The sequence below is a fragment of the Miscanthus floridulus genome, chromosome 19 (assembly GCF_019320115.1).
Source record: "Miscanthus floridulus cultivar M001 chromosome 19, ASM1932011v1, whole genome shotgun sequence".
Lineage (NCBI taxonomy): Eukaryota > Viridiplantae > Streptophyta > Magnoliopsida > Poales > Poaceae > Miscanthus > Miscanthus floridulus.
In genome coordinates, this window is record NC_089598.1 from 104,257,228 (window position 1) to 104,318,175 (window position 60,948).

Consider the following 60,948-nt stretch of genomic DNA (forward strand, 5'->3'; position numbering starts at 1 on the left):
TAATTAGGGTGACATGAATTTTGATATATTTATATACACCAATGTAGATCAGTATATATATAACCTAATATCCTAAACTCGCTCCTAATCCTAACCCGGCCAAGCTCCACTCCAAACTCTTATATATATCCTAATCAAGTTCCGCGCATGCAAACCCTAACCAGAGCTCGGCGTTATGCTTTGGAGACTTGAATTTTGAGACTTGAATTTCGAGACTTGTCATATATATCACTTGCCAATAAATATTTCTAGAAAATAAGAAATCAAAGTTATGCTCTGAAGACTTGAATTTCGAGTGTAGTTATTTAAATAATTTTAAGCACATAACTTAATCCATTTTATAGATATATGGTTTTTATTTTTTATAGATATATCTAGTGGTGTAAAAGCTAGATGGCTGCCCCGAGAGACAACATGGATGAAGAAATGATGGATATTATCAACACCGACACTCAATTTGCCGATGGTGACCAGCAGGATGTAGATGACGGGAGTCAATACCTAGCTCTTGAAAATAATCAAGAAAATATTGTGCAAGAAAATACTAGCGAGGTATATATATTTATATATATATTTGAATATTATATATATATATTTGAATATTTATCATCTATTATGTGTACACATGATATTTATTTATTCTTTTTTATACGTAGCCCTCTGGTTTGTTGACCACAACGGCGAAAAGCAAAAATATTCGAGGCCCGAAAAAGCCATTGGAGGGGCGCTACATAATATCAGAATTCAATACCGAGACAGGCGAACCACTTGGTCCACATGCAAGGAAATTTGTGCAACACTGTGGGTATCTTGTAAGGGACAGACTTCCAATTAGTGCCCATGAATGGAAGCAAAAGATCAACGAGCCTCATGTTAGTTTTGTCTCTGATCTTGATAAAAATTTAATTTGGGATGATATCCTTCAACATTTCTCGTTGCAAGCGGATGATTATGATGATATCAACGATGATGAATTGAAGGAGCTAGTTTGAAAGTGTGCTATGAAGAAGATGGACACACAATTCTAGACTTGGAAGAAATCCATATACACGAAATACATCAAGAAGAACCTAACGTCCAATTTCAATACTAGGGGTCCGCTTGCGAAGTTGAGGCCCTACTAAAATGATTTTGTATAGTACAAGATATTGAAAGTGGGTGAGGAATGGGTGAGAAGGAACTAAGAGAATGCCTGACATAAGGTATATCACCATGGCATGGGATCAGGTGGCTACGCGACTGTCATTCCCAAGTGAGAAAAATGAAAGCGGATATTCTTGCCAAGGGTATCACACCAGAATCACTCAATTGGCCCAAACGCACGAAGAATTAGTTTTTCGCTCATGGGGGAAGACTGGACCTAGAGACCGGGAAGCTGGTTCATGGCCCAAAACTTAAAAGAGCAACACAAAGATTTTCTTATGCTCTACAAGCTAAAGCTATTGGTGCGTTCAGGCCTAATAAAGAGAAGGATGAACTGACGTATGCCATCGGGACTGTTGAACACAGTGGCCGAATGAGAGGTTTAGGACGGAACATTTCTTGGAAGCATGGTTTTTCTGACGACAGAGATACCTACAGAAGCCGGTACAGAAGGAAGGATGAGGAAGCAGCGTGGATCAGCTGGTTGGAGGAATATGTTCGTGAGTCATGGGAGGCGTTGCATCAAGCACAGGAGCGTGAAAAAGACATGCAAGCTAGAATGCAGGATGAAATCATAAAGCAAGTGCAAATAGCAATGAGTGCCCAAAGGCAGACATCAGATCCAGGAATCAACATTAATATTAGGAGAGAATTCCTTATTTGACACTGGGAAAATGAGCCGTTCCTTTTTTGGCTCTGAAATTTTCTTCATTCCCTATTTGACACTCACTTCAACTTTTATCTCTAATTTGACGCTACCATCAAATCCGTTAGCTAACGGTGTTAACTGACTGTTAAAAAGATGTTTTTGCCCCTAGAAAAAAAGCGGCGAAGCAAATTTGAGAGGAAAAAACCTGCACCCGCCTCTGATGCATGCGCCCAGCTGCAAAAAAAAGGCGCAGGTTTTTTTTCCTCTCAAATTTGCTTCGCCGCTTTTTTTCTAGGGGCAAAAACGTCTTTTTAACAGTCAATTAACACCGTTAGCTAATGGATTTGACGGTAGTGTCAAATTAGGGATGAAAGTTGATGTGAGTGTCAAATAGGGAACGGAGAAAATTTCAGGGCCAAGAAAGGAACGACTCATTTTTCCAGTGTCAAATAAGGAATTCTCTCTAATATTAGCCCCCCTGATCAGTTGAAAAGCAGCTACGCTTCTACAGAGTTGCCAAATTAAGATGACGCAATGCTACATTTCCCCATGGATGACATCACTGCACCATTTACATCATGTGAGCTACATATTCTAAAAGGGAATGCCACAATCATGGTGGCTCTCGATGTTTTTTCTCCTCCAGATCCTACCAAGACACCAAGAATTCATGGAGCAATAATACCACCTAGATATGTTAGCGTCTCAGTGGATAGAGTTAACAAAGGTTTTAGTGATCTGGCTCTTGACATTCTAGGAGGTGATGGGGGAAAAGACTCTAGGAGAAGCAGAGAAGACATTCATACTATGGCGCAAGCGATACATCATTATTCTCGGAGTCTCTAGTCCACCGCCGCTTCCTCAACTGCCAAACAATAGGTGCAGACAAAAGTGAACGAAACATTTTTCACTAATTTTCTATTGACATGCATGATTAATAATAATAATTTTTTATACCTAATTATTCTTTTTTGTACTCACACAGCAGGGCCTCTGCCAACCTAAGTCCAATTATTCAATCTCCAGGTCATTATAGTGCTTCAAACAATGATTATGCAACGCTGCCACCGCTGCCACAAGGAGGTCTCCGACGCCTCTAAGGAGGTCTCCAACGGCTGCCCCACCTCCCTTGATGACCAAGAAGCAGCCAGCTCCTAAGAGGTTCGCCCCGCAAATGAAGTCGTTGGCCCACCAGTCGTCAAAGAAGAAAGCCTCCTCTAATCCAGTTATTCTTCAAAAACTGTCTTACAAGAAAAGTGAAAAGAAATTAAATACTGCAGTAAAAAAAGATGTGAACAGTTTCTTCAAAAAAGTAAGAAAGCAACGAGAAACGAGGGAGAACCCGGAGAAACCGTACTTCTACCTACCTCCAGATCTTCTAAGAAAGAAGGTGGACCAGAAAAAGCGGGAATCTCAAAAGGCCCTGCCAAAATCGGACTACGACCGCTCTCTCACCAAGTCATTTGAGGCGGCGCAGAAAAAGACTAGAGCAAGGAAAAGTGTTACACAACTTGGACAATAATCGCAATAATCAGTCCCCCCCCTCTTGTCATTCGTAATGAATATGGTTCAAACTTAGACTTACTGGACGTCGATTTTGAGGACCTGGTTCGGTTTTACGAGGATACTGGTTCGGACCTTGCCCAAGTGCTCGTTGAAGGACCATCTGCTCCGAAAGTGGATCCTTGGAAGAAATTTGAACATGGAAAGAGTCTATACAACCCTGAGGCCTTAGGTGAACTGGGTACGCAAATGTACCTGCTAAACAAGTGGTACATGGTGGCGTATGAACGGGGAGAGACCTTTGTTTCTGTTAGAGTTAGAAACCAACATTACTTCTGTGGCGATGACGTTATATATGTTGAGTTTTTAGAATTACACCAACTATGCCACCTGAACTCTCTCAACAAAAGTCTCATTAGCTGCTATTGTCTGTAAGTGTGATTATTTTCTACTATTAAAGTGTATATATATAAAGCTACATGTATATATATAAATTATATATCCTCACACTATATTTTTATATATGCAGATATGAGATGACAGAACTCAGAAAGAGAAAGGATAATGATGTTGGTTTCGTTGATCCAAATGTCGTATTCAAACACCCTAATCCCCTGCCTCAATAGAAAGATGAACTCGAGAAAAATCTCATGAGGTTCTTAGTGAACCAACAAAATAAGGACATACTCTTCCCCTACAAATTCTTAAGTGAGTGTTAAATAATTAATGTCGATCATATAGACATTTGTTTAATTATTTGCTTACTAGCTAAGCTATCTCCCATATATATATATATATATATATATATATATATATATATATATATATATATATATATATGTTGGCTCTAGTTAATGTCGATTATATTTGTGTATAAAAACATATGCAACAATCACTAGATATTGATGATCATCGGTATGGCCAATAGTCAGTTGAGCATCTTAGACTCGTTAAGAAAAGAGCAAACAGAGTACCAAGACATGATAGATATTATCCAAGGGTAATTTGGTTTCTCTAGCAACTATATATACCCTGATCTCTTAACCGCAACAATTATTAAAGGCTAAATTAATTTTTTATTTTATTGGGCGCAGTGTTTGGAAAAGTTTCATTGAGGAACACCACATGAAACATTGCAAAGCGCCACTGGATGTAATCGCACATAAAGTAAGTACTAGCTACATTTATATATATATATATAATTCAATTAACACCATGCATGCTTTCAATTCACCAGATCTTTTTTCTCGTAAAAGTGGGTTCTGAGGCAAGAACAGAGGACCAACTACTGCGGATACTATGTTTGCGAGTTCATCATGACGCATGCAAAAAGAACTCCTGAAGAGATCCTCAAAGTACGTTATATAAATATATTCATATATTCATAATTTCTTTTATTACTCGTATATATAAGTAATCACGTGACCAACACATATATATATATATACATATATATTAATACTTTTTCTTTAACTTTTATTGAAGACTATGGTTGAAGGAAAAAGTCATACAATGTGACCAACTGAAAGCAATTCAAGAGACAATAGCAGGATTTTTTAATGATCAGGTCTTAAACCCCGCCGGTGAGTTCTACAATGACGTGAATGAAACATGGAAGCCAAACCAGATGGAGTAAATTTGTTATCCCAAGGATATGATAAAATATACAATGCAAGCTTTATTTGTAATATATATACATATTATATGTACATAAAATAACATACAATATATGTATATGCATGTAATATATACGTTAGTTTCATACTTTAGTTTATACAAAATGTTCGAACATTATAAGCGTGTAAAATACGTATATTATTAACAGCGTAGAATGCGTATTCGAAAACCTATTTAAAACCAAAACGAATCATCAATTGAAAATAGAAACAAAAAAGAAAAGAAAAAAAACCTTTAGTTCCGGTTGGTAATACCAACTGGGACTAAAGGGCCGGCCCACGTGGCCAGGCCGGAAGGCCTCTTTAGCCCCGGTTGGTATTACCAACTGGGACTAAAGGTGGACCTTTAGTCTCGGGCGAGAAACCGGGACTAAAGGAGAGGCCCTTTAGTCCCGCATTCGTGCTCCCGGTTGAGAAACCAGGACTGAAGGGGTTTCCCAACCGGAAGTACAGCTCATTTTTGTACTAGTGATCACTATTGTCTTAATTGGCATAAAAAGCATATACTAATTAACATATTAGCACTTATTAAAATTAATCCTGCCATCATAATTACTAAGCAATCCTATAACATACTAATAATTCTTAATTATTTACTAATAACAAAGATTAGAAAACGTGGATGAGCTCGTCAGGCAATTTTTTGGTGGCAGGGGTATCCAGCGTCTGAGCGAATATTTACGTGTCAAGGGCATCCATATCTAACTTGCTCACGAACCAAACATTGTTTGTCCATAGACCACCATCTTCCTTGCGGGATATCCATCAAACCAAACGCATAGTATATGTTTACATTCTCCTCAAGCTTGCAATTCCGATCCAGACCTAAACTAGCGGTCCACTCAAAACGTGTTTGAATTGAAGTGGACGGCAACAAGTTTGGATCGTCCTTGATCTCGCCTACCTCAATTCTTGTGCCGGCAAGCTTTTCGCTGTAGGTGAGCCAAATCAGCTCGCTCGGGCTAGCAAGCTAGCTTTCCCTAGCTTACGTCGGCCAAGTAATGATGTGTCACTCGATCAAGTAGTGACATATCTATAGACGACCACTTCACTTGTAAAGCAAATTTGAAAGATCAAAAGCAGCCCGATAGGTTGTCCACTCAAACATTACATAGGAATGCACACACGACAACTGATAAGTCGGTCGGTGTAGCTTTTTTTTCTTGGAACGAAAGATCGATAATGATGCTAACCACTGCCACTTGTGCAAGCAGGTGACGTCGTTTCTGCTTTATTTCATGCGCGATTTCAGCACTTTTTTTGGACAAGATCAGATCAACTTTGACATGCATGTCATTGAGAAAGGTGTCTGCATATATTTTATGTGGGGATAATAACATTGTTAAAAGAAGGAAGAAAAGGACTGGACGGTGATTCCCTAGTTGTATATCGATCAAACACCACCACCGCACGCTAGCTTGTACGTTTTGGCTTTCTATCCTATAGATAAATATATAAAAAAAGCCATGCATATTTGGTATGTACACGAGGACACGGATTTTCCACAAAATTTCTATGCGTTTCATATGGTTTCATACGTACAGGGCCACATCATGGATCATGGATAGTGTAAACACGTAGATAGTAACGAATGAAAGGTATATATCAGTCAGCAGGCTGGGGATAATGTAAGTTAACAGTGGGGCGAAAAAGACAAACAAAGATTCTATTATTGTTGCATATCAAAACCTAAGATTCCAGCTTGGTAGGTTCCTGCATCATTCTTCAACTAGGCTATGCATGATGCTTATTAATTTGAAGTATGGAAGAATTTGCGGCGCTATTCAAAAAGGCAAAGATGCATGGAGAGAGGCAACCGTGTGTGCTTCTAAAATCGCCTAGACGACTGGCAAGAGCACAGTGGAAATAAAATTTAGAAGGAGGAATGAAATACATATGCATCTAAATTCGCCTAGACGATCGAGGACGTACTTTATTCACACCCTCGCCTAATTAACTGATGATGCACGGTTAAGTTTGATTATGTTTGTAGAAACGGCGTGGCTAGCGCCTAGACGTCTGGACGCCTGCGCCCGCCCTGTCTGTTGCGCCCGTCCCGCCGGTCACGCATGCCGCTAAGCCTGCCCTGCATGCAACTGCTATGCCTGGACATCCGCCCCATCATGCAACTGTTGCACCTGCACACCCACCCCTGCATGCTAGTGCGCCTCCGCATGCAGTTGTATGTCTCGTGCCTACTTATGCCCGCCTCGTGCTTGCTAATGTGCATGCAAGTGAGGACCACACACGCTCGTTTCGTTTGCCGTGCACATGGGGGCCGCTACGCCCATGGGGACCGCCTCCGCATGCGCCCGCTTCCTGCTAATGTTGCAACATGAAGCACTTATGCAACATACGTCCAAAACAGGTGAACATTTGTAACATATGCTTGCAACATATGTATATAGCCACTGCAACATATGCAACATCTAGATAAAACACTTGCAGCATACGTCTGAAATAGATGAAACATTTAAAACATACACTTGCAACATACGTGTATAGCCATTGCAATATATGCAACATCCAGATGAAACACATACAACATCCGGATGAAACACATGCAACATCCAAATGAAACATATATCTAAACGTATGAAACATACGGAGCTCAATGCCATAGAGAATGTGGGCCCCACGCTCCTCCTCTCTGGCCACAGCGCATGCACAGCCCCCCACTCGTCACATGCACCCCATGCGAGCGAGGCCACATGCGCTGCCTCGAACTAGTCACCATGCGAGCTCCCATGCGCTACCCCACGCCGCATGCACCCCACGCCGAATAAGTGGCCGCACACGTTCCTGAAAGCATCTAGCCCCCTAGTTGGGTTTCGGTGATTAATGACAATACGTGATTATTGTGACTAACGTGTGTTTTACAGAGGCAATTAAGTTAGGTCACGATAATGGAGATCGATTGGGCTATCATGGTGGTCATGCCCCTATGATGGAAATAGTTTTGGTTTTCAAAGGATGGACGACAAGGTTAAGGATGGACTAGTTCTAAGTGTCGATTGGAGTTCAAGAGACACTTAGAGTAGTTTAGGACTTTGTTTTTCCTTTGGCCATACTATTAAGGGGGGTATGGACGGGTAGCTTGACCTAGGTGAGTCTAGTGGGTTAGGTGTGGTGCACAGTTGCTAAATCTAGCACTAGGTAGCTCCTAAAAAGCCCTTAGATCAATTGGAGCAAACTTCATTCACGTATGATTGAGAGATGGAAGTGAATGGAGGGTCAAATACTGACCAAACACTGGTTCCGGTGTGACCGGACGCTGGCACAAAGTCCGGTCAGTTCATTTGATCAAGGTGATTTTGTCTGGTGCGACCGGACGCTGGGTGCCAGCGTCCGGTCGACTCCAGTAAGGTTCCAGAGAGGGAAAATCGTGACCGAACGTGTCTGGTCAGTGCTGACCGGACGTTGTCCAGCGTCCGGTCACAACTTAAACATTGGAGTTCGTAGAGAACTGACTGGAGCGTTCGGTCAACATGACCGGAGCGTCCGGTCACTCCACAGAGGCACATAACGGTTCGTTTTGAACACGGGTGTATAAGTACTTCCTCAATTCATGTGAGGGGGTACTTTTGCTCATTCTAACAGCTGAGAAACACCATTGAGAGTGTCAAGAAGAGCAAGATCCTAGTGAGGTGATTGATATTTGAGAATCTCAAAAGAGCCCTCATTAGTGAAAGCAAGAGTAGCAAAGTGTGCATCCACCCTTCTCATTAGGCTTGTCGTGGTCAAGTGAGAGTTCATGCTTGTTACTCTTAGTGATCACCATCACCTAGATGGCTTGGTGGTGATTGGGAGCTTGGTGATATCCGGCGGAGCTTGTGGATGACCCAACTCAAGTTGTGATTCTCTTTACTTTGAGCAATTCAATTCTTGTCATTTACATTCATAGAATTGCCATGCTAGAGTAGGATTGGAACATAAGTTGCTAAACCGGACATAAGTTGCCATGCTAGAGTAGGATTGGCAACAACCGGACTCAAGTTATGAGCGGTTGTGGGTGATTCACAGCGATGGAGTGTCAAAGAATCAACCTATAGAGAGCACTTGATCCTTGCGCAGATCAAGGGGGAGCTACACCCTTGCGTGGGTGCTCCAACGAGGACTAGTGGGGAGTGGCGACTCTCTGATACCTCGGCAAAACATTGTCGCATTCTTCCTTCTCTCTTTACTTTGAGCAATTCAATTCTTGTCATTTACATTCATAGAAATGCCATGCTAGAGTAGAATTAGAACATATGTTGCTAAACTTTTGTGTGGTAGATCAATAGAAATACTTTCTAGGCACAAGAGGTTAATTGGGCTAACCTTAGGGTTTAATTATTGCAAAGAATTTTAGAATTATCCCAATTCACCCCCCTCTTGGGCATCTTGATCCTTTTAATTGGTATCGAAGCCTCGTGCTCACGTATTTAGGCTTAACCGCCTAGAGAAAGATGTCTTACGGGGATGGACCTCCTGCTATCTTTGAGGGGGATGATTTTCCTTATTGGAAAATCCGCATGGAGACGTACTTAGAAGCTCTAGATGTTGGAATACTTAGAGTCGCCTCACAAGGCTTCCCAAAACCTTAGGATGCTAAACACCTACAAGGCGATGAGGTGAATTAAGAGAAATGGAATGCAAAGGCTCAAAACACCATCTTTAGAGGCCTTTGCAAAGATGTGTTTAACCAGGTGAGGAACCACAAGGACGCCCATGCACTATGGTCGGACATTTGTGCACTCCATGAGGGAACTAAGAGCGAGCATGAGGAACGCTATCATCTTGTCATGAAAAAGATAAATTTATTTGAGATGCTTCCTAAAGAGAGTGCTAACGAAATATACTCACGCTTGAATGTTCTTGTAGAGGAAGTCAATAGGCTTGGACTAACTCAAATGCAACCATCTAACATTGTAAAAAAAATCTTGAGTGTCCTCTCCATTGACAAATATGGGCATATTGTGACCATGCTTCATCAAGGTGATCTTTCCACCGCTACACCAACACAAATCTTGAGAAAGATCAATGCTCATGAGATGTACATGCACATCACACCTCAAGATGGCTCATCCTCTACAAAGAATAAAGAAAAAGACTTAGCATTCAAAGCTAGCCAAGAGAAGGGCAAAGCAAGAATTGAGTATGAGAGCTCAAGTGATGATGAAGTTGATGATGAAAGTCTTACTCTCATGGTGAGAAAAACCTCCAAGATGCTAAAGAAGCTCAACAAGAGTGGCATCAAGTTTGATGGGAAGAAAAAGAAGTTCTTCACTAGCTCTAGAAGGAAGCCAATCTTGAAGATGGATTACTACAATTGTAGAGAACTTGGTCATCTAGCACACCAATGCACAAAGCCCAAGAAAGATAAGTACAAGAACAAGTACAAGGGCAAGAAAGATGACTCAAGTAATGAAGAAGAAGGTGAAAAGAAGAAAAGCAAGCCATACAATAAGAAAGATGGCAAGAAGAAGGACTTCCACAAGAAGAAGAATGGAAAGGCCTACATTGTCGGTGATTGGCTCACGGACATTGATTCATCTAGTTGCTCATCCGATGATGATAGTGATAATAAGAAGGTGGCCGCAATTGTGATTGACTCTTCATCATCTTCACCGACACCACCGCTATCATTCTCTACACACCTATGCCTTATGGCCAAGGGTGAACAAAAGGTATCAAATGATGATGATAGTAGTAGTGATGATCATGCTAACAATGATAATTGTGATAGTGATAGTGATGATGATGAATTTGAATCACCTTCATATGATGAACTTGTCAAATTGCTAAACAAATATACTAGGATCATTAGAAAGACTAGAGCTAAGAATGACAAGCTAGAAGCTAAGAATGATTCTCTTTTAGCTAAATGTGATGTAGCAGAAAAGGCTAGTGTTGAGTTTAGAGAAGCAAATGATGCTATATCATCCAAACTCAAGGAGCTCAAATCTTCTAAGAAAGAGCTTAAAGAAAAACATGATAAACTTGAGAGGATACATAATGAGCTCATCACTAGCCACAATATGCTAAAAGAAGAATATACTACTCTTAAGATTAATCATGATAATCTTGTCATTGCTCAAGAATATTTATCCAATGAGCCACATGATGCTACTAACAATGTTGTTAAGATTGATATAGCTACATCATGTGATGATTTGATCATTGAGAGCATTGAGCAAAGTTCTAGTAGCAAGGGCAAGCAAGTGGTTGAGACCGATAGTTATGATGAGTATGTGAAGCTCAAGAATGACAATGAAAAGCTCAAGAAAGATCTTGAAGAGATCAAAAGCCACAACACTATTGTGCTAGAAACTCTTGATCATGATGGTGATTTGATTCTTGAGAATGAGAAGCTCAAAGAAGAAAACAAGAAGCTTAAGGAAGAGAAAAATAATGATGCACTCAAGGAAGAGAACAAGAAGCTCAAGTTAGAGAAAGAGCATCTCAAGATTAGATTGAGCAAGTTCACAAGAGGCAAGCATCTTCAAAGTGAGCAACTAATGAACACCGTTATGAAGATAGATAGAAGTGGCATTGGGTACATGGCAAACCAAGAGAAGAAGGCTCAAGCTCAACAACAACACAAGTCAAAGCCAAAGGCAAAGAGATATTTTGAGTGTGGACAAGAAGGCCACTTTGCCCATGAGTGTCAAACTCCACCACCATAACCCTTGCCCAAGCATGCTAGACCTTTTGCTTTCAATGCTCATTACATGCTTAGAAAGGATTCTAGTGGAAAGATGAAAGTCATGTTCTTAGAATCTCCCAACAAAAATAGGCCTAAGAAAATTTGGGTAGCAAAGTCACTTATTGAGAAGGTGAAGGGCCCTCAACAAGTTTGGGTTCCTAAAGCTTGATCTCTTGTGTGTAGGTGAACTACAAGACTGGTGGAAGTCATTGGGTTATTGATAGTGGTTGCACACAACATATCACTGGTGTCCTCGTATGTTCACCTCACTAGATGAAGAAGTAGATGGACAAGAAAGAATCACATTTGGAGATAATTCAAAGGGCAAGGTTAAAGGATTGGGCAAAGTGGTAATATTAAAAGATCCTTCTATCTCAAATGTGTTATATGTTGCTTCATTGAGCTTTAACTTGCTATCCGTTGGACAATTGTGTGATCTTCGTTTCCAATGCTTGTTTACCGAGAAGGAAGTTGTTTTATCTAAGAAGGATGATGATCAAGTGATATTCAAAAGATTTAGATACAACAACCTATATCTAGTGGACTTCACCTCCGAAGATGCTAATTTGAAGACTTACCTATTCACCAAAATAACATTTGGGTGGCTATAGTATAGAAGACTTGCTCATGTTGGGATGAGCTCACTCAAGAAGCTAATGAAGAATGATTTGGTGAGAGGGTTGAAGGATGTGAAGTTTGAGAAGGACAAGCTTTATAGTGCATGTCAAGCTGGCAAGCAAGTTGCAAATACTCATCCAACAAAAGCTTTCATATCAACCACAAGAGTGTTAGAATTCCTTCATATGGACTTATTTGGACCAACAACATACAAGAGTTTAGGAGAAAATCTTTATTGTCTTGTGATTGTTGATGACTATTCAAGGTACACATATGTATTCTTCCTTCATGACAAATCTGAAGTTGCTTCATGCTTCAAGAAGTTTGCCAAGAGCGCACAAAATGAGTTTGAAGTGAAGCTCAAGAAGATTAGAAGCAACAATGAGAAAGAATTTGACAGCACAAACATAAAAGCCTATTGTGATGAAGTTGGGATCAAGCATGAGGTCTCTGCAACATATACTCCTCAACAAAATGGCGTGGTTGAGAGAAAGAACTAAACATTGATCACACTAGCAAGAACAATGCTTGATGAGTACAGCACTCCTGAAGCTCTATGGGCAAAAGCTATCAACACCGCATGCTATGCATTCAACAGCCTATTCCTTCAAAAATTTCTTGGCAAGACACCTTATGAGTTGCTCAATGGGAAGAAGTCGGATGTCTCCTTGTTTAGGGTGTTTGGTTGCAAATGCTATATCTACAAGAAGCAGCAACACCTAAGGAAGTTTCAAAGACATTGTGATATTGGTTTTCTTATTGGTTACTCATCAAAGTTCAAAGCATATAGAGTATTTAATCATGTCACCGGCTTGGTTGAAGAAACATATGATGTGGAGTTTAATGAATCTAATGGCTCCCAAGGAGCATATGAGAATCTTGATGATGTAGGTGATGAACCATTGAGGGAGGCTATGAAGAATATCCTGGTTAGAGACATCAAGCCTCAAGATGATGAAGATGATGTACAAGTGATCAATCCACCTTCTTCATCAAATGTGCCACAAGATGGTGAAAAAGATGGAAGAATAGAAAATAAAGATACTCATGTCTCCCATGATCAAATGGTGGTACAAGCACAAGATGTTGATGCTCCACAACCTCCCCCTTAAGTGGTCAATAGAAGAAATACACCTCTACTACAAGATCATTCACAATATCTCATCATAGGGAGTCCATCAAAGAGAGTAATGACTCGCTCACAAAAACTTGCTTCAATTATTGCACATCACTCTTTTGTCTCTTGCTTTGAGCCTACTAAGGTAGAAGAAGCTCTTTAAGATCCAGATTGGATAAATGCCATGCATGAAGAGTTGAACAACTTCACCCGCAATGAAGTTTGGACTCTTGAAGAGCGACCAAAAGGTGCAAGAGTCATTGGAACAAAGTGGGTGTTCCGCAACAAGCAAGATGATCAAGGCGTTGTTGTGAGGAATAAGACAAGACTAGTTGCAAAGGGGTCCTCTCAAGTTGAAGGTTTGGATTTTGGAGAGACCTTTGCACCGGTTGCAAGACTAGAAGCCATTCGTATCCTCCTTGCATATGCATCACATCATGAAATGAAACTATATCAAATGGATATAAAAAGTGTATTTTGAAATAGCTTTATTAATGAACTAGTCTATGTTGATCAACCCCCTGGGTTTGAAGAACCTAGATATCCTAATCATGTTTATAGGTTGTTCAAGGCTCAATATGGGCTTAAGAAAACCCTAAGAGCTTGGTATAAGCGCCTTTAGGATTTCCTTATTGAGAAGGGCTTCACCATTGGGAAGGTCGACACCACACTATTCACCAAGAAGCTTAATGGACATATCTTCATTTGTTAAGTGTATGTTGATGATATCATCTTTGGATCATCAAATGAAGATTCTTGCAAAGAGTTTGATGAATTGATGTGGAAGGAGTTCAAGATGTCAATGATTGGAGAGCTTACATTCTTTCTTGGTTTTCAAGTCAAGCAAATGAGAGAAGGGATTTTCATCTCTCAATAGAAATATACAAATGATCTTCTCAAGAGATTCAAGATGGATAAATGTAAGCCAATCAAGACACCAATGCCAACAAATGGACATCCGACCTAGATGAGGGAGGTAACATGGTTGATCAAACTCTCTACCATTCTATGATTGGTAGCTTGTTATATTTAACCGCATCTAGACCCGACATCATGTTTAGTGTGTGTATGTGTGCTAGATTTCAAGCTAATCCTAAGGAAACCCATTTCATTGCTGTTAAAAGAATTCTTAGGTATCTTAAGCACACACCAAGCATTGGCCTTTGGTATCCTAAAGGAGCTATATTTGAATTAGTTGGCTATTTCGATTCAGATTATGCTGGTTGCAAAGTTGATAGAAAAAGTATATCCGGAGGGTGCCATTTGCTTGGTAGATCACTTGTGCCTTGGTCCTCCAAGAAATAAAATAGTGTGGCTTTGTCCACCGCCAAAGCGGAATACATTGCCGTGGGTGCTTGTTGTGCACAAATACTCTACATGAAATAAACTTTGCTAGACTATGGTGTAGTTCTAGAAAAAATACCTCTTTTATGCGATAATGAAAGTGCGGTAAAACTTGCAAATAATCCGGTTCAACACTCTCGCACCAAGCACATAGATATCCGCCATCACTTTCTTAGAGATCATGTTACTAAGAATGATATTTCATTAGAAGGTGTAAGGACCGAGGATCAATTGACGGATATCTTTACTAAACCGCTAGATGAGGCGACTTTTTGTCGATTGCGGAATGAGCTCAATGTTCTTGATTTTAGCAACTTCACTAAAAAATGAGCTTGTGTTGTCCTTTGCATTGCATTGTAACATACAACATGTTTACTTTATGGTAATGCACTTAGGGCTTGTCTAACATGGTTAAGACAACCACCGTAAAGCATGTGAAGAAGCTTAACTTTGGATCAAACTTGACAAGCAACTAGATTTACTTTCAAGTATTGCATTACATAGGCATGAGTGTTGCTTTGTCGTTTATCTTCAAATTGCCCTCTTATCGCCTATTTTCTTAAAAAGAATTATAGCCTAAGGTAAAATATTTTGAAAAAAATTGAGGGTTTGAGAGAGGTCACTCACATCAGTCCCAATTGGTGTTTATTTGGATCTTATTAGAGTTGGGACTTGATTGGGAACAGGCAGCACGAAGGACTTTGAAGATTTGCTGGAAAAAGTGTGACCGGACACTGCACTGGACTCTGAAGTCCAGTGTTCGGTCAGTTCATAGGAGGTGAACCTGCTGCGATGGAGTGACCGAACTCTGCTATTCAACGTCTGGTCAGATGGTGGTTCAGCGTCCAATCAAGCAAAGGCGATCAAGGCAGTGAGGACCGGACTCTAGCTGCATCCGGTCGGGGTTCACCGGATGTGTCTAGTCACGATTCCAGGGGTTTTGGACTTCTCTGGAATCAACCGGACTCTAGGTGGCAACATCCTTTTCTCTTATGTCATAGGGGCCACCATATAACCTAGATTAAGCCACGCCGTGACCTAATCCGCCCGTACCCATGCCAACTTCGCCGTCCTGAGCCACCGCGCTGCGCCCTAGCCGCTGAATCCGCCAGCGCCGCTCCTGCCCATGCCACCTGCTCTACGCCGTCTCCCACACAGCAGCACCACGTGCCGCCCCTCACCGTGACCATGTGCCCTAGCGCCGCCCGTAGCACATCAGCGCCGCTGTGCCACCTCCCTATGCCGTCACCTCGTGTCAGCGCCTCCCCTGCCACATTGCTCCACGCGCCAGTGCCTACAGTGCACCGCCGATCCACGCCACATTGCTTTGTTGGAACCCTAGCTTTTTAGTGCCAACCCGGTGGTTCTCCATGATCCGTTCCTTGTTCTTCGGTTTGCTGGTTCGTTAGGTAGCAAGCCCTCGATTCTAATTTTGTACCTATTGCTTGCTTCTTAGGGTTTTGTATCTTTAGATATATTATAATTATTTATATATCTGATCTATTCCATCGTGCAGTGAGTCGGTGTTTCTGAGGTCTCATTGGCAGTTGTTAGTCAACTCGGGGCCAAGCTCACGAGTAGGGATCGAGGCCAAGCCTCGGAAGTGACAATTGGTAGTTGATCTTTATTAGCTGCAGTTGTTGTTTTTAGCTCCATTAGATGGCTCATGTCAAGAATGTCAGAGAAGATCCTAGTGATGAGGATCCAAGGCCCCCGCCTCGCCTACCTACAGATACAAAAGGCAAGGTGACGAAGAAGCTAGCGACAAAGAAGCGCAAGTACCCTGATGCAGATACAGCGAGAGCAGCCATAGTTGCAGAGGCCGCAGAGCGCGTAGAGAGAGGAGGTGCTCGAAGTGGTATTGTTATTGCAGATCAGCTTTCTCCAGCTTAGAGGGCCACTGTCCAGGAGGTTGAGCATCGTCATGGTGGTCCAGCTGGGACAGCCATGGTTGGAGGATGGTGTGTTGCTATTGATGTGTCGGGTACCGCGAGAAGGGGTACCCCAAGCAAGACCCAAAAAAGCAAACTGCTTACACTTCGTAAAAATCGAAACCAGCTAAACGCTGCTGGCCTCGGCCGATTCTCCGACTCGCCCGAGGCTCCAAGGGCCTCGGCCGATTCTCCGACTCGCCCGAGGCCCATCGCCGCAGGCCTCGGCCGATTCTCCGATTCGCCCGAGGCCCCCTCGCTACGGGCCTCGGCCGATTCCCCGTCAAAGGCCTCGGCCGGGCCACCGACCCTCTGTCTCGCGCAAGGCGGGCTCGGCTTCACTCCGCCACCTCTTCCTTCTCCCGTCCCTCTGGCAAAACGTCGTGTCACGACAACTCAGCCAACTGCTGCCCCTGACAACAGCCGCACGCCCGGCACAGTACAGCAGAATGGCCGATGGGACAGGAGGCAGGACTGGGCAGGGGTTACCCGCCACTGTACTAACCACCGTGACGCCCATGCCTCACTATGCTGCCAACTCCTGCACCGAGGACAACGCAGCGTGGGAAGCCACATCTGGGCTACTGTAGCCTCGGGATCAGTACCCAAGGCCAATAACTCCCCCCAAAGACCTCGATAGTTTGCTTCACGGGCTCGGCAGCCTGAGGGTCCATGACCACCGAGCCCCCCGCGATGGCTCGGCCTCGGCATAGCCGCTGACCCCTACGACGTCATTACATGGCAACCCGCACGTCGCCCGCCATGTCCTGCATCAAGCCGTACTGGAGCCCCACGACGCACAAGACCGAGTACGACCAGCATGTCACTCCCACACGTCCCATCGAGGCGCTCAACCACTCCGACAAATCACACGACGGCGCAGTGCAGCGACGTGGCAGACCAGACGTCCGTCACGTCAGCACCCTGCCATCCACGACGAGACTGTGCAAGGGTTACCAGCTACTGTGCTGCCTAAACTCCTGCACCAAGGACGGACACGACGTGGGGAGTCAGAACCAGGTTCCTGTGACCTCGGGGCCAGCGAACCGACCGCTCCGCCCCGCTCGAGACCCCCGATGAGCCTCGGATTCCGCCTCGCCCGAGACTCCCGGTAGGGCCTCGGGCGAACTGGCCATGCTCCGCCTCGCCCGAGGCTGGGCTCGTCCTGCAATCTCGTCACCTCCGCCTCGAAAGTCACTCTGGCAGGCTATCGCATCCAATTAATACACCCAGCTGCCCTCACTACGAAAGCCACGATCGGCAGTATGCCGCGACAGGACAACGGTCAAATCACCTTTTTACCATCCTTTACTGACGATACAGGGCACCGTATCCTGTAGACGCATGTTCGGCACTGTCCCGCCCAAATCAACTATCGACGATGGCCGCCCAGACCTCACATTGCCACCCGCTAAAGGCCTCGGCACAGCAGGCCTCAGCACAGTGGGTCTCGGCCCCAGCGCGATAGGCCTCGACACAGCCTACTACAGCAGCCACCAGGCCTCGGCATTTCGCCAAGTCAACAAAAGTACAAGAGCGCAGCATGTCGTCAGCCTGAAGACCATACCGACTAGACATCGACTGGAACTCCCACGACGCCATACTGCTTCAGGGAGCGGAATACGTCAGCAAATAGTAGCCTTCTCATGTACCTCTCGCTTCCTCCTTGTAACTATAAAAGGAGGTAGCCAGGGCCATTTCTGGGGGGGCAGGAGGAAAAACACACCGATAGAATCACGCACTTCCACGCCGCTTGGGAGCAACGTCCCGAGCAGTTCGCACCACCCTCGTCGAGACCTGGGGCTAGCTCCCTCTCTCACTCAGCTTGTAACCCCCTACCACGAGCACTCCGGTGCAAGGAATACAAGATCAATCTCTCAGACTGGACGTAGGGCCTCGATTGCCCGAACCAGTATAAACCTTGTGTCTCTTTGCATCACCATCCGGGATTAGGGACACGCAGTACAAATTCACTCGTTGGTTGAGGGACCCCCGGTTCCAAAACACCGACATGATGAGAGTTAGCCTTAGGGGGAGTCATAGCAGCAGCCATAGCCAACAGAGCAGACTCAGGAGGGAGAGCAGGCCAAGGAGATAGAGGAGGCACCACAGCCACAACTTTGCTGCTCTGGTCATACCCGTGCTCTAGTCACATCGAGGCTAGAGACACAGTGGAGGGGTTCTCGTCCACCGCCTAGACCATAGGGTCCGCCTCCAGTGACTCACTTGGATTTTAGGGCTGCCACGGCCAAGCAGGTTCAGCAGCTCAGATTTGTGGACTTTGAGCAGTGGTCCCCACCGAGGATGGATGACTGAGCTTCAGAGGGCTTCTACTCACCACTACAGGAAGATTTTTATAATGCATATCTTAACAGTGGGCAGTTTCAGATCTCAGAGGTTGTGCAACATTGAGTCCATTATAGCAGCAGCTGGAGAGCATATTTGCACTTACCTATCTTACCTGCCAGGGCTGACAGATTTACTTGGACACTGTGGGGGTATGGCCCCTCGGTATCCACAAGACAAGACATGGGCCGCACCATCAGAGGTGGTCCAGCCCACAGGATCAAGGCGTGCACGGCGCTGCTCAATGTGCACTACAAGCTATTGTATAGTTCCAAATAGGATACTTTTCTTGTAACCCTGCCCCTCTAGACTATATAAGGAGAGGCAGGGGTCCCCTAGCGGATAGGCTACATCAAGATACATACATATGTGGTCACGCAATATCATACGATAGCTAATACAAACCAATAAACCATAGGAGTAGGGTATTACGTCATATTGACGGCCTGAACCTGTCTAACTCGTGTGTCTCTGTTGCCTTCTTGTTCTTGATCTCACGCTCCCCTGCCGATCAATCTACCTTCATGGGATACCCCTCGGAGGACTACTAATGATATTCTATTGATAGTTGGCGCGCCAGGTAGGGGTTGTGCGTGCTATTTCCTTGTTGAACAAGATGGTTTTTTCCACAGGCTCTTCGTCCCTTCTGCAGCCCAGCTAGATATTCATGGTCAGATCCATCTCGTGGGTCATCAACGCTGATGGAGTCAGAGAGCTCCTCAAGCCGGTGTAGATCATTTCTGCGTCAACCACCCCCGCGTCTGCAACTATAGATCTGATCTTGAAACCACTTTCGAGGTCACCTTCATCAATGACCCGTCATTTGCTTCCTCGCTACTAGAGGAGGTAGATCAACAATGGCAATCTGATCGAATCCATCGATCAGGTCGGTCTGAAGCTCATCGATTGCCTCTCCATCACTGAATCGGCCCTAGATACTTTGGTTCAGCACCGACCACCCTCCGATTCAGATCTATCGGAGGCTGCTCAGAAAACTCCAGGAGTTGTGGCTCTGCCCTTTGGGTTCACCAACGCCGCCGCCACTTACCAACATGCCCTGAGGGGCAGATTCGCCGACAAGGTTGAAGACATCCATCCTCTCGCCAACCAAATAGTGTCATACATCATCGACCAGATATTCTGTCTAAAGCTAAGTCACGCTTTAATATTCTTTTAAATATTCTACAGTCTCCATATATCATCAGAATGTTTCTCCAAACTGTTTTCTCCATGTTTGCTCTCCAAACAATTTTTTGAACCCCTGAACAGTCCTGTTGATGCTCAGACGCCTCCAGAGATGGCCCTATCTTCGGCTCCTCCCTACATGTGCACGAGCGTCTGCCCTCTGCGTTGTGGGTGGTCGGCAGCTGCTCCTTAGCGACGCTTGTTCCTCCTACACGTGCATGGGCTCCGCGCTCCACGTTATGGTTAATAGACTAGCTAGGGCTGGAGACTCAGCTACACACTAACTGTTCGGGCAGTTTATATTAAATACATCTTCGCTCCAACTGATCGTCAAGCTACATACACTATTTTTTCTCTGAAGTTCATATATTTTTACATCATGTACTACCCGTTCTACATGTTTGTATTACAGGATCATCGTCTAGGTGATCGGACCACCTGGTGCTCGGACTTCTCCACCGATCAACTGGTCGGACCACTAGGTTCATGGACTTCATCGCCGACCAGTTGATCGGACTATTTGCCGGTTGCTTCTACTCAATGCTCACTTCACCGCCAACCAGTTGACCAGACTATTCGTCGCTCGTGCTTCATCGCCAGCGACGTCGGGGACTCCTCCACGCTCAGTTTCTTCATGCTCGAGGAGTAAGTGGGCATACTTCACCGCACGGACATCGCCAGCTACGCTGGGGACTCCTTAGCGCTTGGTTTCTTCGTGCTTGAGGAGTAAGTGGGCACACTTCACCGCATGGACGTCGCCAGCTATACCGAGGACTCCTCGGTGCTCGAACCTCGCTAGCTTCGCCTGGGACTCCTCTGTGCTCGAATATCACCGCCTACGTCGAGGACTCCTCAGTGCTCGATCATCGCCAGCACACCAGGGACTCCTCACTCCTTGGTGCTCGGACCTTGCTAGCTTCGCCTAGGACTCCTCTGTGCTCAAACATCACCGCCTATGCTGGGGACTCCTCAGTGCTCGGACATCGCCGCCTACGCCGGGGACTCCTCGGTGCTCAATCATCGCCAGCGACGCCGGGGACTCCTCGCTCCTTGGTGCCTAGACATCGCCGCCTATGCTGGGGACTCCTCGCTCCTCGGTGCTCGGTCATCGCCAACAACACTAGGGACTCCTTGCTCCTCGGTGCTCGGACATCACCAGCGATGCCAGGGACTCCTCGCTCCTCGATGCTTGGACATCACTAGCGACGTCAAGGACTCCCTGTTCCTCAGTGCTCGGTCATCGCCAGCGACATCGGGGACTCCTTGTTCCTCGATGCTCGGTCATCGCCAGCGACGCTGAGGACTCCTCGCTCCTCGGTGCTCGGTCATCGCCAGCGATGTCGGGGACTCCTCGCTCCTCGGTGCTCGGACATCACCAGTGACACCGGGGACTCCTCGCTCCTCGGTGCTCGGCCATCGCTAGCGAGGCTAAGGACTCCTTGCTCCTCGGTGCTCGAACATCGCCAGCAATGCCGAGGACTCCTCGTTCCTCGGTGCTCGGTCCTCGCCAGCAATGTCGAGGACTCCTCGATGCTCGAACATCGCCAGCAACGTCGGGGACTCCTCGCTCCTCGGTGCTTGAACATCGCTAACGACACCGGGGACTCCTCGCTCCTCGGTGCTCAGACATCACCAGCGACGCTTGGGACTCCTCGCTCCTTGGTGCTCAGTCATCGCCAGCGACGCCGGGGACTCCTCGGTGCTCGGTCATCGCCAGTGATGCTGGGGACTCCTCGCTCCTCGGTGCTCAGACATCGCCAGTGACGCCGAGGACTCCCCGCTCCTCGGTGCTCGGACATCGCCAGCAACGCCGGGGACTCCCCGCTCCTTGGTGCTCGGTCATCGCCAGGGACTCCTCGCTCCTCGGTGCTCGGTCATTGCCAGCGACGCCGGGGACTCCTCGCTCCTCGGTGCTCAGTCATCGCCAGCGATGCCAGGGACTCCTCGGTGCTCGGACATCACCAGTGAAGCCAGGGACTCCTCGCTCCTGGGTGCTCGGTCATCGCCCATGACGTCGGGGACTCCTCGCTCCTCGGTGCTCGTTCATCGCCAGCGACACCAGGGACTCCTCACTCCTCGGTGCTCGGTCATCACCAGTGATGCCGAGGACTCCTCGCTTCTTGGTGCTCGGACATCACCAACAACATCGGGGACTTCTCGCTCCTTGGTGCTCGGTCATTGCCAGCGACGCCGGGGACTCCTCGCTCCTCGATGCTCGGTCATCGCCAGTGGCATCGGAGACTCCTCAATGCTCCCTTGGTGGTCGGATCTTGCTACGTCTTATCGGTGTGCTATCAAGCTGCTCCATGCTGTTCGGATCAAGGTGCTGATCTTGGGCAGTACGTTTGGAGTCTTGATACGCGCATATCAGACAATGTTAGCAAGCTTTTAGATTTCTTTTTCTTTGACCCTGCTATAAGATTCATTCTTCATCTTTCAGAAGGCTTAGGGACTAAGTGGGCACACTTTACCTTACGGTGAATGTGCTTATTCTTATCTCGAGGCTATGCTCAGGGACTGACTGCCTGCTCGGCTGGTCTTCTACTTTCTAACCCTGGCACCACGTAACTACATCACCTACTATCAGGCTTAGGGACTAGCTGTGGGGGTATGGCCCTCGGTATCCACAAGACAAGACATGGGCCACACCATCAGAGGTGGCCTAGCCCATAAGATCAAGGCGTACACGGCGCTGCTCGGCATGCACCGCAAGCTATTGTATAGTACCAAATAGGATACTTTCCTTGTAACCCTGCCCCTTCAGACTATATAAGGAGAGGTAGGGGTCCCCTAGCGGATAGGCTACATCAAGATACATACATATGCGGTCACACAATATCATACGATAGCTAATATAAACCAATAGACCATAGGAGTAGGGTATTACATTATAATGATGGCCTAAACCAGTCTAACTCGTGTGTCTCTGTTGCCTTCTTGTTCTTAATCTCACGCTCCCCTGCTAATCAATCTACCTTTGTGGGATACCCCTCGGAGGACTATCGACGACCTTCATGCGTCATAGGCTTATATGTTCCATCTTTGGTCCATGAGTTTTATGCTACACTCTGAATTGACCCATAGCATAGATTTATACACTTTGTATTCAGAGGCAGAGATTATAGGCTGATGAGCTTTAGGGTTAGGGAGATTCTTAGGCTTCAGGAGCAGCCCATCCGACTACATGAGGTTTGCTATGGACAGAAAGTGCCTCCTAGACGCCCTCATGGTGGTCTTGTGCCCCCTATAGATCTAGTCTGCCATTGCTTCACCGAGCCTTTCAACGAGGGATCGAGCAGGACACCTAGTGATCTCACTTCTATAGCTAGAGTGCTAGATGCTATTATGAGGAGGACCCTACTTCTGAGGATGGGGTATCACAAGGGCTTGACTCGCATACAGCTATGGCTACTGAACTCTCTGATGTAGCAGACTATGTTTGACATTTAGGATCTCCTTCTATTAGAGATAGAGGATACTATTGCAGAGGGGTTCAGGGGTCACAGGCAGCTGCCATATGCTCACTGGATTACATTCTTGATCCACAGGGCGGTTACTGTGAGGCCACCTGAGATGCTGACAGAGTATAGTGGTGCTACTACAGAGTTCCCTGCATACAACATGACTCAGATGATCCACCATAGTGCAGTGAGGACCCCCAGCCAGTCGCGCCATCATCTAGAGGTGCCAGAGACTATAGCCTAGCAGGATGATACCATTAGGGGCATAGCAGCTACTGAGGAGGAGCAGTTAGATGCTCAGCAGGAGGGGATGATTGAGAGCGACCCCAGCGATAGCTCAGATGATGACTACTGGGATATCCCTCAGATGCCTCCTCGACGACATGACCATGAGGCCGATAGCTCCAGTTTAGCTCCACCTGCACCATAGATAAATCCCGCTCTACTTGCTATACTTGAGCGAATGAGGCAGGATTAGGCTCGTTAGGCTTAGGAGACCGCTACTATATTTGTATAGTTTCAGACTCGGTAGGATGAGTTCCAGCGATAGCTGCAGGCAATCCAGCAACAGCAGCAGGCTATACAGCAGTAACAGCAGGCCATGCATCAGCAACAGCTTCTCATGTAGTAGCAGTTACTTGGGTTATGCAGCATGTTGTGATAGCTATTAGGGCTCCACCGCCATAGCCTTCACCCTAGCTTGGTCAGCCTGCCACCACTTCTATGACTCTAGCTTTCCAGCCCAGTGGGCTTCAGAGTCAGGGAACGCCAGCGCCATAGTTTCCTTCGCCTATAGAGTAGGTGTCCTAGTGGTTTGTTTCACCAGTGCCAGCCCCGTAGTTCACTCCTCTTCATATGGGCTTTACTCCGTCTCAGAGTTTGTCAGTACTCACCCCAGTTTCTAGGAGCCTTGGAGCGACATTTAGTGAGTTGACAGGGCAGCCTACTCCGTCATATCTACATGTCCTAGGTCCTTCCATAGTTGCACATATTACCAGAACTACAGAGATGCTCCCTTCCTCAGTTGCATCATCAGAGCCGCCTGCTTCAGTCATACCTATAGAGTCTTAGGGCGCTCCAGTCCCTGATCTGACCCAGACCGCTTCAGCATCGCTGCTAGCTACAGAGGGTCAGACAGCTCAGAGCTCAGAATCAGATAATGATGGCACATAGTTCCATCTCGCTCCTCGTACCTCAGCGTTTGGCTCGTCTGCTGCAGCCCCGCCGACCGACCCTTAGGTTTTGGTATTTGACGTCATAGGGGGAGAGGGATCGAGTATGCTAGACTTAGGGGGAGCGACATATTTAGGGGGAGTTTATCTATCATATTTGGTTTTTATGTGTGATACACTTTTTATGCATTTGTGTGTTTACTTTCATGCATCGAACCATATTTATGTGATAGTGATATCTACGTGATAGTGATATTATGTGATATGTGACATATGTGCTCTCTACTTTGAATTATTTATATGTCATATCACTTGTGTTATTCTCATTTGCTTTGCTTCCACATTTTACTCCGATGCAAATGAGCTTTATTACTTGTACTCATGCTTATTTCATATCTTTGGAGTACATTATGTTGGCCTAGGTCATATAAGCTTGCCTAACTCTTTTGTTCTTATTAACAAAAGCTTATATGAACCAAGCATATTAAAAACCTCATCTCTTTCACATACTCGAGGTGGTATTGTCATCAATCACCAAAAAGGAGGAGATTAAAAGCATCTAGGCCCCTAGTTGGGTTTTGGTGATTAATGACAATACATGATTACTGTGACTAACGTGTGTTTTACAGAGGCAATTAAGTTAGGTCATGATAATGAAGATCGATTGGGCTATCATGGTGGTCATGCCCCTACGATGGAAATCATTTTGGTTTTCAAAGGATGGACGACAAGGTTAAGGATGGACTAGTTCTAAGTGTCGATTAGAGTTGAAGAGACACTTAGAGTAGTTTAGAACTTTGTTTTTCCTTTGGCCATACTATTAAGGGGGGTATGGACGGGTAGCTTGACCTAGGTAAGTCTAGTGGGTTAGGTGTGGTGCACACTTGCTAAATCTAGCACTAGGTAGCTCCTAAAAAGCCCTTAGATCAATTGGAGTAAACTTCATTCATGTATGATTGAGAGATGAAAGTGAATGGAGGGTCAAATATACTGACCGGACGCTAGTTTTGGTGTGACCGGACGCTGGTGTAGAGTCCGGTCAGTTCATTTGATCAAGGTGATTTCGTCTGGTGCGACCGGACACTGAGAGGTGAGCGACCGGACGCTGGGTGCCAGCGTCCGGTCGACTCCAGTAAGGTTCCAGAGAGGGAAAATCGTGACCAGACACGTCCGGTCAGTGCTGACGTGATGTTGTCTAGCGTCTGGTCACAACTTAAACACTGGAGTTCGGGGAGAACAGACCAGAGCATCCGATCAACATGACCGAAGCGTACGATCACTCCGCAGAGGCACATAACGGTTCGTTTTGAACACGGGTGTATAAGTACTTCCTCGATTCGTGTGAGGGGGTACTTTTGCTCATTCTAATAGCTGAAAAACACCGTTGAGAGTGTCAAGAAGAGCAAGATCCTAGTGAGGTGATTGATATTTGAGAATCTCAAAAGAGCCCTCATTAGTGAAAGCAAGAGTAGCAAAGTGTGCATCCACCCTTCTCATTAGGCTTGTCGTGGTCAAGTGAGAGTTTGTGCTTGTTACTCTTGGTGATCGCTATCACCTAGACGGCTTGGTGGTGATTGGGAGCTTGGTGATATCCGGCGGAGCTTGTGGATGACCCAACTCAAGTTGTGAGCGGTTGTGGGTGATTCACCGCGACAGAGTGTCAAAGAATCAACCCGTAGAGAGCACTTGATCTTTGCGCGGATCAAGGGGGAGCTACACCCTTGCGCGGGTGCTCCAACGAGGACTAGTGGGAAGTGGCGACTCTCCGATACCTCGGCAAAACATCGCCGTGTTCCTCATTCTCTTTACTTTGAGCATTTACTTTGAGCAATTCAATTCTTATCATTTACATTCATAGAATTGCCATGCTAGAGTAGGATTGGAACATAAGTTGCTAAACTTTTATGCGGTAGATCAATAGAAACACTTTCTAGGCATAAGGGGTTAATTGGGCTAACCTTAGGACTTAATTATTGTAAAGAAATTTAGAATTAGCCCAACTCACCCTCCACTTGGGTATCTTGATCCTTTCAGCTCCCATGCGCTTCCACGGAGAAAGGACCGGTGCGGGTCCCTCCTGACTGCAACACACGGCTTTTTTTTCTTGGTGCGGGGGTTGGGATGCCCTAAACTAAGCACCAAGGATCTGGGATTCGACCGAGACAGTCCGAATTTCGGCGAAATTCGTCCATTTCGGTTAGGTCCGAAATGGATTTTGTGCTTCAAATCTGGAAATTTCACCGAATTGAGTCTGAAATTGGACCGAAATTTCCCGAAATTCGTCCATTTCGGTTGGGACCGAAATTTTTTCCAAAATGAATCCCAGAACCTTGCTAAGCACTACCATTGTAGAAAATATTAGCAATGTTTGTATCTCCAAATAAGTTTATATTATGAAAGTATTACACGATTCATCTAGTAATACTAATTTTTTCTCTTATATATTCTCTTATATATATCTGGTCAAATGGTCTATTTTTTTCTCTCGCAAAATTTGTTGGAGTTTGTGTATAGGCTAGCTATAAACTTGTAGTCCACCTCTCTTCTCTCTTGTCTTCTCTTTTTTACCTTGGCATGATTACTTGTAGCCTGTTATTATACCTGCAGTCTCTTATTATACTTGTTCATTCTAACGTCGTCGTCACTGTCAGTTTCAACGTAGTAGAAGCAACTGATAATAAATACAGCTGCCAATGCAAATGGAAAACAAAGCGCATATAGCTAGTATTCAGAGCCGTTATTGCACCATCTTTGGTTTATACTTGTTCTAACGTCGTCGTCCCTGTCAGTTTCAACGTAGTAGAAGCAACTGAATACAGCTGCCAATGCAAATGGAAAACGAAGCGCATATTTGGTATATATAAATATATAAAAGATGTGAACGTACAGGTGGCGTGATGAGAAGAGAGCCCCGCCTGACATCATTTATATAAAAAAACTACTATCATTCGTAATATAAAATAATTAACGTTAGATTAGTTATAGAATAAGTTTTTATAATAAATTTTGTTTGGAGACATCAATGCTAATATTATTAACTATAAACTCGGTCACACTTAAGTTAGTTTGACTAACATTCATTTGTTCGCGGGACGGAGGAAGTAATACAATAACGTGTACGGACTACTGACTGCATGCTTCGTCTGGCGAGCGAGCTAGAGATTCATTCTCTGATCAACGTACTCTCTCGATCAGCAGTTCAAATGTTCAATTCCTTGTACGTTGATGATTAGCTCGATCATGACAGATTGGCGGTGGAGCTTGCTAGCTAGCTAGAGAGATTCCGTTCAGCGTCGTTTCAGCTTATGTGTGTCTGCTCAAGTCAAGTCTCCTTTTGAAAATGAAGGCTCGATCGGATCCATATACACGATCGTCAGATCGAGGCTAGAAAGCAGAGGCAGCAGTGATGAGGAGGAGGAGGGGTCGATCAAGGGCGTCAGGCGGTGAATTGGGTAAGCAGGTAAAGGAAAGCCAAAGATAAGACAAGGACTCAACGAGCTATAGCACTTTTTTTTATTGACGGTGAGAGTATATGCCCCATTTGGTGGATCTTCCGCCCGCTCCAACTCTTCCGACGCTCCTTCCCTCTTTCTACAAGAGAAAGAGAGAGAAAAAGTCCCTATAAACAGTGCATGAACCATAAATGTGTCAGAGAATCTAGAGCTCGTGGAGCCCTACGCCATATCATTGGCACCACTGCTCACATCGGCCCTCAGCCTGTTCGTCATCGTATTTGGCTTATAAATCATGGCTTATCAGTCAACGAACAATATTTTTTTCTCACACTAAATCAGTTAATAGTATTTTTAGCCATGACAAACGAACAGGGCGCCTGTTTCTCCATTCTCCAGGCCTGCGATCTGGTGTCCCTACCTAGAAAACAAGCACACCTCTTTAAAAGAAAAAAAATCCTATGTGACACCGTCGCACAGGACCTGCGTGTTGACACCGCCTGTATACGTGACCTGCTTGTGGGGACGGAGTCTAACTGCCCGGCTAGATCACCGACTAGTTATCTGCAGGTGGGATGTCGCATGGAGCCATGGAGGTTCTATGCGATAGTACTGTCCTATAGAATTTTTTCCCTGCCTCTCTAGTCTCTAGGAAGGAAAGACCCATACAAAGAACAGAAAAAGCACCGCGTGTGTCTCACGGCCCGACAATGCCTGCTAGGCGCTGCTACAGGCCACCAGTGGATCCGCGGCCCAGGTTTGTCACTCTCTTTTTTCTTCTTCCATCGCTAATGATTACTGCTAGTCAATTTCCTCGGTGCCATCGAAAATTTTACTACTTCCTTCTTTGCCGTCGAACTTTGCAAACTTCCCTTACTGTCATCAGAATAAATTCACACTTCACTCATTGCTATTTCTGTCATCATCTATTTCCCACTAGTGGAGCTCACAGGTGTGGCTCTCCGTGGATGGTTTCTCGGCCATAACCCACCCGAGCTCATCTTATCCCTATCCCACACCTAATTCTTATCCCATTCCATATACAAACGAGGGTTATGCTATCCACCTTCCATCATTTTCCATTCTCACTGTTCCTTTTCCACAATCTAAATGTCATCTAACCTTTTCACTTAGCTAAAGCAAACAACACGTCACCATTTCTTCGGGCCTATTTGGGAGGGCTCCGGCTCCACCAAAAACAGCTCTGGCTTCTCTAAGGGCCTGTTTGGCATGGCTCCACTCCTAAACTCCAGTAACTCTATAAAAAATCCAGCCAAACACCCCAACTCCGAAACTCTATAGAGCTGCCGACTCTATGGAGCTGTAGTACAAATGGAGGTGGAGTTTTGGAGCACCTCTTTTGCAGCTCCAAAACCACTCAATATGAACCTCCTCGTGGAGTTGGTGGGAAATTACCCACCACTGCCACTGATTACACAGAAAAATAGTTCAATTCTATTTCTCCCGAGCCCCCCCACGCAGTGACTCCCTCTCTCCCGCGCCGTCGTCTTCCTCCCCCGCCGCCATGGGTGGCCGCCGAGCTCCTCTGCGACCGAGCCCTCCCCCTCGCCTCGCCTTACAAAAGCACGCCTAAGCTCCGCAGTAGCACGCCGCCGCCGCCTCTGCCCTCCCCGAGCCCTCTACCTCTCTCCAGCGCTCCAATCACCACCACGGTCGCCATGGCCGAGCGAACGACCGAGCTCTCGATTTCCTCACCAGAGCTCTCCCCCACCCCGATTTTTCTTCTCTGCGGGTTCTCAGAGACACCATGAGGTCTACTACTTCGAGCAGCTCCCGGAGGTGTCCTCCCGCACGACATCCACCGCCAGGCGGCCGCGCCGGCGGCGCGGGTGATCGTCACCGAGGCCTGCGCCGTCGAGAAGGTGCGCGCCTTCGCCGCCGAGCGCGGCGTGCCCGTGGTCGCCGTCGACGGCGAGTTCGAGGGCTGCCTCTGGCTTCGGAACCTCATGGACGCCGCCGAGCCACTGACAGAGACGAAACGGAGAGGAAAAAAAGAAAATAGATTAGTCACTGACAGTGGGACCCACATAGGCAGGGCAAGAATGACAATCTACCATCAAACTCCTCTTTTTTTTTTGGAGCTAGGGACACCCTCCCAGCCAAACACCTACATCAGATAGTTTCAACTCCACCTGGAGTTCTGAAGTGGAGCAGCTCCACTCAGAGTTGAAGCCATAAGAAGTAGAGTCGTCGTTGTTTTTGGTAAAACTTCCGATAAAAACAGCTTCTCTGGGAGTCCGGGTAGATAAGAAGGCTGAAATATTTATAATACCTTTGTTTTTTTTCCTTTTTCTTTTCTTATTCTTGTTTTACTTATTTTGCTCTTTCCCTTAGCCCGTCGCTGTGGGGAGACCGAGGATCCCGCGGCGCACCACGAACTCTTCTTTCTTCGCCGCCGCTCCACCGCTCCCGCTCGGACTACCACCACCGCCCGACACCTCCCGTCGCGCCACCGAGCGACGGCGCACATCCGCCTCCTCCGCTCCGCCCCTCCCGCGCCGTCTCGCCTCCGCCCCGCCTCCCTCCGTCTCCGTCGTCGGCTACGCGCGTGAGGAGGGAGGAGGAGCCGCAGCGCGTGGATCCAGGGGCAGCGGCGTCCATCCCGCGTGAGAAGGGAGAAGGAGCCGGTGAGATCTACTTTTTCCAGCTCCTCCATCTTTCGCAGCTCTCTCTCAGCGCTTTTTGCGGAGATTCGCCGGTAGCGACGGCGGGGCAGTCCCAGGCTCGGCGGCGCGTCAGCGGATCCCCCTCCCGCCTCTCGCCAATCGCCTCGCGCCCTCGCCAAGGCTTGAGCCAGCAGCCGCTGCTCCACCAAGGCGGTCGCCCCGCTTTGGGAGCACTTATGCCCCAATGCGAAGCGTTACCTGTCCGCTTAGCGCTTTAGCGCGCTGAAGTGTGCGCTTAGTACCGCTTTTTGGAACCCTGGGAGGCTGGGAGGGTGGGTTAACTGTGAGTCTTTCTTAGCTACAGTACTGTTTTGGGATCTCTTGAATGTGTAGTAAATTCGTAGAGCGCAATAATTTAAATCTAACATTACAAAGTACGAAAAGATTAAGCAATCACTGCCCACAAACGCAAAATCTGAAGGCACCTGAAGCAAAACTACATTAACTGAGATTGCCAGTGTATAACACAAATGTTTCCTGAATAAAATTAGTTGCAGTAAATTCTGCAAACTACAGACCACCTGTAAAATGCATTTTGTTTAGCTGAATTAGAAGAGCACAACGTTGCTCATCAGAAACCACAAACTATGACCACTCACCTACCAGAACTACATGACAAAACTCACAAATTTGTATAGAAAAGAAGTTGGTCTTGTTTTGCAAATATTAATTTATCTAAGGCCTAAAACAAACTTGAATCCAATAGATCTAAAAGCCAAGCATTCAGTCAATTTTGCGAACCCATCAGTGATTGACTTGCCTAGACACTTTATCATCCTTGCCTTTACTTAAAGATGCTAGCTTGCCTGTTTTGTATGTAACCATTTGTTCCTCTGTGTGTGTGTGTGCGCGCTAGTGCTACATAATACTTTTAGAGTTATACTGCTATATTTGCTTTGAGGCTTTTGTTCCAGCTCAGATAATTGTCTTAGTGTTGCATTCACTTGCTAAACTAACCAAATTGCTCACTACACTCAAAAGGGGGGAAAAGGAAATATGCATTGGAAAATGCCTAGATAACCAGGTGCCCAGGTCGCGCAGGTGTCATAGTTTGTCGGGCCACCTTGATAAGGGCGTACCTAGTGTAGAGAGCTCTTGCTCTGTGCGGGGTCTGGGGAAGGGTGTTAGTGGCAAGCCTTACCCTCGCCTGTGCAATGCGAGGAGACCGCGACTCGAACCCGGGACCTTCCGGTCACAGGCGGTAAGACTCTACCTGCACCAGGCCCGCCCTTGATAACTTTGGGTAAATTTAGGGCGTGTTCAGATCTGTTGCCGGCTGCTTGCCTTGCCCAGGTTTGGTAGTCACTCGCCTTGCCTGTTTGCCTGTCAAGCTTGCCTGACCGCCTGGGCAAGCAAATCCTTGCCAATGTAGGCGAGCCAAATTTTCTCTCCTGCGTGGGCAAGGTTTGCTCATGTGCTCTCATGGCCAGTCGAGCCGTCGCGGAAGTGACCACTCCACTGCTGTTGCTAGATGGAGGTTTGCTGTCGCTGAATTGACCACCATCACTGGATCGAGGTTCGCCAGCACGGCAGCACCGAATCGATCTCTGCTGCCATCAGATTGAGGTTCCCAGGCACTGAATTGACCCACACCGCTGCTGAATTGAGCTCTGCCGTTGTTGGATCAAGCTACGGTTTGTGGCAAGGTGAGCGTTGGCAAGGGAAGAAAACACCTTTGGAAGATTGCCTACTTTGCCTATCGAGGAGAGATGAGGCGAGCAGGCTAGGCTAAGCGAGCAGTAGCAAAGGATCCAAACACCTTTAGGGCCTGTTTGGAACGCAGGAATAAAAAACACGGGAATAGGAAAAAACGCAGGAATGGGGTGAGTGTGTAGTGGTAAAACAGAGGAAAGGAAAAACGCGGGAAATAACTAGAAGGGGTGTTTGGAACGCAGGAATCCATAACACAGGAAAAACGCGGGAAATAACTAGGAGTGTGCTGCGTGAGCGAGCAAGCGTCGTAGGAAAATTTCCCTTAGCTCTGAGCACATTTTTTCTTTCCTTCAAAAGTACAATCTCTATTGCCTTTCCTCTGGAAAGTTTTCCTCCGAATCCTTTGATCCAAACGTGTCATCTCCATTCCTTTCCTATGGAACTAAATCCTCCATTTTTCCTACGTATTTCCTATGTTCCAAACAGGGCCTTAGTTGCTAGCTGAAATTCATCAACCTGTGAGTAAATACAGGGTACTGTTTATATATGTAAATAATTAGCGGTGAATTTGTTCTGCTACTCAATGCTTCCTTTGATTCACTGTCATCCTTGTTTTTGTTCCCCATGATTCGTTCTTGGTTTACATGCTTCAAGAGGCATTTCTAGGGGTGTTTGGATGGGAACCACGGTTTGCCACGCTATACCTGCTGCAAGCCACACCACCATAGGCTGCCATTGGTTTCATTGCCAAACATTTGCATGCCAAAGAAAGTTTGTTAGCACCGGTATTCTTTACCAAATCAATGATGAGCAATTCGTCTGCCAAACCTCATGCGTGATGCCATGTGCGAAAAGCATAGCAATGCCCCGCTTTCACCGCTCACCTTTCTGAGTAAAAATGGGGTGTACTTATGGTGTGAAGGACGAATTATTGTAGACACAAGCGCATCTGCAGGAACCAATGAATCACCATCGTTGACTTCACACTTGGTCTGCGGTGGACTGCGCTTCCACCTTCTGAAGCCACAACCTCTTCATGTCGCTCGAGTGAGCCACCACCTTGCCCTGGCCTCTGCAGCAGGCCAGCGCTCCCAAATTGGTTGCTTCATTCCCTCACCCATGTACCCATGTAGGATGCCATCTGGTAGAGATGGAAATAGTCTGGGCCTCCATGGGAGATAAGAATTGGAGTGGAGACTTGAAAATGGAGGCAGTGAGGCACTAGAAGTGACCAGCAATGACTAAACTGCATAAACCCGCGAAGGCAAGGAATTGAAGCAAGATGAGAAAAATCGACGGTTGGAATTGTTAAAGTGGGAAAGTGAATGTTAAGATAAGGATGACTAAGCCTTATTGAGGATAATAATGGGAATTAAAATCAACAATTAAAGGAGCAGAAACGATTACAAATAAAGTACAAATTTATTATGCAATTGCCTCATCATAATATCAGTAATGGTTATTGAATGTGTATGAAAAATACAAGTTCCTGCTAACGTAAATAAGATGGATATGGTATGCTCACCAATTGATAAAGGGAGGTGGTTGTATTCAAGCTTGGCTTGAAACCAAACATTTGCCACGTGTTTTTGCTGAACTTTTGGCAAGTTTTGCGGCTTCAATTCAAACAATAGCCTTACTAAATTTGCCACAACTTAGGCTAGTCATGGCAACCAACCAAGCACCCTTAACTTGCCACACGCCTAAGCTTAACCTTAGTTGTTAAAACATCTGGCTGCCAGCCAAATAGGCACAGTTAGTCAATTAGCACAAAATAAACTACATAATAGAGATGCAAATGTGGAATCGCTTTGCCATCAGGGAATTTTTTTTTCCATTCACTGAAAAATCTGGAAGTTCTGCATGCTGATCTTTGATATCTGATTGTGTTTTTTTCCTTTTTCGGTGCAGAAAGATGATTAATCTTTTCAAAATAAAGGGTCAAAAGAAAGAAGAGGCAGCAAGTGCTGCTGGAAAGGCCCTGGTTAAGAAACAGTCTGCTGGGGAGCTCCGTCTTCATAAAGGTTTGTTGAATTATAGGTGAATTCTTTCTTGTATCAATCTGCTCTTTGTTTTCCATACACAACATTTATTTATATAATCCAAAACAACTGAAAAGATGCTCTTATCTGTTTCATGAAATAGCGAACTGTTTGCCACTGCTTGTTCCAATATGTAAGGTCCCACATATACCAATAAACCAAGGTAGCGTTTAATGAGCTCAGTGCTTACTACTAGGGGTAGACATTTACGACTTCCTTTCCTCTTGCCCTAGTATGGGCTGATATATTACATAAGCCTTTTAGATGTTTAAAAAATTATCGGTTTATCCTACCCTCTCCTATTAACTTCTTCGATCTTCCCACCTCTCACACTCTCTTCTTTCCCATACTTACCTTGGTCCAAATCTCACTGCTCACGTTCTGTCCTCAGTGAGTTACCCTAGGTGGCTGGAGCAGCAGCACCGCAAGATGGTTCATGAGTGGACCCCCTCAGTGAGTGCATAAGGAGCCACTGCCCATTACCGATGGCAGAGACTTAGTTGGTTTCATATCTTTTTCATTTTTCAGACATTTTCTCGTGCAAGTTTTATTTATTTTTTTCACATATTCCTTTTCTCTCCTGTATTCCTTCCACTGTTTGGAAGGCCAATTTTGATTTTGCCCCTGATTTTTAAAAACCAAAGGCCGAGTTTGCCTCTATTCTGTTAGGGATCCCATTCTGTTAAGAGGACTTAACGATGTTGATTCAGCTATAAACTGACTAGTTTGCCCATGCAGATTTTCCTGTGCTTTGAGTACTTTGTGTTTTCCCCTGTTTTGGGAGGAGCAGAGGCCATGCGCACCTGCAGCCTGGCCCACGTGCCACCCACGTTGCCATTGATTTCTGCCGTCTCTAGGATTTGTCTATCTAACAGTAGCTTCAATCCAAAAAGGTGGCTGCAAAATCAGAGTTGATAAAAGAGAAGCAAAAAAACACCATAAATAGGGGCCAAATCACCTGTTCACCTGACCCCTGTCCCTTTAATTTTTTTAATGTTTTCAAGTATCATGTTTGAAGGACTTACATCTAAAGCACGGCCTTTCAGTGCTTTCTTTATTTGTCCACGTGTTTCCATGTTTGAAGGTATTGCTTCTTTTTCACTTGGTTGCACTTGATTTCTATGGATTGCATTCGGTAAGTTGCATCTTCTAGGATCCCAATGATTGCATTGTTATGTGGGTTGGATTTATTTTCATGGGTTGATTCGCATGCAAATGGGAGAGCTGTGTTGCATTTCAGCTAGCTCCACTAACGGAAATATGGTTGCATTGTCAGTGGTGGTGTTTCATTTTCTTTTTCATTTGAGGGTGTTATTTTTTCCATGATGTAACTTGCTTACTGTGCAGATTGTATTGTGGTCTCCAACCTTCCTGGTGATGCCATTTAGTGAGCAAAGTTACCCACTAAAACCTCTGTTAACTCTTCTGTGAAATGGGTTCCACCCATGTTAACATAATAATATGTTCTGGATACAATTGTTTGATGAACTGGACATGCATTTGAATTTACCAGAAGTAATCATTGTGGGCACTGATTTGTATCTGTATTCTGTATACAAATGGTAACTGTTTCTTTATGTGCACCAGACCAGTTCCTTATCTAATATTTCTGAATTCTAATAGAATAAGCTGAGATCCTAATTTAAGCTATTGGGGCATATGATGCAATAATCCATAAACAAGATGCTGGCTTCCAACTTATTGATATATCTGTGATATTTGGGTTCTCTGATGGTCTTGAATGTGTGATGAATTATTTATGTGGTTAATTCTTTCTAAACCTTGCAGATATTAGTGAGCTCAACCTGCCGAAGACCACATCAATTTCTTTTCCCAATGGCAAGGATGATCTCATGAATTTTGAGATCATCATCCGACCTGATGAAGGATATTACATGTAAGTGCCACTCTTGAGGGTAGTTGCTATGCTGCATAAAGCATAATTAAGGGAGCCTTTTCCACCTGCAATAGTATGTATGTTGTGGCTCTAGTGGAGAGGTTATCAATTTAGTGTACCCAAAAATAGTTTAGAAGTCATTGCTATCATCAGATGTCAGCTTTGTGAATTTTCTGAGCCTTCCCCAATTTAATATACTGTCTTTTTCTAGGGGAGGCACTTTTGTTTTCTCCTTTCAAGTGTCCCCATCTTATCCTCATGATCCTCCGAAGGTCAAATGCAAGACCAAGGTATAAGACATTATCCTTTACATCTATGGTTCTCTCTCATTATACACTAAATTACATTTCCTTTAAAGCGATTAAATACTTTGATGTTTATAAACATGCATTCAGGTGTACCATCCAAATATTGATTTGGAAGGCAATGTCTGTCTGAACATTCTGCGCGAAGATTGGAAGCCTGTTCTCAACATCAACACTGTTATTTATGGCCTGAATCTTCTTTTTACGGTATTTCAGCTATCTTGATTCCCCAATTATTGAAATAATACATTTAGAAATTGGGAAGACAAAAGAGTAGTGTTTGCCATTGTGCGTGCATTGTTGTCTTCCTATTACTACATTTCATGGACTATGCTGTTCGAGAGTTGCTGTTTAAAAAAGTAATCACTATTGTGCTCACAATGATGTTATCTCCGAAACAGACATGCCAATCTGAGCAAGACCTTAGTAGTTCATTGGTTCTGTTACAAGTAAAACTGAATTTAATCCTTAAATATTATCAGGAAAGATGAGTTGAAGGGTGCTTCTAACTATGTTAATGAATATTTTTGCTATTTAGGTCTTGATTGGATAACGTAGTACTGTATTAAGAAACCATGAAATTGGTAAACTGAAGTTTTAGAACCCATAGACGTGCAAAACCTTGGTTTAGACAAAAAAGGGTCTAGAGTGGAGTTTTAAACTCCAAATAGGCTACAGATTTAGCTATACTATGGTTTTCAAAACTGCAAAGTTTGTTGCATCCCATGTTTTATTATCATTGACCAGTCTACTGTTTTGTCCACGTGTATAAGCAAAACTATTTGGAGCTTGTATTCGTGACAGTTAAAATTGTAAGTTTGGTTCTGAACCTAGTTTTCGAGGACAGCATATTTAATACTATGGTTTGGTTGGAAAAGCATCTCAAGACAATCAACCTTTTCTAATGTTTATCGTTGTTTACATTGTTACTTGCAGCAACCAAACGACGAGGATCCTTTGAACCACGAAGCTGCAGTTGTCCTTCGTGACAACCCAAAGATGTTTGAGGCAAATGTGAAAAGAGCCATGGCTGGAGGCTACGTAGGCCAACACTATTTCCAAAGATGTGCTTGACTTGATGTGATGGCTTCAAAACGATTTCAGTGGCGCCTTAAGCCATCGGGCCCCTGTATCAGCACCAGCGCTCCCAGCTTTGCTGGATTTGGGTGGTTTTAGTGGGCGGAAAGTGCTTCTGGAAGCAAAGTCCAAATCGCTCATGGTGTGATACTGTGATGTATCTGTTTGCCCGTCTTTGTGATGTGTTTAAAACCGGTAAATTTAACTTGGTGATATGGCGGTGGCACATATGACAAGCAAATGCTTCTCAACTGTATCATTCGATAAATCCTAAACGAAGAATGGGAAGTGGATTATATAAAGAAGATTGCTTCTTTTCCAGACGAACAAAACGATTGATGAGGCGGTATCTTCGATTTTGTACTCTGCGGTCTTCATTGTCCGATCTTCCAGGTCGAGATTGACGTGTCTGTCTAATTCTCTAGCTTTTCGGATGTCATTGTTCAATTTTTCGCTACCGTTAACTGACCATATGTCTCTTGCAACTGATCTGCTCCAGCAACAAGTTTTTCAGGTGAGCCAAATCAGCTCGCTCGGGCTAGCTAGCAATAAGCTTTTCCTTGCTCCTGCCAGCAAATTAAGCAACGAGATACTTGCCAGGCTAGGAGAGCCAATTTGGCTTACCTCAATCTGCAAGAGAAAATGTTGCCCGCACGCAAAGTTTACACAGCCAAACACCTTACCAACTTAAATTTCTAGCCTGACTAGGTTATACAATGCTAGGCAAAGAATCCAAGAATACCCTAAAGGCCAGGCAAACCTGTCCAGGGAAGCAAGCATCCAGATGAGCGATCTATCAACGGCCAAGGTTTTTTTTTCTTTCTTTTTTTTTTTTTGGAAGGGAACCAAGTTCTGATATGTCACTCGATCAGCACTTCAGCAGTGACATATCTTATAGACGACCACTTGTAAAGCAAATTTGCAAGATCAAAAGCGGCTCGAGAAGTTGTCCACTCAAACATTACATAGGAATGCACACACGACAATTGATAAGCCGGTCGGTGTAGCTTTTTTTCTTGGAACGAAAGATCAATAATGCTGCTAACCACTGCCACTTGTGCAAGCAGGTGACGTCGTTTCTGCTTTATTTCATGCGCGATTTCAGCACTTTTTGGACACAAGATGTCAAGATCAGATCTACTGATTGTACTAAATAAACTTTGGCATGTACTAGTTGAGAAAGGGGTGTGTGTGTGTGTCTCTCTCTCTCTATATATATATAATATCATTGTTAAAAGAAGGAACAAATTTAAAGGACTGGACGGTGATTCCGTTTATTTATTTGGTATGAACACGAGGACGGTTTTTCCACACAATTGTATATATACATTCCATATGGTTTTATACAGCAGGACACATCATACGCATCGCGTGGATACTATAAACGTGTAGATTTAGTAAAAGGTATACCATGCAGCAGCAGGCTGTGGATAACAAAACTAAGGGGTGTTTGGTTCACCTCCTAAACTTTAGTCGTTGTCCCATTGAATGTGTGATACATGTATGGAGTATTCAATATAAACTGTTTACGAAACTAAATGCATAGATTGAGACTAATTTACGAGATGAATTTATTAAGCCTAACTAGTCCATGATTTGACAACGCTGTGCTACAGTAACATATGCTAATGACAGATTAATTAAGCTTAATAAATTCGTCTCGTGGATTAACGAGGACTTCTGTAATTTATTTTTTATTAGTATTCGAACACCCCATACGACATCCAAACATCCGATATGACACATCTTAAACTTTAGTCTCTGCATCCAAAGTTCCAAACACCCCCTAAGTTAACAGTGGGGCAAAAGAGAGAAACCCAAGATTCTACTCTAACTCTAGACTATCTCCAACAGCAGGAATCTAAAATAGAGACCCATTCTATGGTTTAGGTCACGCACAGTAAAAGGGTCACACACCCAAAACTTTTCTTCTCCAACAGCGACCACAAAAGCAGAGCACCCAAAACTACCGCGCCGCTCCGGCCGCTCGCCACGGGCACGTCACGCCGCTCCAGCCGCTCCTCGTCGCGGACCCCGCCTAGCCTCGCTGGCCGCGCCCCACTCCCGCCACGGACCCGCCCTAGCCCCCGGCCGGAGTTCCTTTTTCCCTTGGGCGGGCGTGCGGGAGCTCCACCGCTGCCGCCTCGGTCGAGCGCGCGGGAGCCCCGGCGACCCTGCCCCGTGGCTGCTTGCAGGCCATCCCCGACGGCCGGTGCTGGCTGCACGCTTCGATGTGGTTCCAGAGAAGAATCCCCTAAAGAAACACGGCGAGCACGACTCGGATCCCGGCCGATGAGCTCCCTCCCCTGCGCGGTCTCAAGAAACACGAGCACCTCCCTCCCTCCTTGCGAGATCCGGCGAGCGTTGGGTGAGCACCAGTGAGCACCTCCACCCCCATGTGGCGCTGCTCATCACTGACGGCGGGGGAGCGGGTCCAGATCCGGCGAGGCAGCCAAGGCCGACGGCTCGGAGGTGCCCCCATGGCGAGCTCGCCTCGCCGAGCCGGACGCGCCCCGCCGCGGTCCCGCCTAGCAGCGCCGGCTACTCCACTCCGACGCCTCCTACTGGCCCACCACTACGGGCGCCAGAGATTTTGCATCGTGGAGAGAAGCGACGCCAATAAGCTCCCGGTTCACCTCGTACCCAAAATGGGTGCTTTGTTTGTGTCTTCTGTTGGAGCTTGTTTTTTTCAGCTAAAACACTATGAACGACCTATTTTGTTTTTGCGTCACGTTTTGCATGCGCCGTTGGAGACAGTCTAAGCTGCGTATATCAAAACTAACTAAAGATTCCAGCTTGGTAGCTAGCTAGGTTCCTTCAACTTGAGCATGATGCTTATTTTAACAGATGGAGTTATATATATTAAAAAATTTGGTATCATATAATATAGTTTTGGACTTTTGGGTTTTCAAATTAAATTTGATTGCATGCAGCCAACCATGCAAAAAGGCAAAGGTGGAGAAGCATGCAAAGACCACAGGAAACTAATTAAGAAAATGCTGAAGAAGGGTTATTAGCTGCAATCAAATTTGACTAGCTGTACTTAATTAGCAGTTGTGTCGGTGTTTCGAACAAACACCGGCTAGTAAATTTATAATTGTTGCGCGTTAGGCTCGGATGATGTACTAAAGGACAAAATATTTATACTGGTTCGGACAGAATGTCCCTACGTCCAGTCTGCTGTTGCTCGTGTTATTAGTACCGAAAAAGGTTCGTAGTAGGGGGTACAAACGGTCGTGAGAGGGACGTGTCCCAAGTCTCTGATGGAAAGGTCGAAAGGACGCCAAGAGCTCGGTTGCTGTTTGGTTGTGTCTTGTATGTCAAAGACGATCCGTCTCTTTAGTGGGGTGCCCTGCTCTCCCTTTTATAGACCAAGGGGGGAGCAGGGGTTACAGATGGGAGAAAGAGGAAAAAACCAAAGGTAGAGAAGGTCCTTCGAGGGAGCCGGGTCTTCCTTTTCCCCTGTGTCTGCCCTGCTAACATGGCAGACCATGTTAGGGATGGCATGTTCGCTGATCCTTATAGGGCCGTGCCCTGGCCTCCTTTAGCAAGTGGGTGCGTCCCATCCTACATCGGTGGACGGTGCGGCGTGTCAGAGAGCCAAGCTGTGATCCTTCGGGGAGTAGACGGGGAAGTAACCATGCGTCCATCACTGTGGATGATGTGAGTTCTATCTTGGATCGTAGTGGTTGTCGTATGCTTATGTTAGTATCTACGTCCGAGGGCTGATGGCAGCACCTACAACACTGTGGGACAGAAGTCGGCGCCTACAGCACAGTTCAGGCTCTGTCAGGTAGGAAAGGGCCTAAAGCGCCCGCCCGTCGTATCCTGACAGTACCTTCCTGCAGGCATGCAGGACATGGCCCTTGGTACTGTGGTTGACTCGAATGTCCTATCGTACCCTGTGCTCGTCTTTTTGAAGGAGCAGGGTCCAGTCGTTGGTCGAGGCAGAGCCTGTCCTCAGACATCAGGCGAGGCAGAGCCAGTCCTTAGTCGTTGGGCGTTGGATCCTACCCTCAGACATTGGGCGAGGCGAGGCTAGCCCTCAGCCGTCGGGCAAGGCAGAGCCTACCCTCGGACATCGGTCGAGGCGGAGCTAGCCCTCGGACGTCGGGTGAGGCGGAGCTAGCCCTCAACTGTCGGGCGAGGCGAAGTCTTAGCCCTTGGGGTCGGGCGAGGCGGAACCAATCTTCCGTCATTCGAGCAAGAAGTGTAGTAGTGTTCTTGTCTGATCGGAAGTGTCAATGTTTGATGGTTATTAATTCCACCTCATTGGGTACCTCGGTATTAGGTCCCTGATAGTAGCCCCCGCATCGGGTGATTCGGATAGAATCGCCCCGGGGGTATTTTGACTTGCCAGAGGGTGCGCGCGAGTGAACCTGACTGGTGTAGCCCACGAGCCCCCGGGTGATTCGAGCAGAATCATCTGAGGGGTATTTTGATTTGCCAGAGGGTGCGCACGAGCGCACCCATCGGGTGTAGCCCTCGAGCCCTCGGGTGATTCGGGCAGAATCGCCCGGGGGGTAATTTCGGACCCTTCGCGGGTATGGCTATGAGATTTGGTTTTCGTCAATTGGACAGTTAAAAGGAAACCCTGGTATCCCGTTCATGGGGATTCGTCTAGGGTTAGCCCGGTTGAGACTTGATCGTGCATCGAGGTTTTCTTGAGGCTTGTGTGCCTGAGTTCTGACCGCTCATGGGCCCATCCCTCATTGGGACGACCATCGAGACTATTGGGACAACCCTTGAACTCCTGGGCCTAGGTGGGCCAGAGAAAAAGCTGTTTGACCCATATTCCCTCTAGGGGAAAAGAGTCCTGGTCTGCTTGGGGGAAAGTGAACCGTCCGGCGTGATTTTGGTGGGAAAGGATAGGGATCGCGGGCGCGTATCCCTCGACGTGACGTGGTGGTGTATCATGGCAGGCTCAAAGACCTAGGCAGGTGGTTGCCCCTCTCGCATCCATCGCCCTATAAAACTGAGGGGTTCGCCCCCAGGGTTCTGTACTTTGCCTCCTCGCCTTTGCATCGACAACCTCCGCCGCCAATCGCCTGAGCCTCCCGCACTCGCATCATAGCTGCCATCAAGCTCGCATCCGCATCACAGCCGCCATTAAACTTGCATCCGTATTGCAGCCACCGTTAAACTCGCATCCACCCCTCTCCCAATTGTTTCAATGGAGCCATGGTGTAGATCTAACATCACCCCTCAGCGCCTGGAGGGCCTTGTTCACCGTGGCCTCCTTTGCCCACTGACTGCCGCCAAGGAGTGGCGGCTACTCAGTAATGAGGACGAGCCATCGCTGCCCGAAGGGTATGTCATGTCCTTCACTCACTTCTATGAGCGGGGATTCGCCATACCTGCTCACAAGTTCCTTTGGGGGTTGTTGGATTACTATCAGGTGGAGTTGCAGCACCTTACTCCCAATGGGGTCCAGCACATTGCGGCGTTCATCACCCTATGTGAGGGGTTCCTGGGGATTAGTCCCCACTTCGACCTGTGGCGGTATCTCTTCACCGTCAACCTGTCGAAGAAGCGGATTGGGAAGCAAGAGCTGAGCATGCCGATGGGATGTGCCAGCATTCATCTCCACAATAACCAGGTGAATGAATACTCGTCGATGCGTCTATCGACCTCCAACAAGGGGTGGCATTCGCTTTGGTTTTACGTCAAGGACGACGTTGCCGCCCCCTTGCCAGTGTTCTCTGGGCACATCATCGAAGAGGTCCTAGGGTCATGGAAGTGGGGTGCCCCAAACAAAGACAACAAGAGAATCAAGGACCATCTCACCGCCCTCCAAATTCTGAAGGAGAGGGGCGTGAAGGGATCGAGGATCATCGGCGCCTACCATACGTGGAGGGTGGCGCTGCTGATTAGCCGCGCGCTTCCCCTGCACCTGATGGCGCCCGAGGCATTGCTCGAAGGGACGACGCTTGCCAATGAAGCGCTCCCCCTACCGAAGTGGCACAGCACATCAAGGAGGCGATGGAGCCTTCGAAGGACAACACCAGCGTTGTCCTTGATTTCATGTATTCGGTGCTCGGGGCATCCCCCAATGCGGTCGGAACCGGGGTTCATCGACTTCGTAAGTTCTCTTTTCCCATACCTCCTTTTCTCTTGAATTCCTAACCCCTTGATGCTGACCTCGGGATAGTGGGACTAGCCAAAGAGACTCGTCTTTGGGGATAGCCTAGCTCTGCTGCCGAAGGACCAGATCCTGGTGACAACGAACTACACCATGGTCGAGTAGGATAGGAAGACAAGGGAGCTCAAGAGGAAGAAGATGCTATGGAAGCAGCAAGCACGGGAGCAAGGGGAGGAGACAGGTAGTGACGACGACAATGACGAGGAGTTTGATGAGGTAGTTGCCGATGTGGATTGGGAGGTCTTGGAGGGTGAGGATTCACTGACAGACACCCGCTTGCCCACGCAGGGAACCTTCCCATTCCATGCGGGTGGAAGTGAGTCCATGAGGTCGACGGAGGCGGGCCAAACCGTTGGCCCATCCTTCGGACCGGTGGGAGTGAGTGGATCAGCCGCCATACCTGGGGTGCCGGCAGAGGACCGGTGGATGGGGGGAGGTGGATCTACCATCACGCCCCCCGAGCTGATAGGGGCGGGCGGATCTACCGCCACGCCTGAGGTGCCGACAGAGGGGGGGTGGCTCCACCGTCGTGCCCTTAGAGACAAGGGAGACAAGACCCCTTGCCCGGGAGCAGGGGGTAGGCTCGTAGCGGTCTCGCCCGGATGAGCTGGAGTAGGAAACTAGGGGTTCGTCCCCAAAATGTTCCTACCGCCCAACAACGCTAGAGTAAGTCACCAATTCCTCTGTTTTTCGTGTTTTTCTATTTTTCTGTTTGGCCTTATGCCTTTTGCCTCTTATAGACTCTTGCGACGGGGTCGTTCTTTGGCGCTAGCGCCCAAGAAGAGCGTTGCTCTTCAGGCGGGAGGGACACCATCGCATGATGTCGCTCCTATTTCGGGTAGGAGTGGTACTGATGTTGCAGTCTCATCGACCGGTCAGGTGCCGCCAGTGGTGGCGCCCGTGCCCTTGATGGGTCAAGCGGGCGTCGGGGCTGAAGAAGCGCCCTCGGGGGTCGCCGAGCAGATGACGACGGAGGTGACTCCGCCGCCTATGTTGGAGCGGACGGAGCTGCCGCCCGTGGTTGTTGCGCCTCCTGTGGTGGGCGTGGCACCGCAAGTCGAGGCCCCGGCATCGCAAGCAAAGGTGGTCTCGACCGTGCCAAGCCAGGAGCAGCTGGATGCGGCCACGGTGGTGTCTAAGGGGACAGCACAATCCGCGCCTCCAACGGTCTAGGCGATAGAGCCTGAGGTGGGTCGGACGGAGGGGGACACAACCGGAGGGTCCTCGGATGTTATGGTAGTGGTGGAGAGGACCAGTGGGAGGTCGCCCTTAGCCCTGGTGTCAGGGGGCAGCCGCTCGCCTGGGCGGGGTGAGTCACTGCTCTAGTGGATGGATCCCCATGACCCAACATCAACTCTCTTCTCGCTCGACGATGCTACCGAGAGCATAGAGCGGGGGAGTCTCGACGAAGGGATCTCAATGATGATGGATGTCTTGGATCAGGCCAGGGTCATCTAGCGTGATGTCATCATTCCCAATGGCCAGGTATCCGCTTGATCTTTCCTTTCGCACTCTTCTTTCTTCACGTATTTTTGTATTTTTGACACTGGTCTTCTTTTTAGTCCCTCATTACTCATAGCCAGGAGAAATCTTGGTTCCTCCACGAGTAGAAGGCGGAATGGGACCGCCTCACTAAGGAAGCCCGGCTACGTGGAGATGTGGGCGCCCAACAGCAGGAAGCCGAGGCACGTCAAGACACAGAGGATATCCATGGGATGTTCTAGGATCTATCGGCGAGGGTGCAGCAGGATGAGGAGGCGACCGCCAGGGTTCGAAAGGAGTAGGATGAGCTACTCCAAAAGGATGCCGAGGCGAGCCAACGAGCTGTTGAACTCCTAGATGAGCTGGAGATGGAGCGAAATCTCAAGCTGAAAGCCGAGGACAGGTCCACGGCACTGCAGCAGAGGGCGGATCAGGATGCCGAGGTGATTGCCTGGCTACGCAGGGAGCGAGACGAGCTACGCTAGACTGCAGAAAGACTTTGCTCGGAGCGCGGTGTGGTCTGTGAGGAGACCAGGCCGTCCGAGAGCGCAACGAGGAGCGTCAGGTGGTCAGCTCCCTCTGGGCGGATCTTGGAGCCGTGGTGACCTGAAGGCTAGAGGTCGAGAGCATCTCTACCGAGCGGGGCACAGAGCTTGCTGAGGTACGGTGGACTCTTCAGGCCAAGAGTGACGAGCATGATCTTCTACGTGCCGCCGTTGGGGTAGTCTTCGATGACCTAGGGGTGGCGCAGCCGGAGGAAACCATCTCACTTGCGGCCCGTGCCGTGGATATCATGGCGCAGGTGGGCCAACTTGAGGAGAACACCTTCCACACCGAGATCACCCAAGCCATTGCTATTACCTGCTCTCATTATGATCGGGAAGTTAACCTGGAGGTAATGAGCCTCGGCTTCGCGCCTGGCTACGAAAACTCCAAGCTGGATGAAATTGAGAAGGCGATCACTCCCATTGTGCGAAACCTGGCGAACAGGCTAAAAGGCATAGTTCTCCCTCCGAGGAAGTAGTTAGTTGAATAAGTTTGATAAACATTTATTTATAATATGTGGACAAGTGTCGGTACTTTTGTGTCCGAAAAAAGTTCGTTTCGTAATTTTGTTTTGTTCGTTTTGATCTTACTTTCTTCCCTTTTGCATTCGAGAAAAAGGTTTATGCGATCTGATCTTTCTGTTCGTTAAGACTATAAGGCCCGAGGTGTATAAGGGGGAATTTCGATTGTGCTGGTGAGCAAAGTTACCATAGCCGTCAAGGCATGGGCTTTTTACAGTCTTACCAGGCGTGCTCGTTTATCTGTTCCCACAAACCTTGCCGCTAGTCTCGATGCGAGGAAAAGGTCTGATGCAATGAATGTTTTGAAAAAAGGAGGTATTCATACCTTTATCAGCCCCCAAGTGAGATCCGACCCCTTGTGGTCGCTGGGGCTAGATGTTACTGGAGATCGGAGCGAGGGTGGTGAACTTATTTTTGTATTCGCACGTACCCCCTACTTAGGATTTTGGCGATCATTCCATGACCGTGCATTTGGTCCCATTGCTCGCCTGGCCTTCCCTGAGCCCTCGTGCATGGCAGGGATTTGGTCAAGGGTTGACTCATTTTGTGACTGTTGCCTCATCCACAATTTTCCGCAACTGGAGGGGTTGAGGCGACGTCACTTGCCTCGATGGCTCGAGTGACGTGCCGAATGTGCTCGCTAATGGGGATGTTCAGATGGAATCCGATCTTGTTGCTTTGCGACAGGGTCGGCAAAGCCCTCGGGTGGCGTTCCATTGCTCCTTGACCTACCTTCCAATAGATTCCCCCTCAATGGGGATTCTATGGACTCGGCAAGAGGCTGGATTGAACTTAGAAGGTTGAGATGACCCTATCCGTCTCAATGCGGGTTGGGCAAAGGCCACTGAGGCTCATATGTGTTTTCTCCCCTGGCTTTTGTTTGACGCGAGGTGGCCTTGGACCCTTCGTGGGTCAGCCTTCGAACCTTGGTCTCTCGATCTTAGATCGAGCGGCTCAAGCTCCCGAGCCCCTTAGGGTCTAATAGGGGTCGGCCGTGTTTCGCGCGTCACCCCGTCCTCGATTTCTACAATCGGAGGGGCTGAGTTGACGACACTTGCCTCGATGGCTCGAGTGTCATACTCAATGAGCTCGCTAATGGGTATGTTCGTGTAGAATCTGGGTCCATCATTCGTTGATGGGGTCGGCAAAGCCCTCATGTGGCATTCCACTACTTCTTAACCCGCCTTCCGACAGAAGCCTAAGCCGTTCGGTAGGCTCAGGTGGCCCATTGGCCTCTCCTCGATGAAGAATCTATGGGTTTGGCTCGAGGTTACAATCGAACGAGAAAGGTCGAGATGTCCCTGTCCGCTTCTGAGCGGGGTCAGGCGAGGCCGTTGGGGCTCATCATGGTTTTTCTCTCCTGGCTCTATTTGACGCGAGGCCCTTCACGGGTCAGCCTTCGAACCTCGGCCAGTTGCCGCTCATATCGAATGAGGCGACTACCGCTTCGTGATGCGACACAAAGCGTTGGGATGCAACGATTGCATATGCAATGTTTGGATGATGGGATTAATGTACGATTTAATTGAAACAAAAGCAGGGGTCAGTGACATTACCTTGGCAGCATGAGCAACAAGAAGTTCTCACCGGATATGTCCGTGTGGGGTTCGGGTCCGATGTTTGTGATGGGGCCGGCGTGACCTGCATGAGCATCGTAATTTTTTGTTTTTGTCGCTCGGCGGCGATCTGAGCCGTTCGATTGATTTAGGCGACCTGGCAGCTTCTCCCTAAAGGAGATTCTGCAGGCGAACCCCTCCGAACTCTTCTTGAGAAGATGGATGCTAAAAATCGAGGCGTGAGGAACTGTGAATTCGATTATGCTGATGAACAAAAACACCATAGCCGCCGGGGCGTAGGGTCTAGCGGTTCGTCCAGTTTTACTCAAAGTTTTACACCCGCACCCTATGTCTCCGATTTTTAAATGTAAGGAGGGGTCAGGCGATGAGGATGTCTAAACAAGTAGACACTTTCGGCAGCCGCCAAGCAATGTTCATGCCCCTGTAGTTACTACAGTTAGAAGCTCGGTAGTGAAATTAACACGCAAAGTAAGTAAATAGAGGTGCTTAACTTTTAGTGGTCGTTTGTTCATCATTTTACCTAGGTTGTCCGATCGACCCAGGAGGCCCATTGGGTCCCCCTGGACAGGGGTTCCATCATTGGGTCATTCCCTGGTCCTGCCTGGGGAAGCGGGGGAGTCGCCTGTGTGCGGGTGCGCCCTAATTCTCATGCCCGGCACGCAGTAGTGGTGGGCCATGCCTAGGTAATGTCCTGTTTGACCAGGTGACGTCTCATCGACCAGAGCGTGTCCCGTCCGTCCAGGCGTGTCCCCTCAGATTCCTGTTAGCATCGATTTCCCATCTACATTGAATAGAGGATGGAAGAGAATTTTTTTGTCCCAACCTTTCGCCTTTTCTCAGCTGTTGTGCCTCTTCCTTAAATAGGGAGGGGGAGGGGAGTTCTCGTCCCATTCCTTCGCCTGCTTCTGAGTCGTTACCTCTTCTCCTTCCTTTTCACCAAATGTGTTCGTGCGTCGCAGCGGTTCCTAAGTGAGAGAGAATAATGCCAGGGAGAGAAAAACTCATAGATCCGCTCATGAATCCGGAGCGTGATGTCGAGCTAGAGGTCATCCAATGTAGATGAGATGGTGTCGGCTGCCTTTGCTGAGAAGGGGCTGCTTCCGCCGAAGGAGGAGGTACACTAGAGGGTGCTGAGTGTTGTCGGTTTTGTCATCGTTCGTGGCGGCCTTTCTTCGGTGGGAAACGCCCCCCGTCGAGACGCCATTGTCAAGGTTGTGGCTGATCATGACGGCGTAGTCCCTAGATGCCCCGGCGGAGGTGCCGTTGTCAAGGTTGCGGCTAATCACGATGGCATAGTCCCTGGATGCCCCGATGAGGGCACCACAGTTGCCAACGTGGTGCTCGACGCTGCAGACGACGACGCCCTCGAGGGTCCCGTGGAGCGGTAGGACGTCGCCGATGGAGAGCGTGGGAAGTCGATGAGCACGCTTTCCTATTTGGAGGAAAGTGTGGTACCAATGCGTACCGTTTTACCCTCAGAGCTGCTAGGATCTATGAGGAACCCCTTGGAGCCCTCTGCCTATTCGAACGACCCAGTCGATTTCTTCACATCGGGCGCTTCTTCGGCGACCTCCTTCTTAAGGGCGGCGAGTTCCCCAGAGGCGATGATTGCTGTGGCGTGGCCGCAGCACTCGACCTCGCACTCATAGGCCCACTAGAAGGAGGTGCTGATGGTGATGACCCTGTGGGGGCCCAGCATCTTCAGCTTGAGGTATGTGTAGTTGGGGATGGCCATGAACTTCGCATAGCATGGTCATCTCAGGATGGCGTGGAAGGTTCTAGGGAACCCAACCACCTCGAAGGTGAGGGTCTCAGTCCTGTAATTGAACTGATCGCCAAAGGTAACGGGAAGATCGATCTGCCCGAGTGGCATGGCCTACTTCCTAGGCACGATGTCGTGGAAAGGTGTTCGGGTTGGGTGGAGGCGCGTCCGATCGATGCCCATCACGTTGAGCGTCTTGGCGTACATGATGTTGAGGCCGCTGTCTCCATCCATCAATACTTTGGTGAGTCGCTTTGCACCGACGATCGGGTCGACCAAAAGCGGATATCTCCCCGGGTGTGGGACAGTATTTGGATGGTTGGTCTGATCGAAGGTTATGGCGGATTCCGACCACTGGAGGAAGGGAGGTGTGGCCGGTTGGGCCATGTAGACTTCATGGCGTGTGACCTTCTGACGGCGTTTGGAGTCGTAGGCCGCTGAGCCTCCGAAGATCATAAGGAAGCCATTCGACGTTGGAAAGCCGTCGTCCTTCTCCTCGACGTCGTCCGTAGTGGGGGCAGGTTCCTTCCCCTACTCCCCTTTGTTGGAGCTTCCGGACAAGAACTTTCGCATGAGGCTACAGTCCTTGAGCAGATGCTTTACGGGAAAGGCGTGGTTCGGGCATGACCCCTCGAGTATTTTTTGAAGTGGTTCGGAGTGCCCTCCATGGGCTTCCGACCACCCTTACGGTCAGCAGCGGCCACGAGCGAGTCCTCACACCATTGCTTCTTATTCTTCCTTTTGGCAGAATGATTAAAGGTGCCTTCGCTGGCACCCTCGTCCCGCCTTGTCTTGCCCTCGAGGCGATTGAAGATCGCTCCGACCACCTCTTCTCCTGAGGCGTGGCTAGTGGTGATGTCTAGGAGTTCCTTGGTGGTTTGTGGGCCCTTGCGTCCTAGCTTATGAACCAAGGACTCGCAGGTTGTCCCGAATAGGAAGGCTTCTATCACGTCGGCGTCGGCGATGTTAGAGAGCTCGTTGCATTGCCGGGAGAAGCGCCAGATATACCCATGGAGGGTCTCATCAGCCTTCTAAGGGTAGTTCTTGAGGTCCCATGGGTTCCCAGGGTGCTTGTACGTGCCCTGGAAGTTTCCCACAAAGATCTCCTTCAGATCCACCCAACTCTGGATTGCGTTGGACGGTAGGTGTTCCAACCACGCTCGTGCCAAATCGGGCAAGAATAGTGGAAGGTTGCAGATAATGAAGTTGTCACTATCTGCACCACCGGCTTGACAGGCAAGCTGATAGTCTTCAAGCTAAAGTCCAGGGTTTGTCTCCCTAGAGTATTTAGGGATATTGTTAGGTGGTCGGTACCTTGACAGGAATGCAGTATTGAGGATGTGCTGGTTGAAGGCCTGAGGCCATAGCATTCCAGGGCTCAGGCTCTTGTCCTCGCCGATGTCATAGCGTCCACCGCGTTAAGGATGATAGCCGCGATGGGCTCCTTCCCTTGGGTCGCTGTAAGTGCGTCTACGGGCGTCGATGGTGCTGCGTGCGTCGCGGTTACGGCCGAGACGTTGATGTATCTGGGCCGCAGCACGTTGCTTGCCGCCTTGTGGTGTTTGGTGGACAGATGCGTCTCTGGCGGGGCGCACCAAGGGCGTACGCTGGCTAGTGTCAAGCTCGTGTCACCGAGACAACGAGCTTTCTACCTGCTACGCCACCGTACGCTCGAGCAGCGTGCGAATTTTGTGGTGGGCCCAACGATCCTCGAGCGTTACGACCTCTAGAAGGCCGTGGAGCAAGGCCATTGCAGCAGCGATGTTTTGGCTTTCCCGAGTGATGCGAGGAAGGGTTTCATCGTCGGCGATGATCCTTTGGTTTACGTCACAGGGCACAGCGCGTGTGCGCCCACCATCTCCGTGGCGTTTGATCTCCCGATCGACCTCCACGTATTCCCGAACAAGCTGTTGTCCGGCTTCGTCTATCTCCCACTTTCGGGCTCTCAGCTGCTTCAACCCTACGTGAGGTGGGGCCGCCATCCCCCTTCGGTTCCATCGCCGAGGTTGCCTGCCGCGGTAGTCTCATCCGCGGAGACGGTTTCGACGTGTCCCTCGAGGGTACCCGCCATGAAACATTCCGGGAGGGGTGATGGTTCCCCCTGCTGGAGTCAAGTCCAGAGTCCGACCCTGGCCCCTCTGCAAGGAGGCCGTGGAGGGATTCCGTGACGCTTTCGATCATCCCCAAGAACTCGTTGTTCGCGGGGGATGAGATCGTGCGTTGTGCCACAAGGTGGCTAACGGTCGTCGCGGCGTTGCAGAGACCAAACGGAAGCGTCGTTGGGGCACCCCGTGCGGAGCGTTCCGGAGAGAGGGTGAGGCAGCGCGGGTCCTCCCTAGATGGCTGGGGTCCGAGGGAGACACCGGGCTGGAGCTCAAGCCTCCCGTAGTTGAAGTCGATGGAGGGGAGAGATTGGATGGTGATGTGGGCCAACGCCAACTCTCCTCCCACCGTGACGATGAAGCCTAGGTCACCGAAACGCACGTGTGCGTTCGGGACCCAGCTGATTGCGTGGCTAGCCATCCAAGGCCTGATTTGTAATGCGCAAAGGCCCCTACTTGGCACGCCAACTGTCGGTGTTTCGAACAAACACCGGCTAGTAAATTTATAATTGTTGCGCGTGAGGCTCGGATAGTGTACTTAAGGACACAAGGTTTATACTGGTTCAGGCAGAATATCCCTACATCCAGTCTGCTGATGCTCGTGTTATTAGTACCGAAAAAGGTTCGTAGTAGGGGGTACAAATGGTCGAGAGAGGGACGGGTCCTAAGTCTCTGATGGAAAGGCCGAAAGGACGCCAAGAGCTCGATTGCTGCTTGGCTGTGTCTTGTGTGTCAAAAATGATCCGTCTCTTTAGTGGGGTGCTCTGTCCTCCCTTTTATAGACCAAGGGGAGAGCAGGGGTTACAGATAGGAAAAAGAGAAAAAAAACCAAAGGTAGAGAAGGTCCTTCGAGAGAGCCGGGTCTTCCTTTTCCCCTGTGTCTGCCCTGCTAACATGGCTGACTGTGTTAGGGATGGCATGTTCGCTGATCCTTATAGGGTCGTGCCCTGGCCTTCTTCAGCAAGTGGGTGCGTCACATCCTACACTAGCGGACGGTGCGGCGTGTCAGAGAGCCAAGCTATGATCCTTCGGGGAGTAGACGAGGAAGTGACCATGCGTCCATCATTGTGGATGATGTGAGTTCTGTCTTAGATCGTAGTGGTTGTCGTATGCTTGTGTTAGTATCTGCGTCCGAGGACTGATGGCGGCGCCTACAACACTGTGGGACAAAAGTCGGCGTTTACAACATTGTTCGGGCTCTGTCAGGTAGGAAAGGGCCTAAAGCGCCCGTCCCGTTATATCCTGACAGTACCTTCCTGCAGGCATGCAGGACATGGCCCTCGGTACTGTGGTCTGACCGGAAGCGTCAACGTTAGATGGTTATTAATTCCACCTCATTGGGTACCCCGTTATTAGATCCTCGATAAGTTGCTTCTACAGTTGTACTGTGCATTGAAACGAACTGAGCGTGACGACGACGACGTTGGGATCAAGCACGGATAGATCCCACCAATGCAAGAACCAATCCAATTCCAAACCACAGGCCGCTTTCTATCGTCGTCACTGACTACTACTAGTAGCGATCACAAGGAAGCTGATGATGAGCCTAATAATAACCCATCAGTCAGGTGAAGGGTGTGAATGTGCGTACTCGTTCGTCTAAGCGAATTTAGAGCCGTTACTACACCATGCATCTTTTTCTTTCGTACATAAAAGACGCGAAAAGGATGGCGTGAGTGAGAAGAGAGCACGCAAGAAACATCTGAAATTAATCAGGCTGGCGTACATACCGACGACGACATATATAGCAGTTCGTCTCGCGAGCGAGCTAGAGATTCTCCGATCGATCAACTCTCTGTTTCTTTAATTTGTCGTCACTAGCTCATGGTGTCGAAGATAAGATATGCTGAGCACAGGACAAGGTGAGCAAGTTAGGCTTTTTTTTTCTTCCAGCAGCAACAAGCACTACTACTCAACAAGCAGTAGTGTACGCGTTGCGCCAAAAGATTGGGCGACACATTATTGAAGATAGATACACAGATCGAACAAGAGCAGAAACGTCGTCTGAAACTGAAACCGACTGTACGTGCGTTGGGCGCGCGGTGGAGATAGCTAGAGAGATTCCCTTCAGCTTTAATTTGTTTGCTCAAGTCTCCTTTTGAAAAAAAAAAACGCCAGGAGCTAAGCTAGCTAGCTGTACCGTGTGTGCCCGTGTGTGAAAGTGAAGGCTCGATCGCATCCATATACACATTTGATTGCATCATGGACCATGGAGATCGATCGAGGCTAGAAAGCAGAGGCAATAGCGACGACGACGACAATGGGTCAGGGCGTCAGGCCAAAGAAGACTACGACGACTCAACGAGCGCGTGCATGGTAAAGGATGGATCGAGCAGAAAGAAAAGAAAAAGAAAAGGGGCGAAAAATGCGGCGAAAGGGAACAGACGACGAGTGCATATGCAGTAGGCAGCATCGAGAGACCACCATTGTTCACTCCTGCCCTGCACACCCACGAACGCATGCGTTGCCGGATGCCGGATGCCAAGAAACACCTGGAGATGCATGCATGGAGCAGAGCAGACCAGACCATGCATGCCAGTGCGAGTGCGACACATACCGATCGACGCACGTTGCTCTACCAGTATGCAGACCAGACCATGCATTTAGCATTCCTGTGCAGTTTCGCCGTGGTGGGCAGGGGCCAGAGACAGATGACGGCACGTAACGTGCGGGGTGTTCAGTTCAGCCGCTTAGACAGATGACGTGGCACTACGTCAGCAAAACCACCATCAAAACTGGTCAAGGTGTAAAAACAAACTATTTTGAAAGTTGAAGGAGGTCAAACAACTGGTTTTGTGAATATGGGAGATATAAATCGGATGATCACACAAGTTGAGGGAGATCGAAAAGATTTTTTCCTGAAAAAAAGCAGGGGAAGCCCCGTGTGTGTCGCACGGCCCAACAATGCCTGTTGTTAGGCTGCTACAGGCACCAGTGGATCCGCGGCCCAAGTTTGTTACTCTCTTTCTCTCCTTTTCCTGCTATATAAGGGAGCATGGAGCCATTTTTTTTTTTTCAATTTCTCGTGCTTGTTTGTGTGTGCTTAATTTGGGCTTTCCCATTGTGCTTCCACTTGTGTTTTATTATTTGATGGGTGTCAAATTAGGGTCGGTTCTGTTTGATTGATGTCGAATTAGGATTTGTTCATTTCAGCTTTTTGCTGGTTTATTTCTCTGCTCGTCGTAAGCTAGAAGCTGAGATAAACAGTTTAGCTATTGCACTTGCTCTTGAAAAGGTGAAAAGCTGGCTCTTGGGAAATTTGAACTAATAAAAGTTAAAAAACACATTCCAGGAAATATAACTAAAAACAGATTGAAGCCAAAAAGGCAGCTTTTCAGCTAAGAGACCAAAAGCTGCCGCTTAAACATTGTTCTCTCTATTCGAGAAAATCCCCTACATGACTATTTGAAACCAACACCCCTCATCATATATTAAGGATATCAAATTGCCAATGTAAATTACTACTCCCTCCGTTTCAAATTATAAGTCGCTTTAACTTTTTTTTTCATCCATTTTAGTACTAGACATTATTATATTTATTATATTTAGATACATAGCAAAATAAATACCAAAATGAATTTACTCTGAAAAATAGTCAGCCTGTTCGAGAGGCCGTAAACGATCGTGGATTATTTACTGCTGGCTGATTTGGTGTGAAAGAAAAACACTATTCCTAGCTAAAAATTTACGATTGTTTACAAGCAAGCAAACAGGCTAAGTGTTTGTAGTTGAGACCCCAGTGCCATACATCTTGCGCAGTCGCACCACTTCAAATACATTACCATTGGCACCGTGCATCAACAGCTGACAAGCCCAACAGAGTAAACAGGTTTTACTCTGAACAACAAAGACCGGTGCTGCAGACACATGGCACGATACATCTGGTTGCAGCAGAATAAGAGTTAAGGATGACACAAATAAATACCATCATTCGGTCATACATAGTTTTAAACAAAATACTAATAACGAGAAAAAGACTCCAGCGCCAGCTGCGTCTTCCTCTCCATACTAATGAACCCCCACAGCAGCACATACCACGAGGCCTAGGCAGCTACAAAAATTCCCAAAACTTGATCACGAGCAAGCAGGTCCTCAATCACCACGTTAACATAGAAACCCCACCGACCTTATCACATCCTCCCCGACGATATTTCGACAAAACGAAGCCTTGTCAGTTCCCCTGCCACCTCTTTTTGTTCTGTTTTTTCCTCAAAATGATCACAGAAGGTCAGCAACATTGGCAGGCAGCTCCTCAACCACCACGTTGTAGAACCTCTGGATGTCAAACAGCATCCGCTCATCGTCACGGGTCACAAAGTTGATGGCAACACCCTTCCTACCGAAACGACCACTACGACCAATGCGATGCAGGTAGTTCTCTGGCTGGGTGGGAAGATCATAGTTGATGACCAGGGACACCTGCTGAACATCAATACCACGAGCAAGCAGGTCGGTGGTGATGAGCACACGGGAGGAACCAGACCGGAACTCCCTCATGATGATGTCTCTTGTGTTCTGGTCCATGTCACCGTGAGTGGCAGAGACAGTGTGGTCCCTGCTCCTCATCTTGTCAGTGAGCCAGTCCACCTTGCGGCGGGTGTTGACAAAGATGACACTCTGGGTGATGGCCAGGGTCTCGTACAGGTCACACAGTGTGTCCAGCTTCCAGTCTTCCTTCTCAATATTCACATAGAACTGCTTGATACCCTCAAGGGTCAGCTCATCTCTCTTCACGAGGATTCTGACTGGCTTGTTCATGAACTTGCGGGTAATCTCAAGGGCCTCAGGAGGCATCGTAGCAGAGAAGACTCCAACCTGAATCTTGGCTGGAAGAAGTTGGAAGATGTCGTAAATCTGCATTTTCACCAAAGAAAGGAAGTCAGCAGGCATCAATCAATCAGAGCAACGTAAATAGGTAGTGCATTATTGAAATGCTTTTAAGGTTGCTGCTACAGAAGATAATAAAATTATACGACCAGTTTAGCACAAGATTTCCTGACTGAAGCATGTCAATGGTTAAAGCTAAACACAAGGAAACTAACAAATGAAACCAAATGTGGCAAAGTCAATTTAAACTTCATCTCTGCACTTTACTAGCAAAGAATACAGGTACCATGATCAAGAATAGAGAAAATAGAAATTATATAGAAGAGTTTACCTGATCCTTGAAACCACGAGAAAGCATTTCATCAGCCTCATCAAGAACAAACATCTTGATGTTATCAGGGCGGAGGGACTGCCTGCGCAGCATGTCAAAAACACGACCAGGTGTACCAACAACAACATGCACACCACTGGCAAGAATCCTTTGGTCCTCACGGACAGATGTTCCTCCTACACATGCATGGACCTTAACACCCAGGTAGTCACCAAGCGCACGCATAACTTTCTCGATTTGCTGTGCAAGCTCACGGGTGGGAGCAAGGACCAAGGCCTGGCATTCAACAAGGCCATAGTCGAGCTGCTGCAAGATCCCAGAACAGAAAGTTGCTGTCTTTCCTGTACCAGATTGTGCTTGCTGAATGACATCAAGACCCTTGCAGAAGGGAACAATTCCTCTCTGCTGAATTGCAGAAGGTTTCTCAAAACCTACAGAACAGAGAATGGGTTGTAAGAGGAATATTGTAAAAAACAAATGCGCTAAAGCAAAACAGACTCCCAGCCTACCATAAGCATAAATGCCCCTCAGAAGATTCTCTTGGAGGCCCATGTCATCAAAACTCTCAAAAACTTCATCGTATGAAGTGAAGAACTCCTCAGTCTCACCGGTGCTCCTATATTATATGAACATATAGAGGTAAAGGTTATTTGATATCACTAGGCTCTCAAGTCAAAAATGATAAAAACAAGAAGGTTTTTTTTTTAAAGAATGATTTATATTACTTACAGCAGCTCCTGCATTTTAGAATCATAGTGCTTAGCATCGAACTGAGAACCCTCAGGTGCCATTCCTGCCATGACTGTAGCGAACAAAACATGTTAAGACACAGAAGTTATAGTGCATGTGAACAATATGACAAGCAAACAAAAAAAGGTTTAATCAGGACTCTGGATCAAAAGGATGTATACAAAATCATGAACAGCAGCACAATTTAAGCTTATAACAGAACTTGCCTAAAGACTACAGCAAGAAAGGTGTTTGTGTACCACAGAAATTTGTTCAGGTACAAGACAAACAACATGCTAGAAGACAAATGGTAGCCAAGTACCCAGTAATTCACAACAGAATCAACAAGGAATCAGTTATACTCTACAAATGATTATCCAAGCTCTACAATTTATACAAAATGCATGTTCAACTCATCCTTCAGGTTATAAAGAATCTAAACAGAACCATACCAGGACAACTTTGATGCTTTACACTTTCTTAACAGCAGACTGATACAATTGCAAGTATCTACTCAATAAATCGAACAACAGTTCTTTATAATTCAGACTATCAAACAATATGAATAGTAGCACAGACAGTCTTTTCCCTATCCTGTAACAAATCCTGGTGGCCATTTCATCAGCGCTTTCACAAAAAGTTACCTTATCACGACAGAATAATACAATATAAGCATAAGCATGCAGTCCCATAGCTCAAACAGCTCGAATCCAATACTCAAGCACAACACACAGCACAACAGTTCCAAATATACAGCTACAAGCAAGCTACGAAGAGCTGTCTAGCACAGTTTTATTACCAAAACTAGCAATTTTGCGTATTAGCATCGGAAACCATTTCATTTACATGCAAAATCAATCAAATCCCACGTAAGAAATCATGTATATAGAGCTGAAAGCCGCACATCATACAAAGGGGAAAGCTAGTGCTTCCGCTTCCGCGCGCAAAGCCTTCCCTCAATCCAAAACCGTCAAAATCACTAATATCCCCACCGAATCGACGCAGATCCACACGGGCAGTACCGCCAGATCGACCGATACCCGCCGCCGCGGCAGATCGGACACCAAAAGCAAATAAAACAAGCGAAACAGCAAGAGATCTGGAGGAGGCGACCACCTGAAGCGACGGAGAGGAGAGCGCGGATCGGTCCGGGAGTCGGGGGGTGCTCTGTGCGCTGCGGTGAACCCCAGATCGGAGCCTCGGATTCGGCGGCGGAGGTGAGGGACGGCGCAGCGCAGGAGAGAGAAAAACGAGGGTTTGCGGGCGGCGGCGAGAGGCGGCTTTTAAGGGGCGGGGGGCGCCGTGATTGCTGTGTTGTGGACGAGTACGGATATTTTCCAACCGTATTCGAAATTGAATCCATTTAGAGGGATTGAGATTTGTCTGTATCTGAGTTCGAATATCCAATATTTGATACTGTATCCGTATCTGAATACTCAAATCATATATTTATGATGTCGATATCAATCGTATCCTATCCGATATAGTTGACACTATCCGTATTCGAATCCAAATCCAAACAAAAATATAAAAATAAATATAATATCGATGATATCCGTCCGTATTCGATCCGGTTTACCACTCCCCCCGAAGGGTAGGGTTTCTCTCTTCCGTGGGCCGTTCCTGGGCTGGCTCTGCAGGGCCTGGGCCCGTGTTTGCCTCCCTTTCCTTTCTTCTACTATATTCCTATTTAGTGCCTTTTATTCTATTTTCGGAAATCTTGTTGGTATCCTCCGAACAGGCTGTAGCTGTCATCCATCCAATTGGTGTGATCTGATCTTGATTCAGGAACAGGCTGTCGGAAGAGAAAGACGATTCTGTTTCCTCGCGTCTCGATGTGAACTCAAATAATGCCTATACGTGCATCCATAACTCAAAAAGGAAATTGATTTAGTTGACAATGATATATATATATATATATATATATATATATATATATATATATATATATATATATATATATATATATATATATATATATATATATATAGAACTACTATCCTGTAGCTGGCTACAGAATAACTTATTCTGTAGCCACTTTGAGTTACGATAATTACTATGTTATTTTACGAGATTATAGTAACTCCTTACTAAGTGGTTTAATATAACGTTATGGTAAATATCCCCATGTGTTATAGTAACCCAACTATCGTAAATATGTATTTATATTATGGTAAATTAGTATATAAAATTATAGTAAATGGAGGTGGCTACAGAATAACTTATTTTGTAGCCGGCTACTGAATAGCCTCTCCCTATATATATATAGAACTACTATCCTATAGCTGGCTGCAGAATAACTTATTCTGTAGCCACTTTGAGTTACGATAATTACTATATTAATTTACGAGATTTACAGTAACTCCTTACTAAGTGGTTTACTATAACGTTATGGTAAATATTCCCATATGTTATAGTAACCCAACTATCGTAAATATATATTGACATTATGGTAAATTAGTATATAAAATTATGGTAAATAGAAGTGGCTACAGAATAACTTATTTTGTGGCCGGCTGCTGAATAGCCTCTCCCTATATATATATATATATATATATATATATATATATATATATATATATATATATATATATATATATATATATATATAATGTTCATGGCTACTTTTATTACCAAAATTGTACACGAGAAATTATGATGTCCTCTCGAGGCTCTGAAAGACTTTTACTGCGTTTGGTAGGAAAGAATCCCAGTCATATGGTTCACGATGTTATAAAACGTATGAACTCTATCTAAAAAAAGAGAAGGTAGAATACTAATCTTAGTCTGTTTGTAGGTAGGTTTTTAACAAATTTTTAGGTTTTGATAGAACTATATATATATGTGTGTGGAAGCTCTACATTGTAATCATCAATATTCACAGAAATAAAGAAGTCTCTCTATCTCTTATGTTTATGTGTTCTACTTTCATCTACTATTTTGATCATGAGAGACGAAGAGAAAAAAGTTCCTAACCGCTGAC

The 60,948-nt window shown here is 47.0% G+C and overlaps 2 protein-coding genes across 2 annotated transcripts; one reads left to right on the forward strand and one right to left on the reverse strand.

The window, feature by feature from the left end:
* Positions 1 to 30,636: 30,636 nt before the first annotated feature.
* LOC136526842 (NEDD8-conjugating enzyme Ubc12-like) lies at positions 30,637 to 38,260 on the forward strand. Its single transcript, XM_066519420.1, has 6 exons — positions 30,637 to 30,933; positions 34,537 to 34,649; positions 36,456 to 36,564; positions 36,776 to 36,854; positions 36,960 to 37,076; positions 37,806 to 38,260. The coding sequence occupies exons 2-6, from the start codon at positions 34,541 to 34,543 to the stop codon at positions 37,941 to 37,943; spliced, it is 552 nt and encodes a 183-aa protein (XP_066375517.1). The 5' UTR covers positions 30,637 to 30,933; positions 34,537 to 34,540; the 3' UTR covers positions 37,944 to 38,260.
* Positions 38,261 to 55,974: 17,714 nt separating this feature from the next.
* LOC136527020 (eukaryotic initiation factor 4A-3) lies at positions 55,975 to 59,240 on the reverse strand. The gene is made up of 5 exons (XM_066519617.1): positions 59,082 to 59,240; positions 57,966 to 58,038; positions 57,746 to 57,852; positions 57,237 to 57,667; positions 55,975 to 56,932 (listed from the first exon to the last, which is right to left on the reverse strand). The coding sequence occupies exons 2-5, from the start codon at positions 58,034 to 58,036 to the stop codon at positions 56,297 to 56,299; spliced, it is 1,245 nt and encodes a 414-aa protein (XP_066375714.1). The 5' UTR covers positions 58,037 to 58,038; positions 59,082 to 59,240; the 3' UTR covers positions 55,975 to 56,296.
* Between the last annotated feature and the right edge of the window lie 1,708 nt (positions 59,241 to 60,948).

Excerpts from the sequence above, each read along its gene's own strand:
- LOC136527020 (XM_066519617.1), bottom strand. The coding sequence starts at position 58,036 with ATGGCAGGAATGGCACCTGAGGGTTCTCAGTTCGATGCTAAGCACTAT. Across the intron at positions 57,853-57,965 it reads TCTAAAATGCAGGAGCTGCT|GAGCACCGGTGAGACTGAGG; the intron begins GTAAGTAATATA and ends CATATAATATAG. Across the intron at positions 57,668-57,745 it reads GAGGGGCATTTATGCTTATG|GTTTTGAGAAACCTTCTGCA; the intron begins GTAGGCTGGGAG and ends TCTGTTCTGTAG.
- LOC136526842 (XM_066519420.1), top strand. The coding sequence starts at position 34,541 with ATGATTAATCTTTTCAAAATAAAGGGTCAAAAGAAAGAAGAGGCAGCA. Across the intron at positions 36,565-36,775 it reads CCTGATGAAGGATATTACAT|GGGAGGCACTTTTGTTTTCT; the intron begins GTAAGTGCCACT and ends GTCTTTTTCTAG. Across the intron at positions 36,855-36,959 it reads AGGTCAAATGCAAGACCAAG|GTGTACCATCCAAATATTGA; the intron begins GTATAAGACATT and ends ACATGCATTCAG.